This window comes from Triturus cristatus, chromosome 7, assembly GCF_964204655.1.
Source record: "Triturus cristatus chromosome 7, aTriCri1.1, whole genome shotgun sequence".
Taxonomy (NCBI): Eukaryota; Metazoa; Chordata; class Amphibia; order Caudata; family Salamandridae; genus Triturus; species Triturus cristatus.
Window position 1 is genome coordinate 875908903 of NC_140590.1, and position 72089 is coordinate 875980991.

Consider the following 72089-nt stretch of genomic DNA (forward strand, 5'->3'; position numbering starts at 1 on the left):
CACATCAAAAAAGTAATGCATGTGGGCACATGTGAAGCTCCTGTCAAGTGCCCACTTATTCTGTCAAGAGTATGCAAGTGCGACCTCAAATATCTCATTTACCTGGTTTAGTCAAAGCGCTCAATAGGAAGATGGACTATTTCCCTTCCAATGTCATGCAGCCAAGGAGCCAAGAATTAAAAAGTCATTCAAACGTGAATAAAGTCAGTTTTTTAGGAATGGTGTGTATAGCCCTTTTGCTGCTTTCTTTTGGATCTTTAGGTATCAATAAGGCTAAACTCTTGAGTGATAATATGCAATGAAACCCAAGCCTTAACTTTTCTTTTATAGAGAGAAGACTTAGAGTGGTCCCATCTTTTGTTCATAATGATATTCAAATCCCCTTTTTGCCTCCTCAGCATTCCATTGGCATTCTATAAGAAAAATATGTATGTCTCGCTGACCATACTGAATTAAATCTCTTACTGAGAAATCAAGTAGACAATAGTCTGACCTAATGGACTGATTTAACGAGTGGCAGACATGGTATTGCATTGTAAACATGCCTGCAGATCTTTGTCCTGCTCACTTCATTTGGAGATGGGTAGGCCTTAGGTTTTCCATTGATTGAGCTCCATCAATGGAATTCTTCTTTCAACAGAGTAGGGGTCTTTGGAGGAAGGACATTATATGGCCCATCCTATTTAAGTATAATGTCTTTTTTTCATATATGTCACGGCTAGGAAAAGCCTTCTGTGGTGAGTTTGGTGGACAGATGTCAAAACTGACAGTGTTTGGCTACCAAATGCTTAGTACCTTGAAAGGAACCACCATGATTGAGGTTCCCTATAATGTACAGAGATTACCGCTGTGTCAGGAACCCAAGATTACAGATAGGTTTAATCGCGCATCGAAGACTCAAAGTTTGTACACCCCGAGCAATGAAAGGTACATGGGTGGAGCTGACTCGGAAATGGCGCCAGAAAAGGCCACCAGAACCGAGTAGCTGTTAGCGTTCTAGTGTTTGGCAGAGAACGCGCTGGAATCCTAGGTGAGGCTCGCGCTGCCTAGGAACTGCGCACTTCACCAAGAATTCTAGAGAGTCAGGTGCGCATTCCAGTGCGCGCTGACTAAAAGTCTTTTCAGTTTTCGCTCGAAGGCTTTTCAGAATCTACCCTGAAGGGCTTCCGGAAGTCAGTAGATACAAGTTCGAAACCCGAGTTCCAAGAAGTAAAGTGACTTTTGAGGAGAACAGTAAATCTTAGTTTGTGAAGATTTCACACTGAGTCGTCAGGGAGAGGAAACAGCGTCAACTGGAGCATCTGAAGGAAGAACAAGAAAAATGAAGCTAAGTTAACGAGTGTATATTTGTCACGTCAGAGAACTGAAGTAAATATTTGAAAGCAATAGAGTCATAGAACTTACTGTGAGGAAAGTGGCTTACTGAATTTCTTCACAGAGGTAACAAGTAGTAACGGCAAGTCCTGAAAAAGATCTAAGAGAGAATTGCAATATAGATTAGAACTCTTGAGCAACTACAACTAATAGAATAAGATAAAACCATACTTACCACAGAAATAAGTCGTCGAATAGTAGCTGAGTACAGAGAGTAAAATACCACCACAAAAAGAGAAGAAAGCATTAAACACACAGACAAATAATTACCAATAGGAAAAGACCTCAAACTCAGTAAGTAGAATACCAAATTAAAATAGATAACATCTAGTTTTACAAGAAAGCAGAAGTTCTAAACAGATAAATGTAACTATATTACAGGTGTGCAAAAAAGACAAAGAAGCTGTGAATTAAGGCAGATACCAAGGAAGATAAAGCATAGGAGAGTAAAAAGAAAAATAGGAAGTAAGTGAGAAGCTCAGAGAGAAAGATTTTATATGAGGGAGATAACCTTGGGTTCTAGCTTTTTCCTTTTTTTTTTTTTTTAATTGCAGACGAAGAATATAGTTAAGGAAATAAAAGCACACACAGAAAAGAAATAGAAGAGAAGCAGAGTTCTGAAATTGGCATGGTAAGGAAATAAGGCAATAGGGGTTAAGAGATAAGAGAGGTTAAGGACTAAAAGTTTATGATAACGATAACTCTTGTCTACAGGTTATCTCTTCAGCAAAATAAGTCTGCTGGACGGACTCCTGAAGGAAGCCGCAGAACAGTCTCTTCTCTCTTTTGTTATTTTATCCACTTTCCCCCTTCCCCCTAGATAGCCACTCTAGAGACTTGTCACACTAAGCTCTGGATTGCTGTCGGGGTGGATTTGGGTACTAGCATCTCTGTTCCTGTGTACGTTTGAGTACGTAATTAGAGTCTGACAGAGTGAAGTGCCCACGTTGCATTTTACACCCGAGCAGAGATGGCTGAGGGAATAGACGTACAAGGGTTAGGAACAATATTAGATACCATACAAAAAGAGTTAAGCGCAGTCCGAGAGCAAAACCAGAACCTCAGATTAGAAGTAGTAAATTCTAGAAAAGAAACCGCAGAATTGGCGCAAAGGCTTAGACAACCTTTTGTTTCAGGTTCGGACGCTCAAGCTTCATTGACAGAAGGGACTAATAGGATGACAACTCAGGTGATTCACTCCCTCTCACCTGTCATTCCATTAGCGGCACCCGAGCATTTTAGTGGGGATCCGCAGAAGGCTCAAATATTTATTACGCAGTGCTCATTACATTTCATGTGCCGCCCTTCCATTTTTCCAGATGCTCAGTCTCGAGTGGCCTTTGTGTTGTCATACTTAAGTGGGGATGCAGCATCCTGTAATAAACATAAACAACTATGAGTCTCGCATGATTGAAAACCTTGACACAGTCGTAAGGGAAATGCTAGAAAAGGTAATGCTGTGAGTTCATGTGTACATGTGTGCGTGTACGCATGAGTGTAAAATTCCAATCATCCACCCGAGGTGGTTTGCTTCATCATCTGGGAATTAGGGACTAATTTAGAGAACCATCTTCTACTTGACAAGTCGTAGATCTTGGTCTCTTTTTTGTCCCAAACTGGTAAGTGGTAGTTTTGTTAGATGATGATTCGGTGTGATGGTCGCAGTGCTGGTGAAAGGTGAAGGTGTATAAGTGCTGTTTAAAATATGTCTAGCAAGGCACTAAAGAAACTTTATTAAGTAGCTACCTTGTTGACAAAGTCTAAAAACAGTGCTCTAACAGTTTCAAAATATAATAACTGTGTTGAAAAACGGTCTACATGTTTCTGCTAACGGATGAAAATCATCCAAGCTTTCGTCAGGACCTAGAAGCTACTGCGAAAAAACTGTGCAAATTAGTAGTGAAGTCGTGTATACAACCTGGACCCTAATGGAGGGCCAAGAAACTCCGTAGGAGGTAGTTTACATTCACTGACCTGCACAAATGGAGAGAAAGAAAGAAAACACAACATAGCAAAACAACCCTTCACATAGTGTAATAATCAAGGTAAACAAATAGCATCCAGAACGATGTCCGGTACACAAAATACTCGTAGATGTATTTAGACTATAATAAGTCTGTGAACTTAAACCGGATAGAACGGCTTAATGGCACTTACCCCAAATGTGATGGGTGTGCGCCTCACCTCACCTGGCTACTGCTCAGGTTTAAGGAGGCCCCGCTCTGTAAAGAAATCAGAGGGTTCGACAGTATTAAAACCTAGTTGTTGGTTAAAAGTTAAACGCTATAGCCCAGCCGCATTATGTCAAGAAGCGCCAGAGCTCACTGAACGCCACCTGAATGCTACATCAATGGTTAGATCTCAATGCAGTACTAACTCTCGGTAATATATGTGAAAACTTCGTAATCGGCCTCAGTAGGGGGCCAAATTATCTAATGCGTGTCGCTTTGTATCAAGTTCAAGCCTTCACTCAATAGCGTCGAGAGCGACGCTTCGATATTTCTGACGGTAGGAAAATGCCAACTCACCTATCCGTCGGTACCTCTTGTCAGTGCTGAGCTCGTAGGGGAGGCAACCTGCGATGTGTGCGAGCTCAGTAAAAATAGAGAATGCGGATCTTAGTTGTCAGGGCAACCAGAAAGAAACGCGGCCGTCAATCGAACGCTGATGAAACGTCATCGCGTTCCGTTGGTGAGCCTGGGAAATGTAGTATTTGAACCGATGGTTCCAATGACAAGTAGTCGAAGGGACCACAACTGCACTCATCATCTCATTACATCCATAAAATATGGGAAAAATAGATAAATCAAATGTTTGTTTGTATTGAATCGGTAGTTTTAACGTAAAGTAGGTGCACCGGGCCAGCAGGTACATATAGAGCCCGTGTCTCATATTAAATCACAGCATCCGTTCTGGAATAGGAACCACCTGATATCATGAGTGTTGGTGTTATAAGCTAAACCCTTATTAGACAGTAAAGATCAATTCGCCATTCGAATGGTTGTTCAAGGACTAACCACCTTATGTCTTCTGGTTTGTGATTTAATGTGAGAAAATGGTTAGTCATTCTAGTTGCTTGTTTTTTCCGTCTAATAGTACTCTTGTGTTCACTTATTCTCACTTTAATTTTTCGGGTGGTCATCCCTACATATTTAAGTGAGCAAGGACATGTAATCAGATAGATGACTTTCTCTGAATTACAGTTGGTGTGTTTGTTGAGAATCCAAGGTTTAGGGGTGCCAATATCAACCGATTTTGTGGGTTCTGTCTGTGGACAAACTGAACAGGAACCACAGGGATAGTGGCCCTGAACAGGTGGCAAGTTCCAGAGTGTTGATGTGATAGGGTTCCTCTTAACTTTTGGTCGTGTGTGTACCAAATTGTCCTTGAGGTTCGTTCCTCTCTTGAATGAGAAGAGCGGAGGAGGGATTTTTTCATTGTTCATTGCTTGCGTACCACTTTTTGAACGTCATTTGACAATGTGCTAAAGGTGTTAACAAATGTCAGTCTCTTGAGTGGTGGTTTCGGTGTAGCTGGCGCAATGAGAGCATCCCTGTTGTTGTTTGCCGCGCTTTAAGAGCGGCAAACAACAACAGGGATGCTCTCATTGCGCCAGCTACACCGAAACCACCACTCAAGAGACTGACATTTGTTAACACCTTTAGCACATTGTCAAATGACGTTCAAAAAGTGGTACGCAAGCATTGGCGTATTCTGAATCTGAATAATGAAAAAATCCCTCCTCCGCTCTTCTCATTCAAGAGAGGAACGAACCTCAAGGACAACTTGGTACACACACGACCAAAAGTTAAGAGGAACCCTATCACATCAACACTCTGGAACTTGCCACCTGTTCAGGGCCACTATCCCTGTGGTTCCTGTTCAGTTTGTCCACAGACAGAACCCACAAAATCGGTTGATATTGGCACCCCTAAACCTTGGATTCTCAACAAACACACCAACTGTAATTCAGAGAAAGTAATCTATCTGATTACATGTCCTTGCTCACTTAAATATGTAGGGATGACCACCCGAAAAATTAAAGTGAGAATAAGTGAACACAAGAGTACTATTAGACGGAAAAAACAAGCAACTAGAATGACTAACCATTTTCTCACATTAAATCACAAACCAGAAGACATAAGGTGGTTAGTCCTTGAACAACCATTCATCCCACCACACATAACAGACATCACTAATTTCCTATTCCACAAGGAACAGAAATGGGTCTTTAGACTCCAAAGTGATCGCAATGGGCTGAATGATGATATTCCATGGGCCTCACTCTAAGAGCAGACACCAATCAGGACCTTTCAGTTATACTGAACTCCGAGCTAGGGATGCTCAATATATCATAGGCATTTCTCGCTCGCCCCGGTCAGGTGTGGTCTCACTAAGACTGATGGCGAATTGATCTTTCCTGTCTAATAAGGGTTTAGCTTATAACACCAACACTCATGATATCAGGTGGTTCCTATTCCAGAACGGATGCTGTGATTTAATATGAGACACGGGCTCTATATGTACCTGCTGGCCCGGTGCACCTACTTTACGTTAAAACTACCGATTCAATACAAACAAACATTTGATTTATCTATTTTTCCCATATTTTATGGATGTAATGAGATGATGAGTGCAGTTGTGGTCCCTTCGACTACTTGTCATTGGAACCATCGGTTCAAATACTACATTTCCCAGGCTCACCAACGGAACGCGATGACGTTTCATCAGCGTTCGATTGACGGCCGCGTTTCTTTCTGGTTGCCCTGACAACTAAGATCGGCATTCTCTATTTTTACTGAGCTCACACACATCGCAGGTTGCCTCCCCTACGAGCTCAGCACTGACAAGAGGTACCGACGGATAGGTGAGTTGGCATTTTCCTACCGTCAGAAATATCGAAGCGTCGCTCTCGACGCTATTGAGTGAAGGCTTGAACTTGATACAAAGCGACACGCATTAGATAATTTGGCCCCCTACTGAGGCCGATAACGAAGTTTTCACATATATTACCGAGAGTTAGTACTGCGTTGAGATCTAACCATTGATGTAGCATTCAGGTGGCGTTCAGTGAGCTCTGGCGCTTCTTGACATAATGCGGCTGGGCTATAGCGTTTAACTTTTAACCAACAACTAGGTTTTAATACTGTCGAACCCTCTGATTTCTTTACAGAGCGGGGCCTCCTTAAACCTGAGCAGTAGCCAGGTGAGGTGAGGCGCACACCCATCACATTTGGGGTAAGTGCCATTAAGCCGTTCTATCCGGTTTAAGTTCACAGACTTATTATAGTCTAAATACATCTACGAGTATTTTGTGTACCGGACATCGTTCTGGATGCTATTTGTTTACCTTGATTATTACACTATGTGAAGGGTTGTTTTGCTATGTTGTGTTTTCTTTCTTTCTCTCCATTTGTGCAGGTCAGTGAATGTAAACTACCTCCTACGGAGTTTCTTGGCCCTCCATTAGGGTCCAGGTTGTATACACGACTTCACTACTAATTTGCACAGTTTTTTCGCAGTAGCTTCTAGGTCCTGACGAAAGCTTGGATGATTTTCATCCGTTAGCAGAAACATGTAGACCGTTTTTCAACACAGTTATTATATTTTGAAACTGTTAGAGCACTGTTTTTAGACTTTGTCAACAAGGTAGCTACTTAATAAAGTTTCTTTAGTGCCTTGCTAGACATATTTTAAACAGCACTTATACACCTTCACCTTTCACCAGCACTGCGACCATCACACCGAATCATCATCTAACAAAACTACCACTTACCAGTTTGGGACAAAAAAGAGACCAAGATCTACGACTTGTCAAGTAGAAGATGGTTCTCTAAATTAGTCCCTAATTCCCAGATGATGAAGCAAACCACCTCGGGTGGATGATGGGAATTTTACACTCATGCGTACACGCACACATGTACACATGAACTCACAGCATTACCTTTTCTAGCATTTCCCTTATGACTGTGTCAAGGTTTTCAATCATGCGAGACTCATAGTTGTTTCTGTTTATTAGTTCGTGGATTTGGGGATTACAACTATTCGAGTCTTTAAACTTTATCCCTTGGACCCCCACTCTTCTCTGAGATATTATTAATATAGATGCAGCATCCTGGTCTTTGCCTCTGATTTCAAAAGACGATCCCATATTGCGGAATTATGAGAACTTCAAAGAAGAGTTCCTTCGAATATTTGACAGAAGGCGGATATCCCAAGCCGTAGACAACGAACTACTCGACCTGAAACAGGGCAACCGCGATGTGGTCTCTTATTTGGCTCAATTCAATAAACTAGTGGTGGAAACCAACTGGCCTGAGAGTAAGAGAGCAGCGGTGTTTTATCGAGGTTTAAGAGATGAGCTAAAGGATGCATTGGCCGGAATACCCAATAGGCCCACAGAAATCTCTGCGTTGGTGGATTTAGTGCTGGAAATCGATTTCCATCATGGGGAAAGAAAAGGTGAAAAAAGGAAAGATTTCAAGTCAGTGATTCCACGATTTGATCGAGTAAGGTCGGAAGGAGGACGAAGCAATGAAGGTCAGCAGGGCATCGAACCAATGCAGATTGGTACAATACGGGGTCCTCTTTCCAAAGAAGAGAAGGAAAAGAGAAGAACCAACAACCTATGCATGTACTGTGGATCGGGAGGTCATTTTGTACGTGCGTGTCCAAGGAAACCCAAGGGAAGTTTCAAGCCGAAGGAAAACTAAAGGCACCATCTGTTGGAGGAGTTGAACAGGTGGATGCGATTTTCGATCAGACTCCAAAAGAACATAGGGTGGCCAATACTCTACAGTCTGCAGCGCCACATCTAACCTTATCAATGGAAATCAGGTTTCGACACGTGACGCTGAGGGAAGTCTCAGTGATGATCGACTCAGGAGCCACCGGAAACTTTGCGATCTAAAGTTTGCGAGCAAGGTGGGAATCGAAGCCATCAAAAAGTTAAAAGCAGAGCCCGTTAGGGCAGTGGATGGAACCAACCTGTCCTCTGGTCCAATAATCAGTCACACAGAATTAATTCATCTGATCTCGAATGACGGACATGAGGAGAAGATCCAGTTTAACTTAATCGATGCCCCCCAATTCCAGTTGATCCTTGGGCTTCCCTGGCTTACTGAACATAATCCAACAATCAACTGGAGTACCAGAGCCATTAAGATGGAATCAGATTATTGTTTGGGAAATTGTTTCAGGGGCCAGCTGCAGGAGCAAGAGGTGAATCCTGCACATTCGTTGTGCCAGACGGGAGAATCAATTTGTGTAATCCATGTGCAAGACATAACAGAGGAATATCAAGAGTTTGAAGACGTATTCAATGAAGTGGAGGCAGAACAATTACCACCCCACAGACCTTATGATTGTAAAATTGAGATAGAACCCGGTTCAAATCTACCTTGCAGCCGTGTGTATGCCCTTACGGAAAAAGAACACCATCACCTAAAAGAGTATTTGGATAAGTATCTAGCAAACGGCTTCATTCGTCCCTCGCAGTCCCCAGTCTCCTCGCCCCTATTTTTTGTGCCAAAGAAAGAAGGAGATTTGAGGACTTGCATCGACTACAGAGCCATCAATAAGATTACAAAAAAGAACCGTTATCCATTGCCGCTAATATCTGTTTTGCTAGATCAAGTGAAAGGAGCAACAATTTACACGAAGTTGGATCTGAGGGGAGCGTATCATCTGGTGAGAATGAAGGAGGGCGATGAGTGGAAGACAGCTTTCAGAACGAGGTTCGGCCTATTCGAATATCAGGTTATGCCCTATGGGCTATGTAACGCTCCCGCAGCCTTTCAACACTTCATTAACGATGTATTGAAGGAATTCATCGACCAGTGTGCACTGGTGTACATCGATGATATCCTTATCTACTCAGAGAACAAGGAAGAACATCAGGATCAGGTTAGAAGGGTCTTACAGAAGCTGAGAGAAAACAGACTGTTTGTAAAGCTAGAGAAGTGTGCCTTCAGTGTCTCTCAGGTTGAATTTTTGGGCTTTGTAATTTCACCAACCGGCATTCTTATGGACCGCAAGAAGATCGAAGCGGTGATAAATTGGAAGTCCCCCGAGAGCGTCAAAGAGGTACAAAGCTTTATTGGTTTTGCCAATTTTTACCAGAGATTCATTGGAGAATTTTCGCATAAGATTTTGCCACTCACCCGTCTATTGAAAAAAGGGGTCAAATTTGAATGGACAACTGAAGCAGAAGAAGCCTTCCAATCCCTAAAGATAAGTTTTACGTCAGCCCCAATCCTACAACATGCAGATCCGACTGAACCATTTTATGTGGAGACCGATGCCTCTGATCAGGCGGTGGGAGGAATTTTGTCCCAACGAAGCAAGCAAACGGGGCAGCTGCATCCAGTCACCTATAGGTCAAGAAAATTAACTCCGGCAGAAATAAACTATACCATCACAGAGAAGGAGCTATTGGCCATAAAAGACGCATTCAAAGATTGGAGACATCATTTAATGGGGGCACAGCATCAAGTCACAGTATATACAGACCATAGAAATTTAAAATTTCTAACAACAGCCAGAACCTTAACACCAAGACAATTGCGATGGTCGCTGTATTTTGCTGATTACGATTTCGTCATTACTGATTGACCAGGGGCCCAGAACGGAAAAGCAGATGCCTTGTCTAGGATAGACACAGAAAATCAAAAGACACCTCTAGGAAATCAATCCATTATTCCAAGTGAGAAGATTATTGGAGCAATCACTTCAGTTGATCTTGAACAGGGTATCACTGACGCAATGGATGAAAAGACTTTGAAAGAGTGGGCAAAGGAGGAAGGAAGGGAGGTTCGTAATCAGTTGCCCTACTGCCAAGGAGCTCTGTATATTCCCACTAAAGAGTTGCAGCAACAGATTATCAAGGAATGCCATGATGCAAGGTTGGCAGGACATAAGGGAGAGGCAAAGACCAGAGAACTGATCCAACGACACTACTGGTGGCCTGAAATGTCGAAGAGTATTGAGCAATATGTTAAGACTTGTGAGATCTGTGCTCAGGGAAAATCCGAAAGGCAGGCCCCATAAGGTTTACTTATGCCCTTACCCACTCCACCTTATCCTTGGCACACTGTTACATTAGACCTCATAACTGACTTACCCCTTAGTCAGGGCTACAATACCATCTTAGTGGTAGTAGATTCCCTTTCTAAAATGGCTCATTTTACAGCTTTAAAGGGAGTGCCAACAGCTAAGCAGTTGGCGATTCATTTTAGTGCTCAAATTGTGAAAATACATGGAATCCCTAAAATAGTAATCACAGATAGGGGTCCACAGTTCATTTCCCACTTTTGGAAATCTTTCATGGAAGGGTTGGGTACAGAAGTCCGTTTTTCCACCAGTTACCACCCAGAAACTGACGGTCAAACCGAGAGGGTGAACCAGGAACTTGAACAGTATCTGAGATTGTTTCTTTTGAAACAAGAAGGTAATTGGTCGGATTATTTGTGGGCAGCAGAGTTCGCCCATAATAATGCAAAGAATGTTTCCACTGGGTATTCCCCTTTCTTTATGAATTATGGAAGACATCCCAACCCGACCCTCAGACAAACCGAGATCTCAGTTCCGGCGGTGGAGGAGATTGTAACACAGTTAGATCAGGTACATAAGAGGGCAATTGAAAATCTTGAACTAGCTAAAGAAAAATATAAGAGTTATGCAGACAGAAAGAGACGAGTAGGCCCCTCATTGGAAATAGGAGACAAGGTTTGGTTAAGTACTAAGAATTTGAGATTGAAAGGTAATCGGAAGTTTCAACCGAGATTTATTGGTCCATATCAGGTGGAGGAGAAAATAAATCCGGTGACTTACCGAGTTCAATTGCCACCAATGTGAGAAAATGGTTAGTCATTCTAGTTGCTTGTTTTTTCCGTCTAATAGTACTCTTGTGTTCACTTATTCTCACTTTAATTTTTCGGGTGGTCATCCCTACATATTTAAGTGAGCAAGGACATGTAATCAGATAGATGACTTTCTCTGAATTACAGTTGGTGTGTTTGTTGAGAATCCAAGGTTTAGGGGTGCCAATATCAACCGATTTTGTGGGTTCTGTCTGTGGACAAACTGAACAGGAACCACAGGGATAGTGGCCCTGAACAGGTGGCAAGTTCCAGAGTGTTGATGTGATAGGGTTCCTCTTAACTTTTGGTCGTGTGTGTACCAAATTGTCCTTGAGGTTCGTTCCTCTCTTGAATGAGAAGAGCGGAGGAGGGATTTTTTCATTGTTCATTGCTTGCGTACCACTTTTTGAACGTCATTTGACAATGTGCTAAAGGTGTTAACAAATGTCAGTCTCTTGAGTGGTGGTTTCGGTGTAGCTGGCGCAATGAGAGCATCCCTGTTGTTGTTTGCCGCGCTTTAAGAGCGGCAAACAACAACAGGGATGCTCTCATTGTGCCAGCTACACCGAAACCACCACTCAAGAGACTGACATTTGTTAACACCTTTAGCACATTGTCAAATGACGTTCAAAAAGTGGTACGCAAGCATTGGCGTATTCTGAATCTGAATAATGAAAAAATCCCTCCTCCGCCAAAGTGGAACCTCTCAGCCATTTGTCATATGACTCTATGCTCTATGCTCAACGCTGATAGTACTCCTCTTCGTTTTACTGTCGATTTGCTTGGCTATTTACCTTTTCGTACCGCTGCAATTATGCGTATATGTCCAACTAGCTATGGTGTACTATATACTTTTCTTTGCTCTCTATGTGCCCAGTGTTACTGATATTGTTACCTACCTTCTAAAATACCAAGTTGCCTGAACACTAGTGCTGAGATGCCCTGTTGCCTTCACTACCTCGGGCTAATCCATGCATCTGCTCGCCCTTCCCTGGTAACTCCCTTTCATATCTACCTCAGGTCTTTCTGCTCTCATGTATCCTACTGTCTTCTGGACTCTTTTTTCATAAAATTGTTCCTGAGCATTTTTATTGGCGTTGTATGTAACCCCGGCACGTGCTGCTATTTTGTTCCATATCCTGTTGTACATCATGTGTATTTTTACCATTACTATATATATTTTCCCGTACCCTCTATGTACCTCATGTTATTATTGTTGTGCCAATTTTTATCATTACTATATGTATCTCTATGTGCCCACTATGTACTGCTTATTATCATTGTTTGTGCTTACTCTGTAAAGGGCTCTGATACCTTGTATCATGTAACCTCATGTTATTATTGTTGATCTTATTTTTACCATGGCTATATTTATCTCTTTGCACCCGATTTGTACCTCATGCTATTGTTGTGCTACTCTGTAAAGGGCTCTGATACCTTTGGGTCAAGTTTGTGCTATATAAAACTCACAAATAAACGAATGAATGAATCCCTTCACATAACATGTAAAACGTTTTGGAAATTAAGAAGGTTTTCTTTCCTCATTGACCTTGGCTACTGATGCTTTTTCTTTGTACCGGAGTTCTGGTTCATGGCCCAGGTTTCAAACCAGCCAAGTGGATTATTCCAACTGATGCTGAGTGCAAAGCTGCAGGTCACAAGTTCCTATCATAGAACGACTGTCGCAGCGGTCCACCCCTGAGGTCAACAGAGCGACACTAATGAGTTGGCACACACAGAGATCAGGCCACAGGCAGCAAGCGCCATGAAAGTCATTTTTTAGCACAGTGAACACAAATGTGCCGTAGCTATGCTCTAATCATAAACACAAAGGACTAAACTTTCCCCCTTCTCCCTCCATGACAAATGGCCTGTGTGTGTCCAGTCGTGAATCCCAAAATACAAGGGAGTGTCATGTAATGTTGCAGAGGGAGAGCAGAATGTTAGTAGGTGACAATTTTGCAGCGTGAAGTCCAAAGCTGTGGAAACCTGGCCCTAATAGATCCAGCAATGACTCACTTTGAAGCAGGATGCTTTACAGCCCGACCCTGAAGAGTCTGAGAGTACAAGAGAGACAGTGTGCCTTAATAGCTGTACGTTTAATCTCCAATTTTATATTTCACAGCTTCCAGAGCGATAAGCATGCAGCAGTCCCCATCAATTTAGCAGGCTGGTGGTGGATTCTGGCTGGCTGTGCTCTGATGGTCTGATTATCTGGTCTGACAGATGGTTTAATACTGTCAAACATCCCAGATAGGACACTGGAAGTAAGTTCTAAAGACTGAAAACCCATTCCCAGTCTTAACTTAGAATATTAACAAGTTTTCGATCATCCAATAAGTCTGGCTATTTTAGAAGTGAAAATGGTTCGCCATTGACTTGTGAGATTTGATTTGTTCTTGTGCGGATGGATGAGTGTGTGACTATGATAACGATTAATGGTTCGATGGATGAGTGAGTGAGTAAGTGAGTGCAAAATGCGATGCCGCGCGCGCTACGAAATTCGATGTATTTATTTAATTGTTTACTTACCTGTAATTATCCATATTCCGGTTTTTAGAACCCCCCACCCTGCCCCTCCCCTGCCCCGCCTTACCGCCCCACGGAACTCCCTCCACGGGCCGCGGCTGGTAGCATTTGGCAGAGAGGGTTATCCGTCATGCTTTAAACCAATTCCCCTGTGCGCTAAATTCTAAATTTGGCCTTAACCCCTTGAGTGCCCATGACGAGATGGTCTCGTCATGGGCTGCGGTTGCGCTGTGCCCATGACGAGACTATCTCGTCATGAGCCCCGCCCGCTAATGAAACGCCCGGCACAGGGCGTGGAAAGGGCGGGGCACTCAAGAGGTTAATTAACTATGGGGCTAATTTAGAGTTTGATGGACAGGGTACTCCATGATCATGCAATAGTACCCTATCTGCCAAACAAATGATCCACCCACTCTGCTTAGATTTTGGCCAACCATCATATTTCTGTCAGTGGAGCCACCGCTTGTTCCACTGATGAAAATCTTACATCAACGATCCAGCTTAGAGCCATCAGTGCAAGTAGATAAGAATGTCTATCATATTTAGTGCGAACAGTATGATGTGCTTCCTAGTGCTTTGGGCCCCTAGGAAAAACCAAGCAGAAGAAAATTAACCCCAAAACCTGAAAGCAAACTTCAAACTACCAGGCTATCAGAGTTGAGAACAAATGGAGTGGTGCACTACCCCAGTGGTTTGCTTCCGTAGCAATAAATGATCGATTTTCTCTCGTTTGTGTGAAAAGCGTTCTTTATTTGATAATCCAACAAATATGTGTAAACAGCCTCAGCCAACGCGTTTCGTTCAAAGGGATTGAACTTCGTCAGGGCATATATATCATGTCAGAGTGCAGGAGTTGCGGGAGTGCACCATATCAAACGTGTGCTGGTGATTCCATGGCCTCCTTGATAAGAGCCCAAGAGATGCATCTGGGGCTGCGAGCGACTAGTGCTCCTCCCTGGAACCGCCTTGGGACAATATGTGCTATTAGAGTTATTTGTTTATTTGTATTATGGAAACAAGTACCCAGTTTGAGCATTTGTTTTTCTAAAATAAAACCATTGCTGAACAACTGCATAAGACACGGTGGCTCTGCAAACATTAGAGGCAGATTTGTCAGCATTTTGCACCACCAGATATTCATGCAAAGTGATGCAGACCAGTGCAAAATGTTGAAAGATAAAGTATTTACTTTACTTTCCGGCACAAAACATTGTATACAATAGAAAGTAGTCCTCAAAATATTGCAAAACGTATTTTGCACTGCTTTGCACTGTTTGGTTCCCACACCACTATAAATGTGTTTGATGCAAAGCCCTGTTAGATAGGGCTTTGCGCCAAACAACAATGCCTAATTGAAGCAGTGGCAAAATAGGAGAAATCATTTAATTTCTTATAACTTTTCACACATTCCATGTGTGGAAAATAATTTAAATTAACAAATTATGTCTGTTTAATTAACACAAATGAGTCGCAAACTTTAGATATACACTGTATTTAACATAACATGTTTTTTTTAGATTGACATAATAATGCCTGGTTTGTCTCAAATACACTTTCAATTGTTGTGTGAGGTGCATGTTTAAAGTTTTCATGTTTTCTTGTATCTCTTCCCTTTCCTCAAGATTTGCAAATCTTGGGGAAATGCAAATGCAAGGAAAAAAATATCTTTAATTCAACTGGTTTTACTGTCCAGTTTGCTCTGTATCTTTTTAATGTATTCTTTTTCATGTTTGTGATTTTCCTGATGAAGGAGTAGAGCTCGACTGAATCTTTACAAAGCTAATTCCTCTGGCCTAACGTAGGTTGTGTGAATAATTTGAATATGCTTTTGTTTCTCCCTTGCAGAACACAATGCAGGCTTATTTGTCATTAGTAGAGTGAGAGTTGGTTTCCATGTGATATGTTTTCTTTATACCATTGGATTTTTGATGTATTATATATAAAAAAAAATTACAAAGTTTTATATAGCGTGAACTTGACCCGAAGGTATCGGGTATCAGAGCGCTTTACATAGCACCAGTTGCGTTACATGAGGACACATTCATTTTTGTTAGGCACAGGGAGAATAAGTGATTTGCCCAGAATCACAGGATGTTCAGCGTCATTGTCAAGACTCGAAGCCGGTTCCCCAGATTCGAGGTTGACTGCCCTAGCCATTAGGCCAACTACTCTCCCCATTATTTGTTTCACACTACAGTGATTAGATGATTTCTTTATTTGAATACATATGAAAATGCTGTATATGGGAGGTGAGCCACGATTCTCCTTTGCATTCATACTCATCATAATCTTTCTCAGAGTGCTATTTTATTTTATACTTAGATTATTTTGATGGAGTGGTGTTATCTATTTCTTTATCTTCAAGTGTAATCCTTAAATAACTGCTGCCACTGGTCAAATGGACCTTTGTTCATTGATAAGGAGAAGCAAAAAGGAGCAATCGTCTATATTCAGCATATAGGTATACAATCATTAAAGACTTTAGTACAGTCAATGAAGAGAACTTGTGTGATGTAAAGGTTTTTGTTTTCAATTCTTAAATTTTTCATTATTTATTCAATAAGTATTAATCTTTTAAGTATCAGCATTGAAAGTTAATATTATCCAATAATCAATATCTCATTATAAGGAAAAATACAAAATTAGTCAAAATAACAGTTAATTTTGTAATAATTCAGCAAGTGCGCTCCATAAAGGAATTACCTAATCGAAATTACATTGGAGTAAAATAGAATAATTTTTCCGTTGAGCTACTCAATAAAGATTTCTGATGAGAGAATCAATGCATAAGCATAAAGCTTTACATATCAATATGGAAAGTATTCTCAGCTATAGATCAGAAAACATCAGAAAATAGGCTAAGCAACCTCCCACGAGGCGATATATATTCTCAAGAAACTCAGAGATGAGTTTCCAGCAAATGTGAGACAGAGAAGCCCCCCTCCACAGTTAGAACATGTATTAATATAAACACAACATTGTAGGTGGTAACACGTGTATATTTCTCTGTCCATAAGTTCCAATAGGATTTTAGGCAGCTCTTGTGAATAGGTAAACTCTTCATCTACTTTTGTCTGCATAATAGGCTACAGATGCTACTGCTTGAAAAGATACTTCATGCACATTCTGTGGTTCAGACAGATCTTCTCATGAATCATGTTTCCTGTTGCCTCCTCTCTTGCTGGTGGGAACCTTATTATCAGTTGTCTGATACAAAACAAACGCCTATTCATTAACTAACAGGAAGCTTCTGGAAAATTACAACATATGCAGCAAAAGAGAAAACATATTGTGCAAAACAGCAGCTCAATGTGAACAGCAGGCCTTTCAATATTACATTAAAACTTCTGTTATTATTGCAGCAGACGCTAGACTAAGTTAGATCAGCACTTTACTTTTACTTCACTTATAGGCTTATAACATCTAAGTGTGATTACCTACTACAAATTATGTTTATTATGTGTGCTATTTAAATATAGACTTGTGCACATTTTAAGGATTATTTTTTATAGCTTAAAGTTCCCTACATCAGTTTCCCCCCTCTGATGGTTGAATAACCATCAGAATTTATTCTTCACAAATTAATCTCTAGAGCGCGCCCCCTTTCTTTGCTGTGTCATTATTTTTATTTTTCAAGCTTTCAACTTCCTTCAACTCAATCTATTTATTCTCGCTTCCATTTCCTTCATCTTTCTCTTTATTCTTCTTCTTGTTAACATTTAAATCCTTTATATAAAGCATCTAAGGATATTAAATAAATGGCAATCATTAATGTAAGTTTTAATATGACTTTAATAATTCCTCCTCCTACTGTTGCAAACCAATTACTCATCGCAGAAGCACTTTTGCCGAAAGTTCCTAACACACATGCGGGTTTCTCATGGTTCTAATTCAGGTTTCAGATTGAAAATGATGTTTGCACAATCTTCTATCTTTCTACTGTCATCGGGTATATATAAACATCAATGTTGAGCATTCAGCATTTTACAGACTCTGCCTTACTCTGCTAATATTTACACACTCCACCTTTCTCCGCTAATAATATGTCTAAAGCTAATCAATCTTGCAAAACCATTTTTTAGCCACTAATTCCATGTTAACTGTTGATAAAGCACAGATGTGCTGGCCTGCTGCTTCTGTCCTGGTAGTGAAAGGACTGGGCTTTGCTTTCTATATCCTGCTTCCAAGGTTCTCCAAGGGCTTGTGCATGTTTTCCTCCTTATAAGAAGTCTTAGGACCATCAAAGACTTCACCTACCATTGCTTGGGCTCTTCTGCTGAGAGTCCTGACTTGCCAAGCGATACCACATCCATTTCTGGTTCCCTTGGATCTAGAATCTGCTGATCTGAAGAAGAAAGCCCATACATCAACTCCCAGTGCACGTTTTTTCAATGCAGCACTGCCGTGTGGTTAATAAATCAATGCATCACCACTGTGCGGCCGAAGGATCAATGCTGCGCCAGCAGTGTGTCTGGAAAATCACAGCAGCCAGAATCCCAAGCAACATGTCACTGACGTCCGTGGCACCCGCTCTAACTCCAATGCAGCCCCTGTTTTGTGGCTGAAGATTCAAAGAATCACCTGCTTCACACCTGTGAAATTGACAAAGCACCTGCTCTAGTGCTGTTGCATCGACACAGCATATGTGGTTTTTTCGACGCATCATCCCTGGGTGGCAATTTTGTCATTGAAGCCGGTTGTCGGAAGATTCAAGCATCACCTCCCCTCACAGTAAGGAACTGATGCATCACCTCCCTTTACATTAAGGAACCGACCCATCACCTCCCCTGCCCTGCAGTACGGAACAAATGCATCACCTCACCTGTCAGTAGGGAACTGACACATCACCTTTCCTGGGAGTAATGAACTAAGGCATCACTTGGCTTTTCCGGCGCCTCACCTCCCCTGTGCCTGTTTTCTTCTTTGATTTTGACGCATCCCAGGTACTTGGTGCTAAAACTGAAGGATCAATAGATTGCTATGGACTGAAAGGATCTACACCTTTTTAAAGTGGTATCTTTACTTCACTATGGATTTGTGTTATTTTGGGTTTGTTTTATTCAGATATATATTGGCTATTTTTCTGAAATGGTGGGATGTACTTTTGTAGTGTTTTCCCTATGTTACTGTGTGTGTGTGTGTGTGTGTGTGTGTGTGTGTGTGTACAAATGCTTTACACATTGCCTCTGAGATACGCCTGACTGCCCGTGCCAATCTAGAAAGGGTGGAAGAAGGTGTTATCTTAGCTGTGTAATGCCCTTACCCTGACTAGGGAGAGGGTTACTACTTGGACAGGGTGCGAACCACTGACAACTAGAGACCCAATTTCTAACATTTGTGGCCATTGGTTGTACTTTGCAGACAGTGATTGGTGTACACTATTACCAGATCGCAGACCATTAGACAGCCACATACTGTTTTTGATTTTTCTCCCCTTTCCAATACCTGAGTTTTTGGTCTATAACTCATGTTTCAGGCTTGGAGCTGCAGAGTCAGTGTTTAAGAGCTAGAGAGGTTGGAGACCAATATGGTACCTCAGCTCAAAATGTTCTGCAAGGTGCTCAAATGTCCTATTAGGAGCCTCACTAAAAAGGAAGAGGTTCAAAATATGCTGAGGGCCTGGTGAGAAGCAAAAGTAGCTGGTGTGCAACCAGAGGATGGGAATGATGATGTGGAAGTGGAGGAGCAGAGCCTGCATGTGGATGTTGTAAATCAGGATCTGCCTGGGAGGCAGATCCTGCCCTGTTCCAGGGCAAGCAGCAGAGTTTCTTCCAGAGGTCTGTCCAAAGAGGATCTGGAGGACAGGTGGGAGGTCAGAAGGGCATTAATATGAGCTATAAAGGCTTCAGAATGAGCATAACTTGGCAGCTGAAGACAGAAAACTGATGCTAGCTCACAATCTTAGATTAAAGGAGTTGGACTTGAAGGCCAAGACCTGTACAGATGGTGGCAGCGTTTCATCCATGCAGTTGGAAAAACTGGTGCACTTGCCAAAACATATAGGGAAAGGGTATACCAAGGGGGGTGGCATCCAGAGATGGCTTCAGGGATATGAGGCAGCGCTTCACATGAATGAGGTCCCTGAGAAAAATTGGGAGGCAGGAATATGGAATCACTTCACGGTGGAAGGATAGGACACACTGCTAGCCTCAGGGAGACCACTTGACCTCACCTACCCTGAGATGAAGTCATCCTCCTTACAAATTATGGGGCATATTATCAAGAAACGGCGTTAACATTATCGCTGCTTTAGCGGCAGAAAACTGCTGCTAAAGCAGCGATAATGGGCTTGATATTATGCCTAAGAGAATTCGCATAGAAGCCCATGTTCTGGTGTCAACAGGGGCTTCTATTGGAATTCTCAAGGGCATATTATCAAGCCCATTATCGCCACTTTAGCCCCTATGGTCTTATCCTTGAGAAGAACGGGATCGATTTAGGCAGAGTAAAAAACCTGATTCCCAGATATGACTGGAGTGTGTGGAGCCTTTATGCAGACCACTGGATTGTTGGTTGAAGGTCAGTGATGTAACAGTTTACAAGGGGCTGTACAATTAGATTATGTGGGAGCACTTGTCTAGTCTGTGTTTTGCAGAGCTCCGTCTGCACCTAATGGACAGCAGGCTTACTGACCCCAGGAAGCTTGCTCAGGAGGTGGGGTCCACAAGAGAGTGTATGGGAGACTCTAAAAATGGTGGACCGGGTCCCAAGCAGCAGAAGGTAGGGACAAGGGTAAAATCGTGAGTTTTTTAAAGGGCCCCAAAATAATTACCAAGTTATGGATTCCCAACCCCCTGCTGATAAAAAAGAAGGGTTATTTCCTCCTAGGTACGCCTGGAGGAAAGGGACCCCAGATGTGATATGAGTTTACCCTGCCAGGGCACTTCAGAGGGAGTCCCAAGTGCCCCAAGTGGGCACAAGCCTCCACCAGTGGACAGACACAGGGGATGGCCAGTGTAGTCCTTGGGGAGGAGTTGGTCCCAGGTGTGTGTGAGGAACCAGCTGAGATGACCCTTGTCTCAATAGGGGAGAGGTATATGGTCCAGAGAACTCAGCAGCTGGTGACCTCCAATGGACAGAGGGTAGAGGCTTTTGGAGACACTGGAGCCAGTGTAACTATTGTCAGGTGTCACCTGGTGTCTGAGGAGCAAGTGGTCCCTGGAGTGCTTAGCGAAGCAGTTGCAGAAGACATCAGTGTGTGCTTTTGCGAAGTGGTTCGGGTTCTCTTTGAGTGTGGGGGTCTCAGGTTCCTTAAGAGTAGCTGTGAGCCCATCCATGCCTTTGATTGCCTGCTAGGTAACAACCTGGAACACGCCACCTGGAAGGAGGTGGAGAACAAGTCCCACTTGGAGATGTTGGGGTTGCCTGAGTAGGGGGGGCCTAACCACACAGTCCATGGCAACCCAGGGTGATCAGAAGGACCTGGAGCCTGAAACAGTTCCCCAGGTGTCTGCCAAGAAGGGGTGGGGCAAGGGGCATGGAAAACCTGCTCCAGAAATTCCCATGGTCCGAAAGGAGGCTGAACCTGAGGGGGATACCCTGGAACCGAGAGGGGAAGAAGTGGCTGAACTGGAGAACATGCCTTAGCTGACTCATTGGCAGCGGGAAGGGGTTCCCACCATGGAGGAGTTCTGTGCAGCACAGAAAGAGTGCCCTATGTGTGTGGGTCTTCAGCAGCAGGCCGAGGACCAGGCAGCTGGCAAAGAGCCAAAGTCTCACCTGAACTATTGGGAAAATGATCTCCTCTACAGTGAGTCCAAGGTTGCTGAGCTTGGGGCAGCCCATGTGCCGTTGGTACCCCAATGATTCAGGGCCTTCCTACTGGGTCTGGCTCATGATGTGCCTTTGGCAGGAAATTTGGGTCAGGGTAAGACCTTTGATAGGCTTGTCACCCACTTTTACTGGCCCCAAATGAGAAGCATTCTAATGCCTTCTGTAGGTCCTGTCAGACTTGCCAAGTGAGGGACAAGAGTGGGAGGAGATGTAAGGATCCCCTACAACCATTCCCAGTCATGAGCACCCCTTTCAAGCGGGTGGACAATGACATTGTGGGGCCTCTGGACCCCAAGCCAGCCATGGGAAACAGGTTCACCATGGTTTTGGTGGAACATGCCGCCTGGTATCTGAAGCTATTTCTCTGAGGCCAGTGATGGCCCCCATTATGGCCCATGTACTAATGAGATCTTTACCTGCATGTGTTTCCCCATAAAGGGGGTATCAGATTGAGGTACTAAATTCATGTTGTTGTACATAAAGACCATGTGAAAAGAGTGTGGATTGAACTATAAATTTACCACCCCCTGTCACCCCCAGAGTAACATGTTTCTTGAGAGATTCAACTGAACCCTGAAGGGCATTATTAGGGGCCTGTCAGAACCTATGAGGAGTAAGTGAGACGTCTTCTTGCCATTCCTTCTCTTTGCTTACAGGGAGGTACTGCAGAATGAGGCTGGCTTCAGCCATTTGAACTTCTGTGTGGGCACCCTGTAAGAGGACTTCTCACTTTGGTGAAAGAGGGATGGTAGCAAGCTTCTAGGGAGCCTCCCCAGGATGTATTCACCTACATGCTGGCTCTCCAATACCAGACATCACACTTCACTTGCCCAAGAGAACCTAGAAGCTAGCCAGGAGGACATGAAATTCTGGTATAACCAGAATACCACTCTGGTGAGTCCTAACATGGTCAAACAGCATGGGTAATGGAGCAAGTAGAGCCCAGCACTCTTCAAGACAAGTGGGCTGTCCCGATGAAGTAAAGGAGTGCAAGAGTGATATATCCTACCTGGTGAGCTTTAATACTCCTAGGAACCCCTTGAAGGTCCTGCACATGAAGCGCCTCAAACCCACTTCAAGAGGTCTGAGTTGGTCATGCTCCTGGCTACTCATGTTGGGGCTTAAGAGGAGAGAGAGTCTCTCCCTGACCTCCTGTCTGCGCAAGAGCAGAATGGGTTACTATAGGGCGTGATCCTCTCCCCTACATTGACCCTATAGAAGCAGAGTGACTGTCACCAGGTGCCGGGACACTTTGCCACTCTGTTCTCACTAACCCCAGGAGCAGCCCATTGGGGATAGTCCACCTGTGAAGCACAAGATTTACAAGCTGACTGATAGATTTAAGGCTAGCATCAAGGAAGCGGTGTCAGCTGTAGGGATGATTGAGCCCTCCAGCAGTCCTTGGTCCAGCCCAATGGTCTTAGTTCCCAAAGCTACTGCGCTCAGTGCCACATTAGCACTGCGGTTTTCCGTGGACTACCGTGGGCTCAATGCTGTTACTAAGAAGGACATGCACTCCATCCCCCAAGCTAATGAGCTCATTGATCCAGTTGGAGCTGCCAAGTTCCTCAGTACATTTGATCTAATGCTAGGCACTGGCAGATTGCCTTGACTGAGGGGGCACAAGAGAGGTCAGCGTTATTGACACCTGAAGGGCATTACCAGTTCTAGATGCTGGTTAACCAGACCCTGACTGGATTGGATAACTTCAGTGCCACCTACCTAGACGACACTGTGATCTTCGGTTCTAGTTGGGAGGACCACTTGTGCCACTTCCAGGACATGTTGAAGGCTCTGCAGAACACAGACCTCAGTATCAAGGCCAGTAATTGCCATATAGGGTGGGGTCTGTGGTGTACTTGGGGCGCCAGGTAGCAAATGGCCAGGTGGCGCCCCTACAATTTAAGATTGGCACCATTTCGGCTTGGGCACCTCCAAAGACCCAAAGTTGGAGACTCCTTAGGTTGCACCAGGTACTTCAGCAGATTCATCAAGGGGTGGTGGCACCATTGTGGCCCCCTTAACAGAGCTGACTTCAAGATAGAAGATACATCAGGTGATCTGGACCTCGGCATGCCCCTCTGCATTTGATACTCCAAGGAGTTTGAGGTGCAGACTGATGTCTCAGAGCATGGGGTGGGGAACTGTGCTTCCATAGCTGAATGAAGAGGGCATAGATAAACCCACAGCTTTCATTAGTAGGCGGCAACTTCACCAGGAACAGAGTTGGAGTGCAATTGAAAGGGAATCTTTTTCTGTGGGCTGGGTGCTGAAGAAGCTAAGACCCTACTTGTTTAGGACTCACCTCTGGGTTCAGACAGACTACAGGCCCCTCAGATGGTGAATGCTAATGAGGTGTAAGAACCCAAAACTGTTGAGATGAGCCATCTTCCCACAGGGAGTAGACTTTATGGTGGAACACTGCCCTGGCACAGAAAACGCCAATGCTGATGGTCTGTCCATTGTTCTTCTGCCTTAGTGAAAAAAACTCCCATGAGGTTGGGTAGTTCTCCCCACTTTCAGCTGTGGGCGACTCATGTTAGACCTGGCATCTTTGGCGTGAATTCCCCTGTTATTTTTGCTTCTGATCTTTTACTGTGTGCTGCATTTCGTTTTTGCTGATTTTATGACTTTGGGCGCTTTATCACTGCTGACCAGTACTAAGTGCAAGTGTTCCCTGTGTTAAATGTATCTGTAATTGGTTTATCCATGATTGGCATATTTGTTTTACTAGTAAGTCCCTAGTAAAGTGTACCATGTGTGTCCATGGCCTATAAATTAATTGCTACTAGTGGGCCTGCAGCCCCTATTGTGGCACCCTCATGAGTAACCCTGCAAACATGTCTCAGACCTGCCACTGCAGTGTCTGTATGGCCAGTTGTGAGCTGTCATGTTGACCTGTAAGTGCAACCACTTGCCAGTCCCACACCTTTCTTTTTACTACATGTAAGGCACCCCTAAGATAGGCGCAATGTAGCATCATGGGCATGGTGCAGTGTATGTAAGAGGTAGGACACATACTGGTGTGTTTTACATGTACTGATAGTGAAATACTGCTAATTATGTTTTTCACTATTGTAAGGACTCTCTCTCCCACAGGTTATCATTGGAATTGTCTTGTAACATCTTACCAGTGTATCTTCCAATTGGGAACAAATAGAGATTTGATGCTTGGGGTCTCTGAGCAAAAAATTGGAAAATACATCTTCTGGTGAAGTTGTTTTATTAAATTGAGTTTTTAAAAATGTCACCTGTAGAAAGTATAATGAAACAACCGCTGATATAAACGATATCAGTCCCAGGATGCATCACACCATGTGAGATGAAAAAAATCATCGTAACCTGTATTTAATCAGTAATCCATAGTTTTATTGTTTGTAAAAATGAGGTTGTAGAACGAGGTAATTTCAATATTCAAGTGCGTGCTTAATGCCCAATCGCCTTTAGTGCAGCATGTCGAAATTCCCAGTTCCTTTAACAATAATGAAAAGCATAACCCAATGCATTTCGGGCCATGTCGGCCCTTTGTCAGGGGTTCTTTTCTGAAAAATGTTAATCAAAAGAATTGACATTAGTATTCTGTGAACTCATTACAACGATCAACATTACACACCTTATATAACTGTTAAATAGATTATGCAATAAACAACGCTTTCCCTCTAAAGCGTAAAGTAACTCTTTTAACATGTGCTACCAAGTAACCTGATCTACACCATCCCTATAGGAAGTTTATAAAAAGAGTCAATGCCCAATGAAAAATACAACGATAAACACTGCCATTCCTCAAGGATTAAACAGACTAGTGTTTCATACCTTTATATTCCGCTCAAATGTGCGTGCAGCGCTTCTCGCTTTACTCTTCTGCTACTAACTCTTTCACCCTCACGTGTAACAAGACTCTTTTTAACAACGTGACCACTCCCACATTGTTGCTCAATAGGCCTATTCAAACTTCAACTCCCATAACCCTCCAATTTTATCTATTAAACTCCGGCCGTTTTCGTGTAAATATCAATATTAACAAGCCTCCCTCGGTAACTCAAAATACCCCGCCCTTCCCTTGAATGTATAAAACTGCGTCATTTAAATAACAGTTGTTGGAACATCAAACGGTGTCAAAACATACATTTGCAATGAATAAAATCAGATGTGACAATATTATAGATGTAGCAAAACTTTAAACAATTAACATGTTTAAAGTCAATATATAATCTCATATTTTGATGATACATTTCTTTTTGGGTGCTGGGTCCGAGTTAGACGTAAATGTCAATTGTATGAAAAAGGTTTTAGGCCCGCACTCCTTATTTCTGTTCTTTTAATCCAAAGGTAATCCTTAAAGTGGAGCAATCCTGGCTAACGCTACGTTCTAAAGCGCTGAATGAACAATGAAACAACAATGCTGATATAAACGATATCAGTCCCAGGATGCATCACACCATGTGAGATGAAAAAAATCATCGTAACCTGTATTTAATCAGTAATCCATAGTTTTATTGTTTGTACAAATGGGGCTGTAGAACGAGGTAATTTCAATATTCAAGTGCGTGCATAATGACCAATCGCCTTTAGTGCAGCATGTCGAAATTCCCAGTTCCTTTAACAATAATGAAAAGCATAACCCAATGCATTTCGGGCCATGTCGGCCCTTCGTCAGGGGTTCTTTTCTGAAAAATGTTAATCAAAAGAATTGACATTAGTATTCTCTGAACTCATTACAACGATCGATCTATGTTGTCTTTTTTATTGTAGAAACAAATGTTATGATTTTTTCAACTTCTACGGTCACAAAACAGTCAGTAGACCACCAATAGGGACAGTAAGCAACACATTGACATAGAAAATCAGAAATAGCATCAGCTGCACCATAATGCACCAGCCATTTCCCCAGACCCTGCCATGTTTTTGGGGCATCCTCTGGACGTGTAGATTGGTTCCTAAAGTTTAGCACACCAATCCATCTCTACCTTCTAGCTCGCCAGGTTTGTTGGGGCAGGGGGGAATGCCAGTGTTTAGGAATATCTTGTTTGATGATTATTTTCCCAATACCCAGAAGAGAACCCATATCCCTGTTGTAGCATCCTGCCAGCCAGGTACTTGCAAATAACCAAGCCACACACGGAGAGTAATTTTACTCATCTTTATTCTGCTGTGTGTAAGTCAGAACTCAACATTCTAAGACTGCCTTCAATTCATCTCCCCAATGCTTACGTCACAGGCAAAAGAGTACCAGCGTTCTTTTGTTTACAAGACACTACATCTACCAGTTACAAGTTTACAAAATAGATAAATAAGTAAATGAGTAAATGAATAAAAAATGAATAAATACACAGATAATCATAGATGTAAAGGCAATTATAAGTCTTCAATTAAGCGTCTGACTCCCAATCACACGTCCTGTTCTGGTCACTAAAAACTGGTAACCGGCAGTAAAGGATCAGTGATCTGCTGGATAAAGTTTGAGTTCATTCTTAGTTCATTCTGTTACCTATCCTCCTGTCAGTGCCAGGAAACCCCATTTGGGTAGCTATTGTGCTCTATAAAACCAGCTAACATGACATAATATGACACAACATAGGAGAGCGCTGCACAGGTAAGGTCGAATTACCAGCAGACTCAGAGTCATCAACAGTCTGCTGGGACCCAGCTTCTACATTGACTTTATGTTTGGTGAGTGATGGGTCACATGTCCAAAAATTAGAGGAATCTCTTGCACGGGCCTTCTTAGGATGCTGAGCAGTCACCATGTGTCCTTTGTTGTTAATGATGGTAAAGGGTACAGCCTCAAATGCAGCATCAGACTTTCTTTTTCTTTGTTGTCTGACAAACTCTCGATCTCCGCTTGTAACAGTGACATCTTTTACATGACATCATCTTTCAGCATATATTTTCATCTTCTGTTTACTACCAAAGTTCATGGCATGATTGTCATCCTCATTATTGGATTGGAAGGTGGTCCAAAGGGCCAGCTTGGTTATCATGCCTCTTCAAACAGGAGAGTTTAGGGCTTTCCCCTGTCGTTGAAAAAGGGTCAAATGGTAAGCTCAAAGAGTAATGTTCAAAACAACTCTGAGGTCGAGCTTCTCCATTGCAACATGCTTAACAGTTTCTTTAGAGCACGCATCCACCATTGTACCAGACCATTGGCCTGGGGCCAAAAAGGAGTGCTTTTTGATGCTTTATATCGAGGTGATTTAGAAAGTCTTTGAATTCTTGACTATAAAAAGGTCGGCCGTTGTCATATTTTAAGATTGCAGGTGCATCCCATGTTTCAAAAATGCCATCTAATGTTTGAATAACCTTTTCATGTGTAGTAGATGAGAGGTCTTCTGCCGATGGGAAATGGTAGTAAACATCAACAATAACAAGAAGATGATGTCCATTCTTATTAAGAGGACCTAAGAAATCAATAGTAATTTTCTCCCAAGCATGACATGGCAATTCTGACATGTTCAAAGGGTGCTAAATAACTTGAGATGAAAGACAGTTGCATATGTGACAAGTCTTCAATTCGTTTTCAACCCTTTAATTGAGATACGGAAACAAGACTCAACCACAGAGAGCTCACTTAGTGGCAACTATTCCTCAATGTCCATCATGGTTAACATCAATTATTTGCTTTTAGAGACTCTCTAGAATACCACTTTGTGTACCCTGCAGAATGAGGCCTTCTTGGGTCACTGAAAATTCATCTCTTACATTTTTTGGCTCACTATCATTAGTAAGAGGTCTAGTTTGCTGGTTCCACGATTGATGAGCAATAATGTCTTTTAACTTTAACATGTCACTAACTTAGCTCATGGTGGTGTCAGTTTGTTCTGAAGACATGGTAGCTGGTGTGCTTGATTTCACAATATAATTGATGTAGTGTTCCGCCTTCTTAGATGGGGATACCAGGGCACTGCATTGGCATTCTTAAAAAATAATCAACAGGATTCTAATATTTTCCTGGACAATGAAGACTGCTATAGTTGTATTCTTTTAATCTCAAACCCCAACTTTCAATTCTAGGAAGCATTTTGGCTTTGGCAATGCTGAATATCATCACAGTGTTTGATGATCAGTCACTACTGTGATGGGCTTTCTGAACAAAAACACATGTGAATATTCGTAAGCCCAGATCACTGCCAAACTTTCTTTCTCAAGTTGTGAGTAAGCACGTTCCACTTGTGACATGATTTTACTGGCATATGCCACAATATGTCTCTGAGCATTTGACTGGCTGTTGTGCTGTGCAAGGATTACGCCTAACCTGACAGGGCGAGCATCAACCAAAACATCTGTATGTATTTTTGGATCAAAGTGGGCCATTTCAGGGCATTCTCTATGGCTTGATTGATTTTGTGAAAGCTTTCCTCACAGTCTTGGTCCAATGAGATTACAAATTCTTTCTCATGAATTTTCGTAACGGTGCACTGGCCGTAGCAAATACTTTTAAGTATCTAGAACAGTAACTGGCAATTCCAAGAAATAATCGTAACATAGAAATGTCTTGTGGGGGATTTGCAGTAGACAACACTTGTACTTTAGCTGGATCAGGTTTCATACTCCCATCAGAAGAGACGTGGACAAAGAATTTCAAGCTTTCCTTGTGGAATTCACATTTGTGAGCAGTAAGAGTTAAGCCTGCATCATTCAGCAAATGACATACTTGCATTAGAGCTTTGCCAAGCTTTTTCTGTGTGGCTCTGAAAGCCAATATGGCATCACTATAGTTAAATGCATTTACTACAGGCTATATGATACATGGAAGGACATCTTGGAAAAGTTCTGCAGTAGAGTATATACCAAAACTCAATCGATTATGTGTATAATCAATATGCGCAGAAAAGGTTGGAATGTTCCGGGATGTTTCTTCAAGTTCCAATTGGTGGTATCCTTTATTTAGGTTGAGTCGAGAGAAGAACTTCACACCATTCAATTCAGTTTTCATATGAGCAAAATTTTGACCGGGATTTCTCTCTCGCTCAATTGCCTTGTTAGCGTGACACATTTCAATGCCTATGTGGACAGCTCCTTCACTGTCTCTTTTCGGCATTATTACAATGGGAGGAACCAATTTTGTTAAACCAGAAAAGTGTTCAAGTATGTCATGTTTAAGGAACAAATTAAATTCCTTTTCAACAGCTTCTTGCAAGTGAAACACAATTTGTCTGTGTCCTTGAGCAACAAGACACACATCCTCATTTATGTGTAACTTTACTTTCATTGTTTTTAGGTTTCCTAACCCATGAAATAATGAAGAAAATGGACTTACAATTTCATGATGAGCATTCATATTGTAGTTTACTGATATCAGTCCCATATAAGCAGCAGTGTTGAAACTCAGCAAACAGGCACTTGAAATTGTTCCTTGAAGTACATAAATAGGCACTTGTACAACAGTTTTCTTGTTTCGTCATTGCTACAAACAAACCTTGACTTTTTAAGGGCATTGAGGCAGCCCACGTATATACTTTGGTCTTTGATTTCGTAAGTTGTGATAATGGAGATCATTCTTAATACTTCTCCTCAAGCATGATATATATTGATGCACCGCTATCAACTAGGAATAGTATCCTAAACACCCATTTATCTTTAATGTGATCATCCGACAATATATTGAAAGTTTTTGGTGATTGGCCATGTTGATTTTTCTTCACCTTGGATTTTTCCTCACATTTGTCTAACTCCACATGTGCTTGCCTTTTCTAAGTAAACATCAACATTTTACAATTGTTGTTGTGATTTTCACTGAAACCTGATACTGAGGAACTCTTTGTTAATGATTTAGACGATAATCTACTACATTTGGTGTCGATTTGCCACAGTTGGTGTGACTACTTAGCCTTGTGGGAGCGCGTTGAATGTCACTGAGATAGCGTTTGGTCAGCCATTTTGTCTTCACACTGTGACGCACTTATGCATATCTGTCCAATGGTGGGACATTTACCATTGTCTGAAAATGACAGTCCATCTCTGTAACATGTTTTCTTTTTCTGTGAAGACATTACTATGTGTCCCTCATCCTTGAACCTTAAATACTTTTTATGCTCATGATTGGCGTACGTCCGGCCTCCATGTCAATCGCTTGACAATCAGCTTGCTCCTCAGCATGAGCAGTCTTGAGTGCTTGCTCCAAACTCAGAGTTTACCTTCAGCATTCATAAATGAAAGGAATCTGACAGACATCCATCAATTACTCTGAGGTGGGAAGCTTCCTCAGCATTAAATTAATTGAATTTACAGTGCTTCACCAGATAATCCTGTCTCTCAAAAAACTCATCAATTGCATCACCTGATATCTGGCATTCTTGACTGAATATTTCTCTTTCATAATCCACATTTGGCCCTAGGTTAAACTTGACATTCAAGGCTGGTTTGATTTGATTGTATGTCACTTTACCTTCTTTTGGTATCTTTTTCATGGCTTCTTTCACTATTTCACCAGCCATTATTCTTAGATACTTTATGATATTTGTTATCTATTGTATCAATGAAATCTTCACAATTCACTATGTATACAGTCCATCTATTCCCAATAAAGTGTTTCTTAGTTCTATCAAATGCAGAATGCAGGAGCCGTATATACATTGGTTGACAGTAGTGGTCTCTCAGGCGCTTCTTGTGGAACTTGATCAGGCAGAGTTTCTGAAGCACCTTTTAACGTGCTGGCTTCATGGTCAACCTTAACAAACTTTGGAGCTTGGATCTCCCCTGGCTCTCCATCGGAGCTCTTTGTCTTATGGCTGTCTAAGGAGTTGTTCTGGGCCCCTATGCGACAACTTTGGTAGTGAGGTGACTTATTCGGGGAAACTGTTACACAAGCAGAACACCTGACCCTCTTTTTGGGGCCACTCCACAGCACGTTGTAAAACAATGATTTGTTAATAGTTTCAGTAAGTAGATAAAGCTTTGTACACTACAAGTCCATGAAAGCAGATTGCATTGGTCAGCTTTGTGCTTAAATGTTTCTTCAAAAACACCTGTTTTATTCTCTGCTTTGTAGCGCATGAATTTCAATTCACTTTGTTCTAAAATATTACTGTGAGCTGTTGTTTAACCCGGTTGCATACACCGTTAGCTATCTCTCTCCGTAAAGCACATGGTGTTAATGGGGCAGAACCTTTTATTTGCGCCCATTTCATTCAGTTTCTGGCCACTGACATGTAGGCTTTCAATGTCACCCTCTTTATCTTCAAGCATCTTAGAGAGGCTGGTGCTGTGCTGAGGCTCCACCGATACCAGTGTCATTTCTGCACTTTGACTGTGACACACATGGCATAAGCAGTTTGATGGACCACGGAAAACTGTCTGGAAGAGCGCTTTCATATGCCCAATCGCATTTCCATTTATAGAGTCGTACCAGCCAGGTACTCACCAATAACCGAGCCAAACACTAAGAGTAATTTTACTACGCCTGGGCTAAATTTCCGTTTCGCTCGCGGAAATTGCGATAATTTGACAATTTCACGTTCCGCGGAGATCGCGAAAATGTCAAAATTTCCGCATTCCGCAGCTTAGCGATAATTTGTTTCTTGCTCGCGCTGTAAAATAATACATTCTCGCGCGCGCGCGATCGCCTTACCTGAATCCCCGCATTCGCCGACAAGTTTTCCCGATCTGGTCATGTTCTCCACGAGATGTTGGATTGTTGGTAGCCATTTGCGCTGTCTCGCGACAGTTCGCACCCGCAGTAATGTCATTGGTCGCGCGATCACGTCTTTCTTCTCGTGATCATGCACCGCGGGAAGAGTGAAAACAAGATGGCCGCGCCCGCGAGCAACCGCATGGGTAAGTTGGTGAGCCACGACCACGCAGAAAATACCATGAACGGGCGGGAAAAAAACTTCTGCATCTTCACGATATTTCCGCGTATTTGCGGAGATTTTTAACATTTTCACGATAATTTTGCGAAAGTCACTTTCGCAAATTCCGCCCACCCCTAAATTTTACACGTCTTTAATCTGCTGCGTGCAAGTCAGAACTCAGCAGTCTAGGCCTGACTTCAACTCATTTCTTCAGCGCTTACATCACAGGCCTATGGTGTACAGTGGAAACAAAAAGAATCCAGCATTTATTTACAAGACACTTCGTCCATGACCACACAAAGTCTTCCGCAATGCCAAGCCCACCTGTTCTAGGGGAGGGCTCCACAAATTCCCCAATCACCTGTGAGAGTATAGTAAAAAAACTCCTCCTAATGAAGGGGCATTCCAATGCCACATGGTAGAAGTGAGCATCTTTCTATAGCAACAATCACAAGTCAGAGCAGCCATGCACAGTCTCAGGGGTGTGAGATAGGCCACGTGCAAGTAATTGAGTTGGATAAGTCGGAGTCGGGAGAGGATCTCCAAGAATCTAGGGGACATTCACCAGTCTCTCCAGTCCAATTCTTTGAGGGGTCCCAGCCACTGTTGCCAATGTATTTACAGGCTTATGTAGGGGCTTGAGAGTTAACAATCACGGTTTTGTAAATTCAGGATATACCTCCCTTACCCATGGGGCTCACTAAGAGTTGTGCCTCTGGTGGGCTGTATTTGGGTATGGTGTCAAGGAAAATACTGTGGGATTGTAGTGCATGCAGTAATTGTAAGTGAAAAAAGAACTGGGATTTGGGCAAAGTGTCTTGGAGTACTTGGAAGGATTTTAAGTGGGAACCCTGCCAAACGTCGCCAACCCCTGATGTAGCCAGTTACCAGTCCAAGGGGAGTTTTCAAGGGTAATGTTTCATTCTCAGCAAATCCATTTTACTGTTGAGTGCCAAGACCAACAGGTTGCCCTGGTGATGTCTGTGAGGGATTAAGAAATCAGGCAACTGCAGAGTATATGTTATATGTTGTGTCATCCGATCCATGCCACTTCAAGGTGGAATGCTGGATCATACCAATCTTTACTCACCCAGTCATTGACTATGAGGAGTTATGAGGCTGAGTACTGTGAGCGGCATCTACCATGCCCATTCCTCCATCATATGAGGAATGGACAGATTTACCGAACGCTACTGTAGACAGTCATTTCAGCCAAGGGAAAGAGCAGAGTTTGGCAGCCAATTTTTTTAACAAGGCTCAGGGTATAGGCAGTGGGAACTTCTGATGTGCGTAAAATATGCATGAAAGCATGATCATTTTGTATAATGGCACTCTGCCGAGCACATTCAGAGGGAAATAGGACCATATGATAAGAGTTACTGTCAATTTAGCCATTAAAATTCAATGTGAGGTTGTGTTCCAAAGCAATGTACACACCCAGATATTGAAAACTCAATCTGCGGATTGGCAGATGATTTTGCCCATTTGCCACTTTAGCTTCTATCTCCACAACAAGATCTACCAATAAGGCTTATAGTTATCATCAGGGTTTTTTTGATAGTTGATGGTTGATGTAGGTCAAATGACCTCTCAACCAGTTCAAAGTTATCCAAAGGCAATTTCTTCCTAAAGGGTTCAATAAAAAAAATACTAATGTCTACACCTAAGCTACAATGGTCCTCCATTAAAACCTTTCGATCTCTTTAGATTGACCTTTACTCAATTGAAACACTGGTATACATTTTTTTAAAGGTTCGAGCTCTTAAGACTGAAGGTTAGATCTCTTTTCCCTTCTTGGGTTTTGCACTTGGTTTAAGACTTTTTACAAAGGTCTCCTTATTCTAACTACTAAAAGTAAACTGGGGGAGTTGAAATGTCTTGTGTGTCCCTATCTAAACTTTTTGGAGGTTTTATTTTTGCATTTGTCAGATGAGATAGTCATACTTGGTGTGGCTCAGACAGAACCTTCTTGGTGGGGTCGCACTTGTGAAGCTGTTTCAGAGCTCCCATTTCCGACACTATCACCCAGCTTCCTATACAGCTGGAGGGTTTTGTTGTGAGAGATTGCTCTACACTAAGGACAGGGTAAGTCTGTTTGCAGCCGCTGTCAGCACAGAGTGACACAGGACAGATAGAAGGTGTCAGTCAAACCAACTATCAAGTGCAGACTCCTTTACTTCACCAAGGTTTTATTCATCTGGCTGAGCGCATTTGTGCCTGCATCTTCTTTTTTAAAGTTGAAAAAACCTCCAGCCACACCGGAGGCCCACTGGTGCAGCTTCCCTCTACTGGATCCTGCTCGATGTGTACAGCCTCGGCTGATAGCAGTAGAAGACAGTGAGCGCACTCAGATAAACCCATTATGTGAGAAGTCAGGCAGCAGATGAATCATGAACTTGGCCCACGGAGGGGGGGAGGTTGCGGAGAAAGACCTGGTGACAGGTGCAATGGAGGGTGAGTCAAGGTCTTCCAGGTTGGTTGGTGGTGGTGATGGTAGCAGTGAGGGTGTTAAGGGTAGCTGGTGGTTGTGGGGGCAATTTTCTAAATTTACACCCGCGGCTTGTCAGCAATATAATCAAATTCATATTGGCAATGGGATCAACTATACATCTATACTACACAACTATACATCTCCATTACTACATAGAATTAAGTTACCTAATTATGTAGCACATTCTCCAGAATATTTTAATTCACCGTGGTGCAATATGAGATCTGGAAATACAGAGCCGCTGTTAGCTTTGACTATCAGCAAGAAATGAGCCACCATAAATGTTTCAAATTCGATGAGTAGAAGTCTTTGTGGTGTCCTCCTGTACAATCATGAACTTTCCTATAAACAACTGATCATATACCTGCTAATTGCATCAGGATTTGGCCTAATCCCTGTGTCACTAAGTTCATAAAATCCGAGACGTTGCGTTGGTTGAGTGGCAGGGCTCAAAGGAGTAAGGGACAGGTGCAATTAATTAGGAAGAATAAATACAGAGGAGGCCTATGTACAAATATTACCTAGCAAGATGACAATTAAAGAATAAGAAATAGCAATATGTTTTATAAAAAAGACAAATTCCACTGAAATGAACCTGGGTGGGGGTCGGGGGAAATCACTTCATACTGGCCCACTTGTCAAACTACCACTTGCTTCACTAAGCTAAATGAAGAATAAATGATTGTTTTGCCCCTTACAAGCTGTAAATTGAGGAGGATAAAATATCAATTCTTGAGACTCAGTTACAGATCAATAGCCTGGGGTCACCTAACGGAGGCACCACTACAGACTCGCTTGTATTTGAAACAGCTATTAATAGGATGTGAATACTGGGAAGCACATCCACATAAAATCTTGAAATTTCTTTGACCATGATCTCAATGGAATTTACCTTGCCAGATATTGTTGATCTGAAATGTCAAGCCACTCAGAAATAAAAGAGAAACTAGGAGTCTTTCACAGTAGCTTCTCAAATAATAACAATTTCTACACCTGGAGTATTTCTTTAATATGTCTTATTTCTCAATGAATACTTGTTCTCACTTACCTGGAGACTATGTCTAAGTAACATGTGCTGTAAGGCATCCTTGATTCTATTTTACAATTATTGGAAAAAATAGCTTTTAACTCAGATCACACTTTGGAAAACATATGCTACCATATTGGGAACTTTTACGAGTTGCCTGTCTGCTGCAAGTCAACTTAAGGAACACACTCCTGATTCAAAACCTTGACCAAGACCATAGAGGCCAATGGATTATTAAATGGAAATGGTCATAATAAAAATAATTTGGCTGTTCAAAAGTGAAATCCAATATTGAAAAAGAGAGCAAAGAGAGGGAAAATTCAAAGTGAGAAAAAATGCTCCTTTAACAATTTGTTTCCCTAGAAGAAAAAGTACCCAGCAAACTAACTCCTTCTATGTCTGATCCATCTCTAGTTCCTGAACCGGTTCTCCTCTACTGTCAGATATTTGATAGCCAGTTCAAGAATTCAAAGACTCTGTTAAATCACAATAAGCAGAACCAGAGAAAGTGTCAGAAAGATAGGATACAAAGAAAAAGAAGAAGAAATTAAAGAGAAGATCAAGTACAAAAAAAGGAGGGGGACAAATGAGATTCCTTTGCTACATAGACAATCTTATTGAAAAAATATTGGATCCTAAACCTGATAAATGGCCTATTGATGGGGACAATGTTAGCATAAGGGAAGCTCCAAAAAGATCTCCTTTCTGGCTTACCATAGGCCTATTCCTCTAGCAGATGAATTCCACACAAACTTAAATTTAAGAAAGACCAAAAGACTAATATAAGGTAACTAAGGAACGTTAGTACACATACTAACACTACAAATAATTTGCAACAGACCAAATATTTAGACCCAATGTATCTACCTTGCCCACAATTGAGTTTGTAGAATAGTTCCTGGGAGAAAAATGCCCACTACATAGATCTAGGATTTAGAATTTGCTACATATTCTTCCTCATCTTTAGACATTGGCCTCAGGAGAAATAAAGCACATTCGGCGTTCTGACAAAAGCTATTTCTCAAAATTAAAAATAGAATCCTCACCAAGCCTTGCATCCTTAACAATGTTGGGTAACTGAATTCTTTTGAAAAATGTCTAGGATCTACTGCCAGCACAAACAATAGGGAAACTAACAATGTTGCTGAAACATTCAACACCGAACTCAGCACATCGCAAGACCGCTCATTTGCTTGTTCTGTAGTCATTCAGATGAACTCAGAGATTAACCCAGCGGGTAGATTTGAAAACATCAGCAGTAAAATCATCTAATCAGATTCAGGACAAGAATCTATCCTGGTCTTGGTTGCTGGGAGCATTGAACAGGAAAAGATTTCAACAGTGTCTAATTTGAAAAAATAAATAAAACCAGGGTCCTCGTCAGGAGATCATTACATCTTGCACCGCCCTTTGCCACTGCCAACACTGCAATAATAGTACCAACACAATTTCTATCCATCACACTCCTATAAGTGGGTCCTCAATCCTATAAGAGTGGCTTAGGGGGCAGGTAATAGTCATTTTCAATCTATATTTGTTAGACTTGGCATCTTTGGGGTGGTTTCCCATGACGTTTTACCTCTACCTCCTATATTTTTGATGTGGCTGGATTTAGTTTTTAGTGGCTTAGAAGCTATGGGCACTCTGCCTCTGCTGATCAGTGTCATAGTGCAAGTGTTCCCTGTGTAAATTGTGATTATAATTGATTCTCTCTGATTGCCAAATTTGATTTACTGGTATGTCCCTAGTAAGGTGCACTGAAGTGTGCCAGGGCCTGTAAATCAAATGCTACTAGTGGGCCTGCAGCACTAATTGTGCCACCCACAGGAGTAGACCTGAAAAGTTATCTCAGAACTGCCACTGCAGTGTCTGTGCACAGTTGTTACTGTCATGTCGACTTGGCAAGTGCATCCACTTGCCAGGCCCTAACCTTTCCTTTTCTTACATGTAAGGCATCCCTATGGTAGGCCCAAGGTATACCCCTTGGCAGGGTGCAGTGTGTGTGAAAGGTAGAACATGTGCTGGTGTGTGTGATATGCCCTGATAGTGAAATATTGACAATTTCGTTTTTCACAATTGATGACGCCGGATTCTTATCTACCTTACCATGACCAAGAATCCTCTCAGGTCACCAGCATCTTTTTATCTGCTAAATAGTGTAGAGGGAAGGAAATCAAATTTTAACACATAATCAATAAATTGAATTTAATCTCTAAAGGACCACTGACTCAGAATCTCAAATTTTAGGAATTTATTACAACCAAGATCAACTGCACATACAAACACCTCAGTACAAGGTGAAGAAAATAAATTGGCACTAATACAAAGGAAATCCTACGCAGAAGCCTCATCCGACTCAGAATAAGAAGAATAATCAATTCCAATAACATCAGGAAAGCGCTAATTACTCCAGTCTCTATGGTAGAGGTCATTAGCCTAAAAGAAAATCAGTTAATCTATCCCTATTCTATCTCTAAGGTGACATCCTTGCTTAGCATTTTCCCTCCCAGGCAAAAGGGTAAAAGGTGTCAGAAGCGCAGACTTCCATAGAAGTGCACTCACTTAGTTAGAGCTCGCTCTAAGATGCTCCGTCTAGCTTCCCATCTAAGGCTCAACTGCTCAACCCACGGGGCACTGTCCCTAATACAAAATCCCAAAAACATAGAACACGCCCTCCGGCACACCTCTTCAGCCAGGTCTTCTTCCAGTAATTTTCCAGGGAAACTTGTATCCCATTCAACGATGGTTAGCTTGACCTTGGGTCCCAGGCACTTTCTCTGCCGAAAGTATCATCCCTACATTCCGGTGTACTTCCATGTTGGCTTCTCGTACCATTCTAAGTCCTAAAACAAAGAGTTAATCTCTCTAACGAGCTAAGTGTCCTTGCGCCTGCAACAGAAGCATGAGAAAGAGAAACTTTCCACTTCTCTGAGATTTTATAACGTCCTGAAACCCCAAAGCCTTACCAAAGGAAATCATTTTCGGCCTACAATATTTAGATAACATAAGAAATGAACAGGCCTTTACACAATTTAAACACACACACTTCTAGAATTTCTATATAAGCATTGATTTTATTTCACTTTACAAATGAACAACTAAATGTAAACAAAAATCCGATTGGCCACACTCTGCTAATGGTGAGTGGTACTTTACCTGAGAATATTTTTTGGCAGCCTACGCAGCAACAAAATAAGTAGAGGAGGCACTCACTTTTTTATGTAGAAACTTCAGATTTGTAAATAGTTCGTTTTTTTTGAAAGCGTGCTACAGAGAAGGCAAGCGACAGTCAGTACTTGCCAATATATACACAACAAATATGGGGTCAATGGGACCCTATCTCTGCGCACTGTTGCTACTGGGTGTTCCCAACTTTTCAAAATCATAAACTTCACTCAGTTTATTCGCTCTTGAACTTTAAATTCACGGTTGAAATGAAACATAAACGGTATTCTGTATTCAGTACATCACAATTGTATTCATTGGATATCAAAAAAGTTCATTTCTTGTAGTTTTAATGGATGAACTCCTTAGTTAATCAATACATTCATTTAGTTGCCCAATGCATTTCGAGCCTACTCGGCTCTTCTTCTGGGGCTTGGAATTCTAAGATAGAGATAATAATAGACTTTAGAGATATGGATAATATGAGACGCGTCATGTCTGTCAGGGTCATTTTTAGTACATACATTAATAAATGCTGGTCAATGTATTATGCGATGAATCACTCCACTAAGTGTATGTCAAATATACCTCCACCAGGAGAGGTGATCAAGAGAAAGGGTAGATGAAAAGAAAAGGGCGTTAGTGTCCATGCAAAAGAAAAAACGGTAGCTGCATACCTGGTTCTAGACTGAAGGAGAATAGAACTCGTTCTGAAAAGGAAAAATCAGGTTGAGAACGTATCTATAGGAGATCATAGCGGGGAAAATAAATGAAAGGCAGTCGCGGTGAACTTACGAAGAACTTGCGGAGAACGTGCTGAAACACTACAGGATCTCAGATCTGGAATCAATTCGAGAAGTTGGACGAGGGTGCTGTACAGCAGTCTTCGTCGGACGATGTTGGGCCAGGACTGAAAGCGGATAGAAATGATTCCGGGTTTGCAAACGTGAGCACAAAAATCTCGCGATAATGGGAAACTGCCAGGTGAGAACTGAAAAAAAGCTCGGCGGTCATCTATAAAGGGCTAGGTGATCAAGGGATAATGCCTGAAAAAAACTCGTCACGAGTGGAACTACTTAAAAGGACAGGCTAGGGGAACTGCTATGCACGAAAGGGGAGCGGAGAAACGAACAGCGTAAAAAAGTATACAGCCTAAAAATGTGGATGGGAGGATGAAAAAGCGGCCATCTTGGAATGGCTGTAAAAGACGTGAAAGTATGAGGAAGAACCTGATGGTAGTAAACACAATATAGGTATAGGTAAAGAAAATAAAGTGTACTAAAGTGAACACTAATGTCAAGAAGAAAACACTTAATGTCAAGAGGAAAACAACGTTCAGTGATCATGCGTCAAGACTAAAAAAATACTATGTTTTATAAATAACATGAAAAGTCAATTTTATCATTCATTCCCTTATTAATTAGGGTGTCCAGACGCTTAATCCAATATGTCTCTCTTTGGAGGAGACTTCTGGTAAGATCTGTGTCTGGATGTTGGTCCACTAATTCAAGCACGGAGAACTTGAGTTGGGCAATGTTGTGTTTCTCCTCATTCCAATGGGTGGCTAAACTGCTGTTTTTGTTCTGTGTCCTTATTGTACTCTTATGTTCAGAAATTCGAACTTTTATCTTTCGCTCGGTCTTGCCAACATACAATTTGCCGCATGGACATTTGATATAGTAAATTAGTTTCGATGAATTGCAGTCACAGTTGTGGTGGAGGTTGATCTTCTCTCCTGTGAGAGGGTGATGTAAAGTGTTCCCAACAATCACATTATTGCATTGAATGCAATTTCGACATTTGGTCATTCCTTTGTAGTTGGTATGATGTTGTTTAGTAGGTGTGTTGATTATTTCTTTGATATTTTTCGAACGTTGATATGCAAACATTGGTGTGTCTTTAAAGATGTTATTGAAATCTGGTTCATTTTGAAGCATTTCCCAGCGCTTATTGATTATTTTCTTTATTGTGCTTGAGGCAGTGGAAAATGTGGACACGAAAACTTGTCTCATTGTCTGTTTGCGTGGTTGTACTTTTAATAAACTTTCTCTGGTGTATTTAATTGAGCGTTGTTTAGCATATTCTACCACATTCTCAGGATATCTCCTTCTCAAGAACATCTCTTGCTGTTGTGAAGAATGTCTCTCCGTGTCTTCTGGTTTGGAGCAAATCCTTTTGATCCTTAAAAATTGAGAGAATGGTAGGTTCTGTTTTAGACTAATTGGGTGAAAACTTTGAAAATGTAGCGCACTGTTGACGTCTGTCTCTTTTTTAAACACTTCGGTTTTGAACTTATTTCCTTCTTTTATGAGAGTCACATCAAGGTACGACATCTTAGAATGGTCGATAGAATGTGTGAATTGAATATGTTCATCTTTTTGGTTCAAGTCTCTTATTTTTTTCTCAAGAAGATCCTGGGTATTTGTCCATAAGATGAATATATCCTCTATGAACCTGCAGTATAGCACTGAATTGTGAGTCCATTCAGTATCATTGTATATATGATCTGATTCGAATTTAGCCATGTATGTATTGGCATACGCCGGTGCCCCGGCAAAGCCCATAGATGTTCCTTGTTGTTGCAGAAAGAATAGATCATTCCAGAAGAAATAGCTATGATATAAGCAGAAGTGTAGGAGTTCTAGAATGAAAACCTTATCCACTCTTAATGAGGATTGGCACAGCAGTGCCTATTCTACCGATTCCATGCCTGCTATGTGCGGGATTGAGGTGTACAATGAATTAACATCTATCGTACAAAACATCATTTCTTCTGAAGGAGTTACCTTCTCTAGTTTCTGTAGAAAATCTTTGGTGTCTTTTATATATGAATGCCAACCTTGTACAAAAGGTTGCAAGAAATAGTCGATGTAATGACCAAGGGGTTCAAAAATGGTACCACAACCCGTCACGATCGGTCGCATTGGAGGATTCAATAAATGTTTATGAATCTTCGGTAAAAAAGCAGTTCCCCTAGTCTGTCCTTTTAAGTAGTTCCACTCGTGACGAGTTTTTTTCAGGCATTATCCCTTGATCACCTAGCCCTTTATAGATGGCCGCCGAGCTTTTTTTCAGTTCTCACCTGGCAGTTTCCCATTATCGCGAGATTTTTGTGCTCACGTTTGCAAACCCGGAAGCATTTCTATCCGCTTTCAGTCCTGGCCCAACATCGTCCGACGAAGACTGCTGTACAGCACCTTCGTCCAACTTCTCGAATTAATTCCAGATCTGAGATCCTGTAGTGTTTCAGCACGTTCTCCGCACGTTCTTCGTAAGTTCACCGCGACTGCCTTTCATTTATTTTCCCCGCTATGATCTCCTCTAGATACGTTCTCAACCTGATTTTTCCTTTTCAGAACGAGTTCTATTCTCCTTCAGTCTAGAACCAGGTATGCAGCTACCGTTTTTTCTTTTGCATGGACACTAACGCCCTTTTCTTTTCATCTACCCTTTCTCTTGATCACCTCTCCTGGTGGAGGTATATTTGACATACACTTAGTGGAGTGATTCATCGCATAATACATTGACCAGCATTTATTACTGTATGTACTAAAAATGACCCTGACAGACATGACGCGTCTCATATTATCCATATCACTAAAGTCTATTATTATCTCTATCTTAGAATTCCAAGCCCCTGAAGAAGAGCCGAGTAGGCTCGAAATGCATTGGGCAACCAAATGAATGTATTGATTAACTAAGGAGTTCATCCATTAAAACTACAAGAAATGAACTTTTTTGATATCCAATGAATAAAATAGTGATGTACTGAATACAGAATACCGTTTATGTTTCATTTCAACCGTGAATTTAAAATTCAAGAGCCAATGAACTGAGTGAAGTTTATGATTTTGAAAAGTTGGGACCACCCAGTAGCAACAGTGCGCAGAGCCTACGCAGCAACCCTACACACATACCTATTCGCTGCTGACGATAGGCAACTACCTCGAAACACGTGTCCAGGGATGGCTAACGTGCCACTCATTTTCATTTTAAACTTTTGGCATAGGCGTACCCGCCGACGCTACTTCATGGACCACAATTCTTTGGGGTAACACGCTGGTAGGACTAGCAGAGTGCGGCCAATCGGATTTTTGTTTATATTCAGGCTCCCTTGAGCCGGTGGGGCTGACGAGCCCATGGCTACGCACCTGCGCGCCTTGAGTGGTACTTTACCTGAGAATATTTTTTGGCTGCCTACGCAGCAAACCTACACACATACCTACTCCCTGCTGATGAGAGGCAACTACCTCAAAACAGGTGTCCAGGGATGGCTAACGCGACACTCATTTTCATTTTAAACTTTTGGCATAGGCGTACCCGCCGACGCTACTTCATGGACCACAATTCTTTGGGGTAACACACTGGTAGGACTAGCAGAGTGCGGCCAATCGGATTTTTGTTTATATTCAGGCTCCCTTGAGCCGGTGGGGCTGACGAGCCCATGGCTACGCACCTGCGCGCCTTGAGTGGTACTTTACCTGAGAATATTTTTTGGCTGCCTACGCAGCAAACCTACACACATACCTACTCCCTGCTGACGAGAGGCAACTACCTCGAAACAGGTGTCCAGGGATGGCTAACGCGACACTCATTTTCATTTTAAACTTTTGGCATAGGCGTACCCGCCGACGCTACTTCATGGACCACAATTCTTTGGGGTAACACGCTGGTAGGACTAGCAGAGTGCGGCCAATCAGATTTTTGTTTATATTCAGGCTCCCTTGAGCCGGTGGGGCTGACGAGCCCATGGCTACACACCTGCGTGCCTTGAGTGGTACTTTACCTGAGAATATTTTTTGGCAGCCTATGCAGCAACCCTACACACATACCTACTCCCTGCTGACGAGAGGCAACTACCTCGAAACACGTGTCCAGGGATGGCTAACGCGACACTCATTTTCATTTTAAACTTTTGGTATAGGCGTACCCGCCGATGCTACTTCATGGACCACAATTCTTTGGGGTAACACGCTGGTAGGACTAGCAGAGTGCGGCCAATCGGATTTTTGTTTATATTCAGGCTCCCTTGAGCCGCTGGGGCTGACGAGCCCATGGCTACGCACCTGCGCGCCTTGAGTGGTACTTTACCTGAGAATATTTTTTGGCAGCCTATGCAGCAACCCTACACACATACCTACTCCCTGCTGACGAGAGGCAACTACCTTGAAACACGTGTCCAGGGATGGCTAACGTGACACTCATTTTCATTTTAAACTTTTGGCATAGGCGTACCCGCCGACTCTACTTCATGGACCACAATTCTTTGGGGTAACACGTTGGTAGGACTAGCAGAGTGAGGCCAATCGGATTTTTGTTTATATTCAGGCTCCCTTGAGCCGGTGGGGCTGACCAGCCCATGGCTACGCACCTGCACGCTTTGAGTGGTACTTTACCTGAGAATATTTTTTGGCAGCCTACGCAGCAACCCTACACACATACCTACTCCCTGCTGACGAGAGGCAACTACCTCGAAACACGTGTCCAGGGATGGCTAAAACGACACTCATTTTCATTTTAAACTTTTGGCATAGGCGTACCCGCCGACGCTACTTCATGGACCACAATTCTTTGGGGTAACACGCTGGTAGGACTCGCAGAGTGCAGCCAATCGGATTATTGTTTATATTCAGGCTCCCTTGAGCCGGTGGGGCTGACGAGCCCATGGCTATGCACCTGCACGCCTTGAGTGGTACTTTACCTGAGAATATTTTTTGGCAGCCTATGCAGCAACCCTACACACATACCTACTCCCTGCTGATGAGAGGCAACTACCTCGAAACACGTGTCCAGGGATGGCTAACGCGACACTCATTTTCATTTTAAACTTTTGACATAGGCGTACCCGCCAACGCTACTTCATGGACCACAATTCTTTGGGGTATCACGCTGGTAGGACTAGCAGAGTGCTGCCAATCAGATTTTTGTTTATATTCAGGCTCCCTTGAGCCGGTGGGGCTGACGAGCCCATGGCTACGCACCTGCGCGCCTTGAGTGGTACTTTACCTGAGAATATTTTTTGGCTGCCTACGCAGCAACCCTACACACATACCTACTCCCTGCTGACGAGAGGCAACTACCTCGAAACACGTGTCCAGGGATGGCTAACGCGACACTCATTTTCATTTTAAACTTTTGGCATAGGCGTACCCACCGACGCTACTTCATGGACCACAATTCTTTGGGGTAACACGCTGGTAGGACTAGCAGAGTGTGGCCAATCGGATTTTTGTTTATATTCAGGCTCCCTTGAGCCGGTGGGGCTGACGAGCCCATGGCTACGCACCTGCGCACCTTGAGTGGTACTTTACCTGAGAATATTTTTTGGCAGCCTACGCAGCAACCCTACACACATACCTACTCCCTGCTGACGAGAGGCAACTACCTCGAAACACGTGTCCAGGGATGGCTAACGCGACACTCATTTTCATTTTAAACTTTTGGCATAGGCGTACCCGCCGACGCTACTTCATGGACCACAATTCTTTGGGGTAACACGCTGGTAGGACTAGCAGAGTGCGGCCAATTGGATTTTTGTTTATATTCAGGCTCCCTTGAGCCGGTGGGGCTGACGAGCCCATGGCTACGCACATGCGCGCCTTGAGTGGTACTTTACCTGAGAATATTTTTTGGCAGCCTACGCAGCAACCCTACACACATACCTACTCCCTGCTGACGAGAGGCAACTACCTCGAAACACGTGTCCAGGGATGGCTAACGCGACACTCATTTTCATTTTAAACTTTTGGCATAGGCGTACCTGCCGACGCTACTTCATGGACCACAATTCTTTGGGGTAACACGCTGGTAGGACTAGCAGAGTGCGGCCAATCGGATTTTTGTTTATATTCAGGCTCCCTTGAGCCGGTGGGGCTGACGAGCCCATGGCTACGCACCTGCGCCTTGAGTGGTGCTTTACCTGAGAATATTTTTTGGCAGCCTACGCAGCAAACCTACACACATACCTACTCCCTGCTGACGAGAGGCAACTACCTCGAAACACGTGTCCAGGGATGGCTAACGCGACACTCATTTTCATTTTAAACTTTTGGCATAGGCGTACCTGCCGACGCTACTTCATGGACCACAATTCTTTGGGGTAACACGCTGGTAGGACTAGCAGAGTGCGGCCAATCGGATTTTTGAACAACTAAATGTGCAGACTTTAATACTGTGCACGTTTAAACCTAATACATCATATTACATGAAAACTAATCATTATGCGTTGACTAAAATACATTTGCAGTAAACTACAACATTGCTCTTCATGAAAGGCATGGTTACATTTCTAATCATACTAAAGCAGATTTGAGTGATACATTTCTAAGCCACACATTACTATAAATCCGTTAACATATATGGGTGCAGGCTATCAGTGAATATAATGCAACCCTACAAACTTCCAGAATAATGTGGCGCTCTATCAGTTCCCCCCTTTGATGACTAGGGTCATCACACCATTTCACAATTCCCTTGGAGAAAGAACTGACCCAAACAGTACTTGTCGCCATTCTTCCACGTTGGAGTCTCTCTCTATTCTTAACCCCTTCAGTGCCCCGCCCTTTCCCCGCCCTGTGCCGGGCGTTGCATTAGCGGGCGGGGTTCATGACGAGATAGTCTCGTCATGGGCACAGCGCAACCGCGCTCCATGACGAGACCATCTCGTCATGGGCACTGAAGGAGTTAAGGTTCTGATATTGACTGTCCTGCAGTCTGGATAGTCGCATTTCACTCACTCTGAGAGCTCTCTCAACTCTGTTTCCTCTGTACCACTTATAAGCTCTGATGAATCCCCACAAGCAAACCTCACAAATCACAACAATGATGAGGGGTTTTAGCACAAAGCCAAGGAACCCTTTTCCCAAATTGGCAAACCAACTTCCCACGCGACCAAATCCTTTACCGATCTTTTCCCACACACACTCTTCGGTCAGATCCTCTCTCTCATGATGGATTTTGGTAATGTTGTCTATATATTTCTCCAGATTCTTGCTGTTATCTGGAATATACGTACAACATTCCTGAACTTTCAATAATTTACAGACTCCACCCTCTTTTGCTAATAATACATCTAAAGCAAGGCGGTTCTGCAAAACCATCGTCCTAATCGATAACATCTCTCCATCCAGGAGTATCAATGACTTTGATGTATTCATTGACAACTCATCAACCACAGTCGCCAGTCTTCTGATCTTCACATCATTCAGGACCACACCCAAACTCGGTATCATTGCTCCAAAGATGTCTCCAATCACAATTCCTGCACTTGCAGCCCTCTTTGCTCTCGAATGCCGTCCATTCTCCAAAAGCTCCCAATCCTCTGCATGGTAAATCTTCGGAAAGATATTTCCCAAATAGCATGTACCATACCAATTCGTGGGCAACCTGACATAGGCATTCCTTCCACATACATAATAAATGGTTGGAATCACTTGCACTGAGCCTTGCAGAAAGTTCTTAGCAGAATCTTCCATGGTGAAGACATGATCACACGTACTGTGTCCTACCAGAACCTTTTCATAATAGGTCTGATAACGTCTCACACAGAGCTTCCCTCTCTGCTCCTAACTCCCTTTGGATCTGTGTAATCTTTCTTCATCAGTCCAGTCTACTGGACTGTCTCCTGTATCTCGGGTTTGTGTTAGTTTTCTATATCTATCTTCTACCTGATCTACAAATTTCTTCTCTATCTCTGACAACGAACAGGTCAAGCTCTGCCGATGAGCATAGGCCGTATCCAGCTCCAAAGACAGTATGAAATACTTCCGAAGTCTTTCTTCTGACTTATAATAATCATACTTATTCAAATGCTTCTAAGGTGGAACCTCAGGAAGCACTGCATCGTAATTGGAAAAGAAATACTGAAACTGACCTCTATCATAGGAGATACTAAGCAACAGACTACAAGAAATCCCATACGTCAGTGGAAGATGGTGATATCTAATACCCTCATCAACTGAGGCAAGTAACTGCATTCACAAGTTATAGTCCTTTGCATCCATCGCATCCACGTACTCATATAGCAGCCTTGCATACGCATTAAGCTTAAAATCACCTCTAGACAATTCTATGTGACAATCTACGACTCTCTTCGATTAGTAAAGCTCTTACAGCTCCTATAGTGACCTCCTTTTGGCTAGAAGTGATAGGCACAGGTGTTCCCTGTACCTCCGCTTCCTGCTCATGCGAAATGATATATGAGGCCACAACTATTATGATTATAGAAACTATCACTAACCCTACAAGTGCACCTTATACTTATTTGGATCTACGTTGAATATTTCCAGCATCCATGATCTCGCAAAGTCCTCAAAGTTCTTGGTTTCAGCAGCAAACAATTAAGAGTCTCTTTTCTCCTCCAAATGTCGCTTGCTAACCAGTTCGAACGATACTTCAAAAGCTGGAAATCCCTGTGCAATTTCAGTTCCTTATTTACACAGTCTACAAAAGACTTCCCTAGCCCTCTTTTCGTTGTCTTGACGGAAAGTCCCTACATTTTTTCTTCTTCCACTCGGGCCTACGTTATCTTCTTTTTAGACTTTTATTAACAACAAAGTTCACCTTCAGTCCAAAATAAGATCCGCTCCCAGAATCTCTAAAACATGCTGCAAAAGTTCGAGACAAAGACACACTAATTCCTGATGCGGTGGCACATACCCAAATGTTGGAAAAAACAGTTTCTCCAGGATTAGTTCATGAATTCTGCTTATACGTGGAGGATTCGGAATAGTGAGAGTCAGTATTCCTTCGATCTCCACCCCCGGGACCAACAGCAACACATCCACTTTCAGGTTCGGAAATTCGCTGACCAACGTCAAGGACTTCAGCCTCCCCGAGCTCACCACTCCTGGCATCAGTCACAGCGTATGTCCACTCCGGTGAGGCGTATCTTTAACACAGCACTCTTGTTCTTCTGTATCTCCTCAGACCACCTCAAGCTTGCTCTTCATCACTCTGTTCAGATTCAGACGTTTCAGAGACTGGGGTAAGATCTCTTTCAGGTGCCAACCTCAGGTTCAGCCGCCTCTGGCTCACGGGCCAAACCTCTTCTACTCTCGTGGCACTTCTGCTCTCCCTCTGGGTACCCTGTGCATTACTTCCTTCTTCTGCTGAATTTGACTTTACTCCACCCACAGCAATACTTTTTCTGTCTGAGTCAAATTCAGGGCTCTGATTGACACCACCCCGTTCAGGTTGATCCAGTGCACAACCAACTGTGTCAGCAACCCTCACAGCTTGACTTGCCCTCTCAGATGGCCCTGCCACCTCAGCTGGATTTTCATTTACAAGAGGGGCTGTTTCTTCCAAGGGTGCTGGAACTCTGCGGGTATGGGAGGCATACACCCAGGTCAGCAACCCTCCACACTTCACTGCCGTGTTCGTGACCAGTATTACCTGGTACGGGCCACACCAACGAACATCCACACAGCTCTTCCTCACGTGTTTGCGAACCAGCATCCAATCTCCCGGGCACAGGTTGTGGCACAGGTCACTTGCGGCTGGAACAGTTGCTGCTTGTACCTTCTGAGACACAGAATGGACTACGTCAGCCAGTCCCTTACAGTAGTCAAGAATTAAGTCATCAGTGATGCTAATTAGAGCAGTAGCAGGTATCGCTGGTAATCGCATTGCCCTCCCCATCAGGATCTTGTGAGGTGACAACCCAGTTCTCCTATCTGGAACACTACAAAGGCTCATGAGAACCAAGGGCAGGGCATCAGGCCATTTCAGAGAGGTCGAAGTGCACACTTTTGCCATCTGTGCTTTCAAAGTTCCAGTCATTTGTTTCACAATCCCAGAAGCCTCTGGTCGGTAGCTGCAATGCAGTCTCTGATCCACATTCAAAGCAGCACAGAGTAATTTCATGATCTCACTGTGGAAGTGTGTCCCTCTGTCCGACTCCACAGAGGTCGGAAAACCAAACTTCGGGATGAGCTCCCTCAACAACAGTTTAGCTACAGTGAGTGTGTCACACCTACGTGTTGGGTAAGCCTCCACCCATCTTGAAAAAACACACACCACAACTAAGATGTACCTCAATCCATTACACTTTGGAATCTCAATGAAATCCAACTGCATTCTATTGAAAGGCCCTCCTGACCTCCCAATGTGACTCAAAGTCACAGCAGTCTTCTTTCCTGCATTCATCTGTTGACACGTGACACACCTTTGGCATACAGCTTCAGCAACTGCACAAAACTTCGGATTGTACCATGTCTGCCTAAACACACGCACCATTGCATCCCTGCCAAGATGTACTGCACCATGTATCAATCTTGCCATTGGGCTTAACAGATTTTCCGGCAACACAGCTCGACCATCACTCGAGACCCACACATCCACATCTCCTTTCTCACATCCTGATCTTATCCAGCCATCTCGTTCTTGGTCAGTAAACTCATCCTGCAATCGTTTTAGTTCCTCCCAAGTATCTGCTATGGCTAAAATCATGCAGAGCTTGGTTCTTTCTTGGCTATCTCCATTGTAATCTCCGGTGAAAATACATACTTGTTCTGCACAGAAACAGGCAACCTCTGCATAGTTATTACCCAATGAAACAAAGTCAGTCCCTTTACTATGGGCAGAACATTTGACAACCTTGGGACACTATAATGCTTCCAACAATTGTCTCACATATTTCCCATTTCTGATGGGCGAACCTGAAGATGTCATGAAACCTCTCTGTGACCATAGCTGTCCGAACTCATGAACCACACCAAACCCGTACTGACTGTCAGTGTAGATTTTTATCAGAATCTGATCAGCAGCCAAACAGGCACGGATCAAAGCAATGATTTCAGCTACTTGTGCGGAGTGTACTCCCTTTAAACAAGCAGCTTCAACAACTCTAGTGATGGGTCATACAGCAAACGCTGCTCTTAATCGACCAACATTGTCCCTCAAACATGAACCGTCCACAAAGAAAGTTTCATCAGGATCAGGGAGCGGTTCATCAACAATGTTTCGTCTCGGTTTGGTGCATAGTTCAGTCACATCGAGACAATCATGGTCCTCAAAATCTTCACCATCTTCATTTGGAATGGGCATCAATGTGGCGGGATTCAAAACAGAACACCTCTTCAAAGTCACATTTTCTGCGGCAAGTATAACTTGTCCATAGCGTATTAATCGATTGTTCGTGAGGTGCTGTGTTTTGGTCCTCATCAACAGTTGAACAGAGTGTGGCACATAAACTGTAAGTGGATGTCCCATGACAATACTCTCACACCTTTCAATACTGACACCTGTTACTTCAACGGATTTGAGACATCCGGGCAACGCAGAAGCTACTGGATCTAAAGTAGCGGAAAAGTAGGCAACTGGTCTACGGACACCTCCATGACTCTAAGTCAAAACTAACAATGCACAACCTTCTCTCTCACAACAGAACAATGAGAAAGCCTTGTTGTAATCAGGCATTCCCAAGGCTGGAGCACAACACATAGCCTCTCTCAGCCTTAAGAATGACATTAAACAGTCGTTGTCCCATGGTACCGGATCACTCACATCCTTGTTTGTCAGCCTCTGTAGGGGCTTTGCTTCAAATAAGAAGTTGGGAATCCATTGGCGGCAGTAGCCAACCATCGCCAAGAACATTCTGACTTCTCTCTGTGTGGTAGGCACAGGCATGTTGATGATTGCCTCAATGCGATCTGGTGACACCTTCCTCTTGCCCTTCTCAATTCTGTGACCCAAATACTGCATTTCACTTAGACAGTACTGCAATTTGTTTGGGGACACCTTGTGTCCATTCTCTGCCAAATGATTCAGTAAAGCAATGGTATCAATCCTGCAAGCATCTTCTGTTTCTGAGGCAATGAGCAAGTCTTCAATGTATTGCACCAGAACGGAGTGCTGTGGCAATACGAGACTCTCAAGATTCTTCTTCAAGATCTGATTAAAGATCGAAGGACTCTTGGTGTACCCCTGGGGGATACGACACTATGTTAACACATGGTTTTCCAGCCGGAAAGCAAAAAGAAATTGGCTTTCCTCATGGAGTGGGATCGAGAAGAATGCTTGACACAGATCAATCACTGTAAACCACTCAGCTTCACATGGAATCTGAAACAGAATCACAGATGGATTCGGTACCACCGGACAGCATGGAACAACTATCGTGTTGACCTTTCGCAGGTCCTGCACGATCCTGAATTTCCCACTCGGTTTCTGTAATCCCATGATAGGTGAATTGCATGGGCTACCCATGATCTCCTTCAGAATTCCCTGCTTGATCATAGACTCGATTACAGGTTTGATCCCTGAAATAGTCTCGGGTGACAAATTGTACTGGGGCGTCCTAGGGAATTCTATGTTCTGTTTGACCTGAATCTTCACTGGCTCTACACCTTTGATCAACCCAATCTCTTCTCCGGTGAAGTCCCACACCTCATGTGACACAGAATCCCTCAAGTCAAGTGCAAGCTCCTCCACTGTCAGCGCTGGGTACATTTCTATGCACAAGTGCTGATTAGCAACTTAAGTTTAAAGGTCGCATCACCATCTTTTGTCTGTACTTCAACTCCCTTCGGTGTGCAATAAATGGTGCAATTTAATTTGCACAAAAGATCTCTTCCTAACAGGCAAACTGGACTCGAGTCACACACCACAAACTGGTGTCGATCTTGGAAAGTTCCTATTCTCACAGGAATCGACTCTGTCAGTGGACTGGTCATTTTCTTGTTTGCTACTCCAACAACTTGGATCGATTGTCCCGAGAGGGGTAGGTTAGGGACTACTGCGGATCTCACAGTAGACCGGGTAGCACCAGTGTCTACCAAAAAGGTGGTAGGGTGACCATCAGCATCTGTTTCTACAAATGGTCCCCTCTGGTCTACCTCCAAGACTGCTCCAAGTGTGCAGTCTTCCTCCCCTCTCAGGCACCGTAATGCCAACAGACCTGGGCTAAACTCCTCGTACCCTTCGAACAAGGGCATCTGTTGATAAGTCCGAGCTCCCTGCTGGACATATTGAACTCTAGGTGGCTGGGGAACTTGTACCTGTGGACTGAACGTCCCCCCTTTCATCGACCTTGGTCTAGTCACTGTAGGGACTGCTTCAGGTACAGGTGCCTGAACTAACTCTACTTCCTGTTGCACTTGGTTAATTGGATTCAAGGGACACTCGCGTTTCCAATGTCCAATCTGGTGACAAAGATGACACGCAGTGGTCTTCTTCAATGTCACCACATCCATTCCTGTCTTAGGATCAACTGGCTCTGGTTTTTCCTGACCTTGGACATTATGATTTCCTCCTTGGTTTTTTCCCTGTCTCCTTCCTAACGTCCCTCCGCTAGGCTGAACTTGAGCTGTTTGCATCTGAACAAGCATCAATTTGTCTTTCAACTTCCTGTGCTTCAAATCTATCTCATCACTGCAGTATCTGGCATACCGCAAAATCTCATCCACCGGCTTGTTCTGCCAACAGATCAGATGTTGCTGTATCATGAGACTAACTTCTGGCCTCAACCCTAACACAAACTTCGAAACAAACTGTCCCATGTCTTTTGAATCCAAAGCATCTAATCCACTATACTGCTTGAAGGCCTGCAAGAGGCGTTCATAGTACTCATGTACCGTCTCTTTTGGTTCTTGGACTGTCCGATCTATCTTAAGCTAATAAATTTGAATTTAACCACGTGATCACCTGTTCAAACTTTTTCATAACTAAAGGTGACGGGCCATTCGTTATAGGATTCCTTTCTGACTCTGAAGTCGGCCACTCAACAGCAATCTTACATGCGGGCCATAAGTCCCCTGGAACCACGATGTCAAACAACGTGTTCAAATCAATCCACAACACTTTTGAGATCTTGACAAAGCGATCAACCTGTTTTTACCATTCTACAGGCTTCTCCCTCAGCCGAGGGAAATCGTTCGTAAATGCAGCCAAATCACCCCTACTCCAAGGCAAACGCACGTACCCTTCATTCTGTACCTCTCGTAAAGGGAAATTCCCTATGCCTACCGTCCCTCCACCTGGAGGTGGCTTCTCTCCTACAATCTTTTTGGAACTCTTCTTCTTGGACCACCTTTCCTCCCATTTATCAAGCATGATCCATGCACGCATTGCTATCATCAAATCTCTGATATGGGTTCTCAGCCCCATGACCCTTTTCTCTTCCAGTTCTTGGTCACCATACTGCAACCTATGGTTTCCCTGTAATGACTTTGTTTTAGACAAATCCACCTCATACTTCTTGGCCAAATCTGTCAGTTTCTCATGTGCGGTTCTTGCCTTGCGAGTCACATACTTCGCTACAAAAAGTAACTCATCTTGTTCATACATGTATATCCTTTCAAGAGGCAAATTTCCATTTATTATTTCGTCTACTTCTGCTTTCAATCTCACTACATCTAACATCCTCCCTTTCCGAGCCTCTTTCAATATTTCTTGACAAGCTGCACCATTCCGTTCGTTGTACTCGCAGCTCTGATCTCGAGATCTACTCTCTTTTGTCATGTTCCTAGAGACTGGTCGGTTTCCAGAATTACCTTGCTCCTCATTCTCTGCAGTTCTCTCACCCTGATTTCTCACAGGCGGTACCCACATTCTCAAATCTGATCTCGACTCAGCCAAAGAACTTGGTCTTATCGGTCTCACATCCACCTGTCCCCTAGAGGAGTCTGCGGTGGCTGGCAATGGCGTACTCCATTCTATAGGTCTCGGAGTCTGCTCCATCGCGCTCGCTGTCCCTTTTCCCTCAACCACACTCCTTGTTCCAGCAGCTGACTGTGCTAGACTACCAACTCTCTCTTGGTCTGAGTCGTAAACCGAAACAATGGGTCCAATGGTAACCGGTACTTTTAAAGCATCTGGTAACCTTACACCTCTCCCATCTTCTGTACTTGCTACAGACTGAATTCTCATGTCCTCCGTTCCACTACTCTCACCTCTGACTGAGTTTGTACTCCACAAGTCACTTCCACTGGAGCCGACTTTCCTTCATAAGAATCTGGATTGAACGGAGGCGGTCTTTCGGAAAATAACCTTCCTACCAAGCTGTCATCCGTATCACTATCCTCCTCATCTATGCTCTTTGCCTTCGCACTGTCTGTTTTCTCTAGTAGCGGGTTCAGTCTATCTCCCTTAATTGTTTCCACTCTCCACCTCTTCTCTAGCGCATCCCACCTCACATCCTGGAACGCCCTGATTGACTTCTTTACTTTTTTTTTTTACTTCTGTCTCTTTTCCTGTCATATGCTGCTCTGATCCATGCATGCACTGGCTCAAACTGAGTTGGTCTAGACAGAGGTCGCAACAAAGACATCACAGATTTCAACTGATACAACACATCTAACCTGAAGGTATCATATCATGGGAAAGTTAGTTCTCCCTCACCATGAGTCATTTTATGCCAATTTTCAAGCCAAATTATGGTATACAATCCCACATTCTTTGCCACATAATGCATTGGAGTATCCTCGGGAGGGGCTTCTTCTCCCCATCAAGTAACCACATGTTCATCACCTCTACATAATTCTCGGAAAACCTTAAAACATTTCATGATGAACAAATTTTTGATCACGCACAATGTTTTCGTTCACTTCCTGATGTCAATCCACCAATAGCAGCGTGACTCACACCAACCGACCTATCGCAGCGCAACACCTTCTGACGTCACACTTCCTCCGCTCGCAGTAGTCCCACTCCTTCACAATTCGCGTCTCACCCTTGCATTCATCCCATTCACACTCTGAATTAATTATCTGTCCACAAACAATCGGACAATCACTTCTCTGACTGCCTATGACAGTCTCTCGAAATTGTTGACCTCAAACCTGGCAACTGTCTGTCCACGAAACGACTGGACAATCGCCTCAACTGATAGGCTTCAAAGGCTCAATTTTCCACATACAACAACCCACGGCCAGCGTCCGTTACTGACGCACTCATGCAGTCGCTGCCCCAATCTCGGTCTGGGTAATCGATGAAATCTCATGATTCCCTTTCAATGGTCAACAAAATCTAGTGGGAGACCAGTGTGTAGTTGGGATCAAAAATATGGAAAAGAATATTACTAAACACATATTAGACATCCTCAAGAATGTCATGGGAATGGAAAAGGAAATTGGAGTTGGTCTCTTTTTGGTGGCTATGTTTGGATTCTTGAAAAGGTGATTTACCTGATTGTGATATTGGTGCTTTGCTGTGCCCTCATTCAGTGCCTTCCCTTCTGCTGCTCTTATTGCACCAACCTTCTCACTCCTAAGAGAAAAATATAGATTCATGATATCAATGCTGCAAGTATGGTACAGAAAGAGATAGGCGACCTAATGCAGATAGATGAGGGCATTTTCGAGACTTCTTCACTCCTTACAGTCTCCCTTCCCGATACTGAGAATATGGAATGTTCATAAGGAGTTATACTCATGGTCTCTTGTTTTCCTGTTTTATATTTTTCTTGTTGCCGTTCAAAAATGTTTAAGCTCATGCTAAAAGGAGGGTCTGTTAAAACAGAAATATTTCTGCTAATGCATTATCCTATAGGAGTTAGAATTCGCTGTACCATTTTCTATTCAGACACCATTTGAATCATGATCTAAACTAATCCTTTGCTATCTCTGAGAAAAGTCCTCTGTTAGTTTTCGTTTCTCCAAGGTTGGGTTTTGCTTTACTATTGAATAGACTGTTCTTATTAGCACATACCTTTCTCACTGGATAGAGGCATTCTCCCACTTGTCTGGTGACAGGCCCGACTGGAACAACCTTGGACTTAGCAACTTTGTGTAAGATATGAGCACTGAGATTGGTTCTTTCCCCTTGTATTCCATTGCTTACCAGCACCTGCCTGGAAAATTCTACTGTGGGCGTGTTCTAGCCCAGTTGCAAAATAAACATAATGTATCTATCTGATTGTTGATTTTAGTCCCTCTGCAGCACTCCTAACGAGTGGGCAGACTGGGCTCCGCTCTGAGTGTATTTTGAATAAACAGTTATTGGTTTGTATTCTTTATTGTCTGACTGACTCTTCATTTGGTTTGGAAAGCTAAGAGGTGGTCATTAGTGATCCGGGTGACCCAAAACGAGTCACTTCCTTCAAGCCTCACACCCCTGAAAAGTGTCAGGATACCCTCACTGGTAACAGCACACTATACAAATACAGATAAAATAACTCCATGTCTAAATCAAATAAATAAACCTGAACTTGAAGACAGTCCAGTTTTGACCCAAGTTTTTTCCAAAGTAAATATCCCTATTCCATAGGGAACTGAAAATAATTCTTCCTTCTGTGGAGTCATTTTCATCCTCACATTTGCATCCTTTTATTCACCTTTTGGATGTCACAAGAGAAGTAAATATTTAACTTGAGAGAACAGCGGGTTTCAGAGATCCAAAAGTCTATTTATACATTTTGGCTCTCCTAAAAGATGTGAGAAGTCTTCTAACTCCACTTTCAGTGTAGGGATACAATCTGTTATTTCTTTAGTGCATAGGTATATAACACATTTGAGGTGTGATTAAGGCCTGTTCCACTAGCGGGATAGTGGTTTCATGGGCATAATGGGAAGGGGTATCCATTGTGCATTTCTACAGAGCGGACCCAACGGTTAATGACTGTAGTACATGTCTGGATGATTTTCTTCTTTGGGCAGGTTGAAACCAGTCTTTCAGTCTCCTAGCCTTTTTGAATGAGAAAAGGGGTCACTTGCAGTACAGTTTCCCTAGGTGTAGAATCCTCCAGTGTTTATTGACTAGAACTAAAATGTCGGGAATAACCAGATAGGATCATAAGGACCATATGCAAGCAAGTAATAACCAAAACAGGGAGGATCTGCTGGAGAACACCACCTGCAATGACACGTCCATCTCCTTGACCTGTGTGACAACATATAACACCATGTCCGACCAAGTGAGAAAGGTAGTCAATAAACACTGGAGGATTCACCACATAGGGAAACTGGACTGGAAGAGACACATTTTCTCATTCCAAAAGACTAGGAGCCTGAAAGATAGTGTGGTTTGAACCCGCCCGAAGAAGAAAAACATCCAGACAGGGACCACAGTCCTTAACAGTTGAGGCATACTGGAGATAATAGGCCATTAAGCCTGTGGAAATTGTAGTGTCTGCCACCTTACCAGTACTACAAAGTCACTGAACTTGTTATCAGGAAAGGTTTGGACATTAAGGAAACACACTGATTGTAATTCTACCAATGTGGTGTACCAAATAACATGCCCCTGCAACCTTCAATAAGTGGGAATTATTACCAGAAAAGTTACAATGCAGATCTGTGAACACCGCCTTATTATATGTGCAAGAGAAACACCACGAAAATGACAGCTCACTTCTTGAGAGCCGGACATATAACAAATGGCATGAGATAGGTGGTCATAGAAGAGATTAAGTAAGCCAATTGGAAAACTGAAGGACTACCCTTGGAGAAAGAACAATGGTGAATATACTGTATGTCAGCACATAAGGTTGAATAATAATATCCCATGCTACACGGTAATTCTGCAGTGGTGGACAATGCCCATGACACATATATGTCCAAGATATGTGGTATACTCACATGCTACTAATACATGACGCACATTGATGTGATATGATGTAGATGTTACTCTGAAGCACTTGATGTGGGAGAACTCCCCATGAAACACAACAGTATGTTGATGCTGTTCACATACATAAGGGTCCCCCTAGGGGCTGCAATACCAATACAGATCACAAATCAGACCCCTTAGAAATGCTAGCTGATGTAGCACATCAAGAACATCAAGGGTGAGAACCTTCCCATTACTGTGCTGGAACCTCGCAGTGGTTGCAATTGCACTATTTTTTTAAAATTTAGATATACAAAAATAGTTGCTTATAGGAAACTGTCTGTGGTCTAGGTTACAGGCTTAGTAAAAACCATTCCTTTCAGGGGAGCTACCATAATGCCAGACAACCAATAAAAATCCCGAACCTCTCCCTGCCATGTTGTCATGACAACACAGACTGCGGAGCCCAACCTCACATGCATAATGCGTGGCACCCAGCTATGCCATCACAGGGACCACTGAGTCCCATCAGACATGCAGCTAGCATGCCCCCAGAAGTGCCTCCAATCAGCCGACTGAGAGTACTTAGTCTGGCTAAATGGCATGATGGACAAGATGCGGGGGTGATGAGGAGATTGAGGTGAATCAGAGGGTGAGATGCCTTTAATGAAATAAGTCGGGAGAGTTGGGGGCAGCGTAGACTGCTTCCAAGAAACCATGGATGGGTTTGAAAAATGATAACCTTCCAATGTGTGACGACGGGGTTCACCCCTCAGAGCCACCATGTTGTGAAGAAATCCTACACAACAAGTAGGTCCTGACTCAGGATACCTTTTTTTAAATTGTAACTATGTGTGGCACAAGTCTGAAATCATATCGCTGAGCAGAGACCCTGGAGTAAGCAAGGCCTGCATGGAGACAGAGGTAAGGAGGCATTACAGATTTTGCGGGAAGAGTTCACTGTTATGTAGATTTAGGGAACCGGTGGGGGCTTCTGATTAAAAGTCTTGAAGGGCTTAGCACCTCACGGATATATTCCACTCTTTGTTTTGAGCCAAATTGGGGGGGGTTAAAGGACCCGCAGATCAGACAAGCTTGATTTCTGTTAAACGAATGGCATTTTATATAGAGCTCTGGAACTTTTAAATAAATTAGCGAGTATGCCAGTGGAATAATGAACAATCCCTTTGTTTTAAACAACTGGGTGATTGTAAAGATGTAAATGTGACACTGCTTTGAGGGTGGGCACTAGATGTGGGGCCTTATAAGTAATGCGACTCAAGGCCGAAGTTCAGGAATTGTGGGTGACATATAGAATTACTTTCTATTGCCTTGCAGCCAATAAAATCGCGCACTGGGTGACAGGCAGGAAGAGTGACTTTATACTTTTCCATTCCTGACGAAAGCCATATTGGCCCACATGGGCACAAAGTAAAGATAACTGAAACATGATGGCCATAAATATGGATAAATGAGACCACTTATATCTCAATTATATCCATCACTACTTGTAAAACTTGCCCAAGACACCCATTATAAAAAATAACTTACTGGGTGGGTGGCCTTGAGTCAATTTTAAAATCACTTGCACTTTCATTTAAAAAAGAAAAAAACAGCTCCGGTGTAAATCAGGGGTTGACGCACACCCTGGAGGCATTCATCATCCAGGGTGAGAACCTAATAATGAGGCATGTTAACCCCCTAGGTTGATGAGTGAGGGGTCTTTAAAAATAGATTTCCTCTTTCCCTTTTTTGACCAATAGAGACCCCCTCAGTAACATTTGTTATGTTGGTAGCGAGCTTGTTCCAATTGTTTGGTCGTTGTAGGAAATTACCATCATTTGCGTGGTGTAACCCCAAATTTGAGCTTTGACTGTTTTTTTTTGACTGTAGAACTCTTCACAGTTTATCCCTGACAACCAGTAGTAACGTCCCTGTGCTCCCATTGTGATCATGATGAAATTGGTATTCACCTAATTGCCATATTTACCATACTTGTAAGCACTTGGTATATGGTTCAGGGTGTACCCAGGGTGTACAAATTAAATGTCACTAGTGACCTGCAGCACCCTTTGTGGCATCCACTACACTGACAATACACACATAGCTACAGGCCTACCATTGGTAGCCTAGCTGCTGCAGTGTTTAACCACAAGTCTGACCTCTCAAAATATCCCCTTTGATATATCAAAAACTTCCTTTTAAAAATGAATAAGTCACTGCTAAGTATACATTACTGCCCATGAGGCAGGGTTCATGGTATTTAAAAGTAAGACATATACAAGTTTAATGTTAAACATGTGTTTACAGTGAAAATGTCCCACAAGCTATTTTTACTGTAGCAAAGCTGGCTGTTGTATAGAAAAAGACTGGGTTACATATTTTTATTTGTTAATGATAATTTTGGCTAGGAAACAAGAAGAAGGTAATTAAAATCTCTTTTTAATAGTTAATAAAAATCCAATTTTTGGGTAAAATGTACCTTTTTAATGACTATGTATGAAAAGGTACTTTTAGAAAGCTACCTTTTCCCTGCCTACAGCCTCTGGAGGCCCATTTTCACAGGCTCCACCTGCCACCTGGCAACTGAAGAGCCCCCTTGATAAGGTGTGAAAACGCGTCCAAGAGCCAGGATAAAGGCCTGTTTGTGGGAAGGGGTTGTTGATCTCTTGAAAGGACAATCAGTGAGCTATGCCCATCTTTTGTAAAATTAGAAAGTGTTTTTAATGGAGGTCTATAGTAGGTACTTCATCTTTTCCTAATACAAATAGAGGACAGTTTAGAAAAACTGTGATGGAGAGGGTTATTGGAATCCATTTACTCATTTAAGTAAGGACTTGTGTGAGGAAGTAGCAATTGGAGCAAATAAGATTAATGGCAATTACTCCAAGCAAATCATTTAGTCATTTATTAAAATGACTGCTGTTATTTTAGTGTGGTAATTTTGCATGTGGATCACTTCGTACCATGGGCAGTTCTCCGGTGCAAAAAATTACAGCAGTATTATCTGTAATTCTTTTATGACACCTCCATGGAATGACATTTGGAAATAGGTTAACTGCATTGATTCCCCCAGGTAATATAGGGCCTGATGCACAGATTATTCATTTTGCGATTTCTTAATACCGATTAGTACCGAATCAGTATTAAGAGATCACAAAATGTTATGTACAGGTTGGCCTTTGCCTTAACTAGTGATTCCTTTGGTTCACTATTTAGGAACTGTGATTGACAAATAAGGATTCCTTATCATTCTCTAATTGTGAATGGCACTCTGACTCATACTAATGACATCACAGAATATATATTGCAGATTGGAGGACTGCATCAGGCTACACGGTTGAATGTTTGTTTGAGTTTGGGGACAGAATCCACTGCCATCCACCATCATACAGCATCATGACTAACCAAAATTCAAAGGACAAAAAAGCAGTTGGAAGCAAGAAAGGAAATTTAGTGACCAGGACTTGGAATTATCAACAGAAGAATGGATTCAAGAAAATGATAAATTATATAGGAAATCATCTGCTACTATTCCAGAAACAACTAAAAGACAAATATGGTTACGCATCCAGCAGAGGATAAATGTGGTTTGTGTGACAAACAGGACTGTGAAAGAATTAAGAAAACAATGGTACAATCTATGGGCAAACACTAAGGAAAGTATTAAGGTAGGAATACAAGGTGCAGCACGCACTGGAGGTGGATCAAGTACAGAACCCCTAGCAACACCACTTGAACCGCTACCTGAAACAACTCTGCAGTACGAGGCAACACTACAAGTACAGAAGGTAAGTCTATGTTGTGCTTGTGTGGGGGGTCTTTTGGCTGTCAACTGCGCCTGGCATCTTCATTGCAGCACTTACCTGGGCCCCAGAGCAGTCATCCTTGGCACTATCGTGCTGTGTCTCCCCCGTCGCCTATCCACATCAGAGGCCGCCGTAGGGGGAGACTACAGCTCCCGGCACCCCTCACAGCACCGCCCATTTCCGGCGGAAATCGCACCAGGAGGCGCTACATCATCTGCGGCTCCCTCTGTGGAGCGGGGGGTCTTTTGGCTGTCAACCGTGCCTGGCATCTTCATTGCAGCACTTACCTGGGCCCCAGAGCAGTCATCCTTGGCACTATCGCGCTGTATCTCCCCCGCCGCCTATCGACATCAGAGGCCGCCGTAGGGGGAGACTACAGCTCCCGGCTTTCCTCACAGCACCGCCCACTTCTGGCGGAAAGCGCGCCCGGAGGCGCTACATCATCTGCGGCTCCCTCGGTGGAGCGGGGGGTCTTTTGGCTGTCAACTGCGCCTGGCATCTTCATTGCAGCACTTACCTGGACCCCAGAGCAGTCATCCTTGGCACTATCGCGCTGTGTCTCCCCCACCGCCTATCGACAACAGAGGCTGCCGTAGGGGGAGACTACAGCTCCCGGCACCCCTCACAGCACCACCCACTTCTGGCGGAAAGCGCGCCCGGAGGAGCTACATCATCTGCGGCTCCCTCGGTGGAGCGGGGGTCTTTTGGCTGTCAACTGCGCCTGGCATCTTCATTGCAGTACTTACCTGGGCCCCAGAGCAGTCATCCTTGGCACTATCGCGCTGTGTCTCCCCCGCCACCTATCGACATCAGAGGCCGCCGTAGGGGGAGACTACAGCTCCCGGCACCCCTCACAGCACCGCCCACTTCCAGCGGAAAGCGCGCCCGGAGGCGCTACATCATCTGCGGCTCCCTCGGTGGAGCGGGGGGTCTTTTGGCTGTCAACTGCGCCTGGCATCTTCATTGCAGCACTTACCTGGGCACCAGAGCAGTCATCCTTGGCACTATCGCGCTGTGTCTCCCCCGCTGCCTATTGACATCAGAGGCCGCCGTAGGGGGAGACTACAGCTCCCGGCACCCCTCACAGCACCACCCACTTCCGGCGAAAAAGCGCGCCCGGAGGCGCTACATCATCTGCGGCTCCCTCCGCGTCGCAGGACGCGTGCGGATGGCGCCGGGCTGAGCCCGGGCAGAGGGCGGGCTGTCTGTGGCCATCGGGGGCCGGAGGAGGCCGGGCTGGGCCACCCCCCTTGGCTGTATTCTACAAAGTCTCTGAGGAGTGGCTCTCCAATCCAAGGTGATCTGATATCTTGTGTGGTGCTTGCTTGCTGTTGTGCCCCTCTGACACTCCCAACGTTGCTGCCACTGCTTCCCGAATGGGCAAGAGAAAGCTAGCCGAGAGCTCTGGGGGAACAGGGGGTAATAGTTCCTTGCCTAAAGTTCGGAAAATCAGGAAGCTGCGACGTGCTGGTAAACAGCCCGATCCGGAGGGGACTTTGTCACGTATTGGTGTCTTAGTGGGGGAGTGTGAGGCCATTTTAGGATCTGACCAGTCACCGGCGGACGATAGCCTGGTCACCGTTCCATCTTCTACTGACTCTGGACATGTTAACTCTCTGCCAGCACTTATTGTGCCAGAAATGTTTCGTTGTAAGCCCATTGCAAGAGTTGCCGAGGGGGTTAGTAAAGTGGATGTGCTTGAGGGTTTAATTGTTGGGGATACTCAGAGCAGTGCTCCTGCTGTTCCTTGTTTTAACAGGTTTTCTCCCTTGATGAATGAGCAGGTTGTTATCAATGGGGTTTCAACTGAACCTTTGTCGCATTCCTCCACACTCCCCTTAGGTAACTCTATCGACTCATCTGTTAATCCCTTATTAGATCTTATAAAAACGGTTAACTTGTTGAGAGATGAAGTCAGCGCATTGAAACTAGTGATAGAGTCTTTGACTAGCAAAGCAGGGTTGTGTTCTGTTGTCCCACGCCTGCCTCTGGCATTATTATATCTAACCCCTCTCCTGCTCCAGAAAAACCCTTAGGAACACAGGCTGACAGGCCAGGACTTCTCAATGCTCGTCCTAAAGGTTATGTTACCTACAGTAATGTGGTTCAGGCCGACATGAACCACATTTTGGTCCGCCCACCAGTCAATACCAAATGTACCTTGCAGGATAGAACAAGTCGTTCAAAGAGGCTGGGTGTGGGAAGCGACTCTGACACTTTGGACCAGGGGTCCCTGGTGGGCGGGGGTGTTCGGAATGTCCCACCCAAGGGCTACGCCGTTGATTGTTCCAACAACATTTTTATGACCAATGTTCCCAAATTGCCATCTAACGGCGGTACCGAGTCTCCCGAGTCGCTGACCAACAAGGCGATCCACTGGTTGAGACATGTGAGGGGTTGTCGTCCAGTCATTAGGGAGGATATCTCCAGAGCTATTAGACTTTCTTCACCCAGAGCCCCTGTTGATTGAATCGAACTAACTCTTAAAAGCAATCACCTCACTGAAGGTCTTCTTTCTCTGGAGTTTAGATCTTGTCCCCCGGAAGGTTCCTCCATCCAACTGCGAAGTTACCCCTCGCATGATCTAGGGGGGTCTAAGCGTGGCCAATGCAGTGATAGGGACGTAGATGGTTCATCCCTGGATATCAATGACTGACTACACAACGAGGGGGGTGTTGGTCCTTGGGACGGGGGTGAGAGGGTGAGGGATATTGAGAACCAGGAGTCCATTATGGCTGACCCTTGCACTTACCCCTATTCTATCCCCGTCCACTAAGTGGCTGTAACCTCGAGTACCTGTCATTCTGTCCCCGCCCTGGAATCTTGTCAGGGGCTTGATCCATCAGTCAGTAGATTCACAACCTTCCATCCCTGATACAGTCGGTTTTCCTCTGGCTGGTGGCTCCCTTTGTTCTTGGAATATTGCTGGCTTAAATTCCAAGTTAGCTATTGCTGATTGGGTAGTTTTTATTAACTCAATGGATATTTGTATATTCCAGGAGACTTGGCTTCTTGAACCACGTTTTTGTATGGGCTACCTAAATTTTCACATCCCGGCAACCAAGGGACCCCATGGGCGTCCATCAGGGGGCCTAACTATCTGGTTAAGAAGCGAATTGTGTCTGACTACTAAGCTTTTCCATACGGGAAACAGAGACATTCAACTGTTGAGGTTAGATCTTGGATTACTGGGTAAAATCGACATATATAATGTGTACGTGAGGGGATCTAGAGGTGTAAAATCTTCGGTCATTGATGACCTACTTCGCCTGTTTGATCTTTATTCAGCTGACACCTTCATCATTGTTGCAGGTGATTTTAACGTATCATTTGAACCTCTTGTCGACAATAAGTGGGACTCACAGGATAGTGAAGAGTTATGTTGGGGTATCTCTCCCCTGGAGTTGTCCCCTATATCAAGATGGCCAGAAGTTGCCATTCAGATTAATTCCCTTTGTATGGAAAGGGGCCTGAGGGCTCTGAATGGTAGGATGCCAAGCGATCGTGAGGGTGCCTGCACATTTAACAACGGGCTGAGTAGGAGTCGAATTGATTATATTTTGGCTGATATGAAATTATGGCACTCCCTTGTTGATATGGAAATTGTGTCCATCCCAGAGAGCGATCACAATCCCCTCTGTTTATTACACAAATGGTGGAAGGTAGACAGTGGTCCTGCTGAGGCCAGGGAGTTGTCCCCTCCCGCGGTGGTGTCATCTAACGACATGCGCCGTTTGAGATGGTCCGGTCTTCTGGGGAACTCTACCACCTTATCAAAAATCACTGAGGAGGTGGATGGTTCCATCACTGCTATTGAGTCAGTTTTTGCCTCTGAGGGCAACTTGAGGGATGTAACATCAGCGCACAACAGTTTATTTGCCAGTTTGAAATCCTATTTCCTCCCTCACAAAAGCGAGACCAGGACCAAGAGGTGTTAACCAACAAGCCTCTTGGTATAATAAAGAATGTAGGGAGGCAAGGCTATCACTTGGGTCTGCCCTGAAGGGTGGCGATGTAAGCCTGGTTCGTCACAGAAGAATCATCTACAAGAACTGTGTCGCTAAGGCTAAACGCCAATGGGATGGAAAAAAGTGGGAGGACCTCCTTGAAGCAAGTCTTCGGAATGATAGTAAATTATTCTGGAGCATTGTAAAGTGGGGTTCTGGTGCGCACCCTGAGTGTCCCCAAAATAATGTCTCGCAAGAGAAGTAGGTGGAGTACTTTAAACCGCAGTATGCTTCCCCTACTGATCTTTCTGATAGCTATGGGACCCCCCAGTTGTTTAATCCAGAAGATAATTTCTCTATTTCTGAGGTGGATCTAGCACTGGTAGGAGTGGCGTCCGGCAAGGCTCCTGGCCCGGACGGTGTTCCGGCGGATGTCTTCCTGTATGAAAAGCTAAAATGGGGGAGATATATACAGCTGATTGCTAATGCGATGGCACATGGTGCCCCTATCTGAAGCTCATGGAAAGCGGCGGAAATAATTCCGGTGTACAAAAAGGGTGACCGCTCGCTTCCTGAGAATTATCGGCCTATCAGCTTGATTGACGATATCCAGAAGATCACCGGTAGATTGATCTTAAATCGTGTCCATCTCTGAATTGCGTCAAATAATATTTTATCCCCATTTCAAACAGGATTCCGCCAGCACATTAGCACTGTTGACCAAGTCTTCCGTTTCATCCTCCTTTATTGGAAGACTGTGGTCTTGGGTAAGGGAAATTTGTATGCAGTGTTTGCGGACCTAAGGGCCGCCTTTGATTTAGTCCCTCGTCCGAAACTATGGCTGACTTTAAAAGATCTGGGGCTTCATGGCGGATTGTTGTCCTTAATCCAGAGGCTTCACGCAGAGAATTCTGCTAGAATCAGATGGGGCGGCCAGGGCACGTTGACTGAGGATTTCCCGGTCCAGAGAGGTGTCAGGCAAGGTTGTGCAATGGCCCCTACTTTATTTTCCCTATATATTAACGACATAGCGGATCGACTTTTGAAAGCCCACGTTGATGCCCCCTTTCTTGGTAACACTAAGGTCCCTATTCTAATGTTCGCTGATGACACGCTTCTAATTGCTAAAACACCCTGCGGACTTCAGCGTTCATTAAATATTTTCGAGACCTTTTGCGTTGATCGTGGCCTGGAGGTCAAAAACTAAGTTTATGGTATTCAGGCCACATAAATCTTTTAGAAATCAATTTGTTTTGTTCAATAATCCATTAGAACAAGTACAGGCTTTTAATTATCTTGGAGTCAATATTCAAAATAATTTTTCATGGAAGCTACAGAGAGATCTGACCACTCTAAAACATACAGCGTTACAACAAACAAATGATGGACGGAATGCTGACAATGCATACATTCTCCCCCAGTCAAGAGATCTGGGTTAAATCCATCGTTCTTTTGCCCACTACACCACCCCAGTTTAGACATGGCCATATGCAAATCAGTCTTGACCCTGTGCCTCATGGGAACAGTCCAGCCCGAACTGCCAAGCCATGTCTTCCCTGGACCGGAATCAAGCATCCTAGGACCGGTTTCTGGCTATCAGCCGTCATCAGCCAGGATAGCTTGACTCCAGTGGCGTAGTGAGCACGGGTCCCACGTCTGGGAATACCCATCCCAATTAGGGCGAAAAGCGTTACAACAAACAAATGATGGACGGAATGCTGACAATGCATACATTCTCCCCCAGTCAAGAGATCTGGGTTAAATCCATCGTTCTTTTGCCCACTACACCACCCCAGTTTAGACATGGCCATATGCAAATCAGTCTTGACCCTGTGCCTGAACTGGGGTGGCGTAGTGGGCAAAAGAACGATGGATTTAACCCAGATCTCTTGACTGGGGGAGAATGTCTGCATTGTCAGGATTCCGTCCATCATTTGTTTGTTGTAACGCTTTTCGCCCTAAGTGGGATGGGTATTCCCAGACGTGGGACCCGTGCTCACCGCGCCACTGGAGTCAAGCTATCCTGGCTGATGATGGCTGATAGCCAGAAACCGGTCCTAGGATGCTTGATTCCGGTCCAGGGAAGACATGGCTTGGCAGTTCGGGCTGGACTGTTCCCATGAGGCACAGGGTCAAGACTGATTTGCATATGGCCATGTCTGAACTGGGGTGGCGTAGTGGGCAAAAGAACGATGGATTCAACCCAGATCTCTTGACTGGGGGAGAATGTCTGCATTGTCAGGATTCCGTCCATCATTTGTTTGTTGTAACGCTTTTCGCCCTAAGTGGGATGGGTATTCCCAGACGTGGGACCCGTGCTCACTGCGCCACTGGAGTCAAGCTATCCTGGCTGATGACGGCTGATAGCCAGAAACCGGTCCTAGGATGCTTGATTCCGGTCCAGGGAAGACATGGCTTGGCAGTTCGGGCTGGACTGTTCCCATGAGGCACAGAGTCAAGACTGATTTGCATATGGCCATGTCTGAACTGGGGTGGCGTAGTGGGCAAAAGAACGATGGATTTAACCCAGATCTCTTGACTGGGGGAGAATGTCTGCATTGTCAGGATTCCGTCCATCATTTGTTTGTTGTAACGCTTTTCGCCCTAAGTGGGATGGGTATTCCCAGACGTGGGACCCGTGCTCACTGCGCCACTGGAGTCAAGCTATCCTGGCTGATGACGGCTGATAGCCAGAAACCGGTCCTAGGATGCTTGATTCCGGTCCAGGGAAGGCATGGCTTGGCAGTTCGGGCTGGACTGTTCCCATGAGGCACAGGGTCAAGACTAATTTGCATATGGCCATGTCTGAACTGGGGTGGCGTAGTGGGCAAAAGAACGATGGATTTAACCCAGATCTCTTGACTGGGGGAGAATGTCTGCATTGTCAGGATTCCGTCCATCATTTGTTTGTTGTAACGCACTCTAAAACATAGGCAGCTTGCTGGAGTATTAGCTGCTGAATTTAAAAAGTCTCCTTCGAAGCCTATTAGACCTGTATTACAGGTTTACAGTGCTAGAGCAGTGAGCTCGGCTCTTTATGGGGCGGAACTGTGGGGGTACGAGAACTTGTCTTCCCTAACCATCTCGGAAAACAAGTTCCTGCGTTGTATCACTTCTCTCCCACAGAGTACACCTATAGTTCCCTTAAGGTACGACCTTGGGAAGAACTCTATAGCTGATGTAGCCAGGCTTCGACCTATTCTTTATAGGCGTCGCCTATGGACCACTCCGGCGTTGGCACAGTATGCGGAGGGTTTTCTTGATATAATGTCGCTGGTGGGCTCCCGGAAGATTGCTTGGCTTAATGAAACTAGAAAATCCCTTGAGGCTCTGGGGCTGAGCGACCTTTGGGAGAACCCTACGGTAGCTATTTTCCCATCTAAAGCTCTTTTGAAGGAGAAATATTGGGAGTTGATTAATACCAAGGCATTTCTTGCCACTAAACCCCTTTCTCTTTCTGACGAATTTATGAATATCAAATCTGTCCCTAGGTTAGAACATTTTTGGGATCTCGTAACCAAAGTTTTAGATAGGAAACTATTTTTCCAAATGCGGGTGGGAGCGTTGCCCTTAAATTCATTAGTAGCCCGGTGGGAATCTAAGAAAAGTAATTTATGCTCCTTCTGCAAATCTCAGGCGGAAACATTAGCGCACATGTTTTTTGTATGCCCTGCCTATTTGGCCCCGAGGCGTGTATGGTTGAAACCCGTTTGCCAACTATTGGGTACTAGACAGGGGGCTGAAGCAGGAAGACTTCTTCGCACCTGCACTGACCCGGTAATCGTTGTGGCTGTTGCTAAATTCCTGGGGTGGGCATGGATTATAAGAATTAAGAGTAACAATTAGTAAAGTCAGATGTCCGGTTTGTTACAGTCAATGATTTTTTATCATATCTATTTTTAAAACTTGTAAATATTTTAAACAGTATCGTTTTTATATTGCCTTTCTGCTAAATTATTTGTGTATTCTGTACCTGTACTGTTTTGTATTGCTTTTATGACTTTTGTCGAATAAAGCTGTTTGGATTGGATTGGATTTTAACCAAAGGTCCATGTTTATTAGAAACAATTTAAATACATGTGAATCATGCAATTTAACTGTATATACTCCATGTTAGGTTTTATTGTGACACTTGCAATGCATTTTGGTCTGTGTAGGTTCCATTTTTTAAATCAAATTGCATATTAAGGCCACCTTTTTCAAACTATATATTTCAAACATTTAGGGTCAATTTAGATAGTGGTGACACTTGACATATCCAAGATCTGTTCTAGTTATGAATCAACAATAGTAATAGAATGTGTTTCTCATCATTCAGTAATGTTGAATTTTAAAGAAAGACATGATACCGCTTGTTATTGTGGACTTTAAGTGTACATCCTCACACATTTCAATGGCATGTGTTCCCTGTCAATCATTGCAGATCATACTCTTCCTATGAACCACTGGAAAGCAAGCAACAGTTATAGGAAATAGTTCTGAGACAAGCTGCTCGCATGAAAAAAGGCATGAAAGTGGAGTTGTATTGCAAGATGAGCCAGCCAAAACACAACAGCTAAATGTTCATTTTAAAATTTCTGCCACTAGTTTACCTAATATTTTGACACCAGCCACTGTGACATCAGCCGTAGCATATATTCAACACCTGTCACATGAGTTCAAAGTACTACATTTCAAAGAAGTCTGGATAGCACAATAATCACCCCAGTGGTAGTTGACACACCTTCTCCAGCTGATTTCCAAAGAGTGGCAAACAAGATGCCTTAGGTTCAGGAGAAACAACATAAAGCCCTATGTCAAATACATTTGGAACTTTTTGAGTTAAAAACAATAAGTATGACAGATTACTGCAATGTCAGAAAGCATTAATAGCTTGTCAAGAAATATATGTAGTATGTCAAATACAATTAAAGAGGGCTTTGCTCAAATGACACAAGAGCTGCGCCATTCAAGACTGCAACAACAATCTATGTGTCACTCTGTTGATTGGCTTGCTAAAGCAGCACATATATTGCGCAGACGTAAAACAAAAAAATTAAAGCATTGTTTTGAAAAGTAGTTTAACACCTAATCATAATTTTGTCATGGATTTAAAAAACACTAATGTCACCATTGAAAGTCCAGTTCCACCAGGCAAAAGGAAGGAGTTGTCTAAAATGGATACCTCACCAGTATCCGGGCCTCCTCTTAAAAAGCCTTGAAGGTGCAGAAGCAGTGATGTTCTTTTAGGAAAAGCACATGAAACCACTGTCATCAGTGATGTCATTTGAGATGTCAACAGTGATGTCACTAACACTGTCATGAATGATGTAATATGTAACATCATCAGTGGTGCATTGTGGGGGCTCGAGTTATAGTTAGCTCAGCTAACTGTAAACGGTTGAATTACTCTGGTTTTGCACAAGTGGAATGTCCAACTAACTATAATGTCCCTGAAACCTGTGTTTTTTTTCAGTGAATTTCTAAGGTTTTTTTAAATGCTAATTTTTAACTATAACATCCCTGAAACCTATGTTTTTTTCAGTGTATTTCAAAGGATTTTTAAATACTAATTTCTAACTACAACGTCCCTGAAACCTGTGTTTTTTCCAGTGAATTTAAAAGGTTTTTTTAAATGCTAATTTCTAACTATGCCTACAAAGGTAGAACATGTGCAGAAAGAGGAAGAAAGGTGCTGAAAGAAGCAAGGAAAAATAAAGAAAGAGGCAACAGAAGTCCAGTCCAGAAAGACGAAGAAAGGTGCAGAAAGAACCATGGGATGTGTACAAAGAACCAACAGAGGAGCAGAAAGAGGCCTTGTTGCAAAGTCATACTGTGCCCCCGGCTTTTTGCTGAC